At 41.6% G+C, this 71495-nt stretch overlaps 2 protein-coding genes across 10 annotated transcripts; both read left to right on the top strand.

Annotated features, from left to right (window-relative positions):
* Positions 1-6838: 6838 nt before the first annotated feature.
* Positions 6839-12003, top strand: LOC102026290 (chromosome unknown open reading frame, human C1orf53). 2 transcript variants are annotated; one of them, XM_005375123.2, is made up of 3 exons: positions 7153-7446; positions 10533-10634; positions 11860-12003. In XM_005375123.2, the coding sequence occupies exons 1-3, from the start codon at positions 7183-7185 to the stop codon at positions 11929-11931; spliced, it is 438 nt and encodes a 145-aa protein (XP_005375180.1). In that variant the 5' UTR covers positions 7153-7182; the 3' UTR covers positions 11932-12003. The 2 variants fall into 2 exon arrangements, with proteins under 2 accessions (XP_013377352.1, XP_005375180.1); XM_013521898.1 differs by lacking the exon at positions 11860-12003 and having other exon boundaries at positions 6839-7499; positions 10533-10605.
* Positions 12004-14942: 2939 nt separating this feature from the next.
* On the top strand, positions 14943-36322 carry Lhx9 (LIM homeobox 9). 8 transcript variants are annotated; one of them, XM_005375128.2, is made up of 9 exons: positions 15579-15629; positions 16143-16288; positions 16375-16487; positions 16730-16805; positions 21985-22103; positions 23995-24197; positions 25242-25597; positions 31360-31562; positions 32709-33490. In XM_005375128.2, exons 4-9 carry the CDS (start codon positions 16778-16780, stop codon positions 32964-32966), a joined length of 1167 nt encoding a protein of 388 aa, XP_005375185.1. In that variant the 5' UTR covers positions 15579-15629; positions 16143-16288; positions 16375-16487; positions 16730-16777; the 3' UTR covers positions 32967-33490. The 8 variants fall into 8 exon arrangements, with proteins under 8 accessions (XP_005375186.1, XP_005375185.1, XP_013377365.1 ...); XM_005375129.2 differs by lacking the exons at positions 15579-15629; positions 16143-16288 and adding an exon at positions 14943-15024; XM_013521911.1 differs by lacking the exon at positions 15579-15629 and having other exon boundaries at positions 15858-16288.
* Positions 36323-71495: the final 35173 nt, after the last annotated feature.

The following is a 71495-nucleotide window of genomic DNA, read 5'->3' on the forward strand; positions in this document are numbered from 1 at the left end:
GTAATGCAAACAGGCTTAGTGCACAACAGTGTTGTTTGGAATGTGTCATCTAGAAATAAGATCAGATAGAGCAGCTGATGCTGATGATCTCCTTACAGAATTATACAAATAGGACAACCCGCACAGCGACAGTGCAATTTCACTGCATGTAGACGTACATTCAACAGGATTTCAGAGGTGCCTCAGGTTTACACCTGTAGAAAACCAAAAGGGGCTGCGCGTGCAGTGTTGATCACTGAAGCATATCACTCGTGTCCACCGCTGGGAAGATATTAGCATGTATCATACTCAGTAGACCAGTCATACATGTCAATGTCATGGGTATTTGACCTAAAACTCAGTGTGCCTTTCATTCCAGTCATGGAACAGTGGACATGTTTTTCTCCCTCAGGCAGCAACAAGAGTGCAGAGAATAACACTCTGATTTATATCTTGTATTTATGGCCCTAACCAAGATCTCTTACAAATGTGTTAGCATGTGAGGAGTCTCACAGAACAAAAGCTATCCATACAATTTAATAGCACGGCACTAGTCCATACAGTTAAGTAATGTAAAAATTATTGCTTTCTTTTTTAGCTATGTTCTCTCTGGAGACTTGTGTTATACTGAATAGATAAGGGTAGGTTTCATTTCCAATACTTATGTAACAAAAGAGCTTGAAGTAATTAGTCTGGATACTTTACATGAGAGTGATTGTGTGTCTGTAGTTTATAACTGATGATTGTGTGTCTGTAGTTTATAACAAATGATTGTTCAGGGTTAACAAGGCTGCACTGAGCTGTCAACATATACTTACGTCATTAGGAATGTAGCCTGCGGGGCTAGGGATTTAGCTCAGCAGCACAGCGCCTGCCTGGCAAAGGCAAGGTAGTGAGTTTGATTCCCCGTACCAGAAAAAAACCAAAACAACAACAACAACAAAAATGGAATGTAGCCTGTACCCTGCACTTACTACTAATTGAATGACTGTTTTGGGGGAACTGACTAAATAGAGTGCCAAGGAAAATCAGAGTTACCTTGTTATCTCAGTATTTTGCATTTCAGAACAATAGCCTGGGAACAACTAATGTTTTGGTACAATCCAATACTGATGCTTAACCATAAAATATTAAGAGAAAATATGTTTGCATCGTTTCTTTGCTATGCAATTTGCTTGTGAGTTTTTACTGCAATTATTCCCTCATCCACTCATTAAAAAAGCTTTCTTTTGGTTTTTGTTTGTTTGTTTGTTTGTTTATTGTTGCTTTGGGTTTTTTTTGGTTTGTTTTTTGATTGTTTGTTATAGCATTTCCTGTGCACTTACAATACTGGAGATATAAAGATAAGTAAGACAAACTTTATCCTTAAAAGCCTCACATCTGGTAGTAAGAAAAACTCATAAACAACATTGTACAACCAGAAAGTGCAAATGTAGAGTCCTGTTCTGACTATTGAAGGAGCGTGGAGGTAGTGCACCCAGCCCATCTTGCAGAGGAGACCGAAGGAAGGGAGCAGAGTAAGCTGTCAGGGAAAGCATGGTAAAGGAGGTGGCCCAGGCTGAGTCCTTAGGAACAGGTACAAGAACTTCTCCACTCCAAAGCAATGAGCAAGAAGATTGAGGGGGAAATGAGTAGTAGAATACTTCTTGCAGAAATAACAATAAATAACAACATATAAACAATAACTCTCCAGTGCTTAGCCAAGGTCTCTGATGTACAGTAAGCTCTCATTATGCGTTATATACATCAGTAAAGCCAGGCGTGGTGGCGCACGCCTGTAACCCCAGCACTTGGAGGCTGAGGCAGGAGGATAGTTGCAAATTCGAGAACAGCCTGGGCTACAAAGTGAGCTCAAGGCCAGCCTGAACTGCATAGCGAGACCTGTCTCAAAATAAATATATCAGTGAGCCATTGAGTTCTAGTGGTATTGGGGAAAGAAATGATAATGAACTGAACTACAGCAATAATAGGAGCAAAATGAAGGATGAACTTGAGATATTTTTGATAAATTTGAGACAGTTTGAGATTGTATCTATGAGTAAAACTGGCAGGAGTCGCTCATGGTCTGGACCGGGAGATGTGGAGAGTTCGAAACCACTCCAAGATCTCCAAATCAGGTGAATGGCTGGGCAGCTGTGTCCTTAAAATTAAAAAAAAAAAAAAACAGGGAAGATTTCAAAAATGATGACTAAGTTCATTTTGGATATGAGGAGTTCTTGTTGTTGTTTTGTTTTGTTTTAGACAGCGTCTTGCTGTGTAGTGCAGGCTGGCTTTGAACTCACTTAATAGCCCAGAGTGGCCTCGAACTCATGGCAATCCTCCTGCCTCAGCCTCCCAAGTGCTGGGATTACAGGTATGCACCACCACGCCTGGTTTGGGGGTATTTTTAAATGTGTACCTCCCACATGTACGGGAGTACACAGGTGCACTACTCTCAAAAGCTTTGATCGTGGTATATTGATCTGGGAATCATCGGCCCATGGCAATACTTTAACAACATAGGCATGGACAAAGTTAGTTGGAAAGTATTATACAATGAGAGGAGCATTGTGCTGAGGGCTTCTGAAGAACTCTAAGGAAAATCAACCTTCAAGGAAGACAGGCCCTTAAGGAAGTCAAAAAAAGAATACTCATAAAAACATAAATTTTCAGAATTTGGAGTTTGAGAAGTCAAGAGAGCATCTTAAAGGTGCAGATGACTGGCCATTGAGAAGTACCATTTAGTCTGGTAAATACTAGATAAACGCGCTGGATGTAACAGTCAGGTCATCCCTGATGCTGGAAGTTAGCATACGAGTAGAGGGAAAACTATTCATTACACAATGATTGAAAGAGTGAATGAGCACACAAAATGGCTGGATTACACCCCATTATACACCCCATCCACACATTCCAAGATAACAAAAACAAAATGGAAAGATAAGAGCTAAATGCAGCAGTGCTCCAGGCAGGCAACGTTGGTGAAGTAACAGCCACTGTGAAGTCAGCGGAGATTTGCTGGGCTTGAAAATAGAAATGATTATAATTCCCAGAAGAATTTTCTAAGACCAGCTCTGTGAAACAAAGTGTGCTATTGGATGTCCGATTAAGTGAAAAAAGATTCCCCATAGGCAACCTGAGGGGCATGTAGCATTTGCTCTCAATCACAAGAATTGATAGTGAAAATGCAGTCTACCAGGGGCAGGCGCATGGAGCATGTCACAACACACCATTTGGCTCGTTGAAAAACATCAAATACATAAATCAGTGCCCAGGAGGAACTAGGTAAAATAAGCAGTACAGGGACAAGAAACCTGTGGGTAGCTCTGTGGCTCCAGCACTAATTTGTCCACTAACAACTCAATCTATTCATAATTCATTAAAAGTGAACACTTAAAGTCAATTAGAAACAGCATTTCAAGGCCTTAGATCAGATCATTTGATAATGTATGCATGTCTTGTTTTTCAGTAAAGTAACCCACAAAGATTTCAAATTTAGTATTTCCTTTCACTTAGTTTTTCAAAACACTTATCTGAAATGATGAATACATAAATATTTTCAAATGGGCAATAATAAGTAGAGAAAATTAATTTAAAATTTCACATGGCATTTTTGTCCAGTAGTGATGAATACTTGTTTGAGGATGAAGAACTGTTTATCCAGTCAAAACCTCACTATGCATTATCCACTATGTGCACGGCTCTATATGAAGCTTACATGATGGGCTGTGGAGATATGGAGAGAAAAATGACACATTCCCTATGTCTTGTTTATGGTATTTGGGGGAAACAGTGCCAGAAAATTACTACATAAAAGCTAAAGTGAAAGAAAAAGGAAAGCTAAAATGGAACAAATAATTGTAAGAGTAAATAATTGTAAGGACAGACTTCTCTAGGGGAATAGAAGTAGAGCAGAATTTTTTAAAAGATGCACATTGAAATACTGAGTACTAAAAGGACTGGGTGTGCTGGTGTAATTGGTTTTGCTTTTGAAAGTCACAAAGTGCATATTTGTTAACTGTTAACTGAGCTTTATGGCAGGCCATTTTTTAGCCAGGGGTGTGGGTAGAGTGGCCTACAGGCAGATCCATGATAAGCCCTGAGTGACTTATGCAGACTCTGTACTCATAAGATTGCTTCAGGAATGAACCCACCGTGGTAAGAATTCCAGAAGGGGTAAACAATGGCTTCTGCATTCTGGACCTTCATAGCAAAGGTTCTTTTTCTAAATGTGGACAAGCAGGGAACAGTGACACTCCAGGAGCTGCTGGCAGCTATCTTCCACAAGTAAGAAAGGAAATTAGCACTGAAGAGGCAAAGTAGAAAAATGGAATGAACTGAGTGCTAGGCATGTCATAGAGCCCTGAATCAAGTTATGCTTTATAATTATGTGTGCAAAGTCCTTTTATTGTAAACAGATTCAGTTATGTAATCTACATGTATCTTGAAACCAAGAGAATCATAACATACCTATTTACAAAGTAATATAAATGAAATCTAGGGGAATACATTTTTCCTGAAACCCACTCTCTTAACATAACAAGCCCATTCAGTATCGACATAAATACCTTAAATGATGGGAAATGTCCAATATCATGTAACATGCAAAATTGTAACACAAAACAACTCTTTCTAGAGCAGGTGTAGATGTAAATGCTTTATAAATAAGATGAGAATTTAACCTACCATTCTATAGTGGGGTTAAATGCCCCACTTTCATAGTGTTGTCCACTGTGAGTGTAGAGAATCTGAGAAATGAACACAAACCAGAAGAAGCTAAAGATGAAGCCCTGTGGGGACTTTTTAAAATAAGAGGTACAATAAAAGAAAGTGACTTGATGTCACATACCAGCCTCTGAAGATCAAATGAGAATTGAAAAAGGCAGTAGATAATCTATTCAATATGTAACTGATGTTGTAATTAAATCACCAACTATTTAGGAATTATTAGTAGTGAGTTTCCCACCTTTCACTTTTAGTATTCTATTTCCAATTTTGATTACACCGATGTACAGTATCTATGTGTATAGTGACTGCAGGCATAGTGGTACCTGGTTACAACCTCAGCAGTCTGAGAGACTGAGACAGGAGGATCACAAGTTGGAGCTCAGCCTAAGCAACTGAGTTACCTGGCCAGACCCTGTATCAAAATATGAAATGTAAAAAGGAGTGGGGATATAGCTCAGTGTGAAGGCCCTGGGTTCATTGTCCAGTACTGAAAAAAATGTATACAGTGGTAGCAGACAGGCAGTACAAAGGGCACGGGGCCCTACTGCCCAGGGGCCTTGACTAAGCAGAGGATAGAACAGAGTGAAAAAGTCCTGCTGGATTCAATGATCTGCCTCACTCCATCTTTTTAAAATTACTTTTTCTTAAATTTTAAAATAGTGATAGCTGCCTGCCAAGTTGTGAATGTGGTACAGAGAGGGGTCTACCCCTCCCCCAGTTTGCCCCAAGGCTTGCATCTTACATCTCACATACTTACACTACAACATGGAAAACGGTAATTTGACACTGAGACAATGCATGTGTAGTTTTGTGATATCACATGTAAATTTAAATTTCTGTATCTAACATGATCAAGATACACAACTATTACTTTACTACAAAGATCTCCTTTGTTTGGTCCCTTTCTAGTCACTTCCACATTCTCATTCCCAAGTTTGCACTCTTCCTAGATGATATGGCGCTCATTTTCTACTGAAATCTCCTGTCTGTTCCATTTCTGTAAAGCACAGTCCCCATCCTTGGGTGCAACAGCCTTCCAGTGGACTCATCCTCAGTTTCAAAAATAGTGCAGTAAACTGAAACTTGTGAAATTACTTCCTCTGAAGTATGGTGGGGAAGTGGGGTCGACTTGTGAATTCTTTTTTACCTGATTCTTCATTTTTGGTGATTTCAACTTTTGTGTCATCTTTCCATAGCTTTCCCTAAATTCTCTCCTTAGAGTACCAGATTTAAACTGTTACAAGATTAACAGTCTTCAGTTCTTAACTTACTATTAAAAAAAAAAATTTTGCAAAATAGGAATCCAATATATCGAGATTTCCAATGGACCAGTGGGGTTGTTTCACGAGAAAATGAAAGCGTGATACGTGTTACATGGTGAAGGAAGGTCCTATGAAAAGCATTCCGATGACCTATGGTGGCTTAGTCACTCTGCCGTTCAACTGAAGGCTCTGCTTTTGCCCTCACGGATCAATTCCCGCTTTCAGTTCTTCCTGTGGAAGAACACAGGCCTCCTCCTCATAAGACCTAGATTGGGGGCTGAGGGTGGCCGTGCTGTTAATTTAATCCTAACACCCAGAAATTACTTCTTGGGTTTGTGCTACTTTTCTCAAATTCAAGGTTTTGGAGGCATCAGGGTAACTTTCATCTTGCAGACAGGTAATACAACTTTAGTTTGGATCCTGCAAAAACTCAGCAACATGAAAACCTTTGTATTCAGTGTGCATTTTGTTCGGGCTTTCAAGCTGGGATGGGCCAGTCAAGCTATGAAGGCTGTGCTTTCCAACTCTGTTCCTAAAACATACTCTCCACAAACACTCAGCGTTTTCTGCATAGGCCCAAGGTGGTCAGTAAGACATCCCACTTTCTACGATTTTAACAGTGGAGGCGATTATGATCTAGTCTAGTACGACATGCGAAAAGAACGTCCACCTTCATTTCAAGAAAAGAATAGCGTAGGATTAGGTACAGAGACAGGGAATCAGAAAGTTGTTCCTGCGGCCAGCCTCATCCGTGGCCTTAATCCATTTATGCCAAAGACTTTATTATTTTTTTTAAATTTACATGAAATTTAGATAACTAAAAAGATTCAAGAAATAATCTGAGAACACATTTATGTTCCACTGCTACGGGCTTTCCAACAACGGATCACTAGGCATTGCAGAGTTAACAGACCATTTTAAACCGAAAGTGGTGGTTTCGGTGGAAAACAGCTGTTTTCCCTGCACGGTGAGAGGCTGAGGCAGGAGGGTCGCAAACTGGAACCATACCTGGGCTATTTAGCGACTTAATCAGACGCTGTCTCAAAAATAAAAAGTGAAAAGGGGCTGGAGTCGTGGCTCCGTGCTAAGGTCGGAGGTGCCAAGACATAGACACACGCACACACAGAATATTCTATTTCCGCACAGGGCCTGGCAGTGGAGGCTGCGGGATCGAGCCCCGAGCCCCGGGCCCCGAGAGCTCGCGTCCCGCCCCGCCTCCCACACGGCGGCGGCCATGGCGGCCGGGCGGATCCGGGCGCTGGCGGGCGCCGCGCTCCACGGGCGCGCTCCCTCCGCCCAGCTGCCACGTCCTCTCCGCGTCGCCATGGGGTCCCGACAGCAGCAGGGCTTAACCCTCGGCGGGGCCTCCGAGGGAGGGCGCGGCGGCTCCACGCCTGGGCCGCAGGACGCGCCCCAGAGCCTGGGGAGACGCCCGGCGAGCGAGGGGTTAACGGCGGCGGAGCGGCGCATCTTGGAGCTGCACGAGACGGCCTGCGCGGTGAGACTTCCTAGGGCCCCGGCCACCACGGCCGCTCGCTGTGCGCCTGCGCGGTGAGGCTCCCGGACCGCTCCGCCCACCACGGTCGCTCCCTGTGCGCCTGCGCGGTGAGGCTCCCGGCCCTCCCGGCCCACCGCGGCCGCTCGGTGTGCGCCTGCGTCTGCGGCCCCGGGCCAGTCCCGCAGAGGGGGCGGGAAGCGGCCGGGTTCCGCGGGGGCTTGGGCTCCTGCTCCCCAGGACCTTAGTTCTGGAGACTTGGCCACGGTGTCGCGCTGGGCAAACGGCTGACTGTGTGTCTGTCTCGAGTGAGGGTGGGGCTCGTTTTCTGATCACCTGGTCGTAGTGTGGACCCTGCCACCAAGCGCACTCCCGCGTTTGTGTGTGTGTGTGTGAGCGCGCGCGCGCGTGTGAGTGACGGGGCGGGGGTGGAACTGAACAATTGATGGAGGTGGAAGAACTTGGAAGACTTAGTGCTGTACAAATATCTTGTACCTGCATTATCACTTAAACACTTTGGTCTCCAGTGATTTTTAGAATGAAAAAGAAAAAGAGGACAAATTCGTTTTAAATGTTGTTCTGGCGATCTGGTTCTTCCTGCACTCCGAGGGAGCAGAGCACACTGTAGTCAGGAGCCTCGTCTTAGGCTTTGGAGCTATGTTTTCTTGTGTTCTGTGGATCTGGCAGTCCCCAGCAGCATCTAAACTCAGCGTCCCCAACACTTAAACGACTTGAGTTTGAAGGTAGCATATATACATTTTTATAACCTTTATGAAAGAAACAATGATAAAAGGAGAAACAGTTCTATAATAAGATGGATAAATAATATGAAATGAATCTATTTAGTGATCTGCATAGGCACGTGACCAGGGCTTGATAGGACTAGTATTATATGGAGTCACTTCTGAAGAAAGCCTGGGAGGTTGCCCAGAATGGACTGTTTATATTTTTATTGATGATTAGAAGACCAGATAATCCAATCTCTGGCCCATTCAAGTGTGAAACAATAAAATTTCATCGGAACAACTGGCAACTTTCTATTTTTTTTCCTCCCCTGATACTGGGGGCTGAATCCAGGGCCTTCCTACTCACTGAGCTACATCTTTAGCGCCCCCCCCCCTTTTAATTTTGAGACAGGGTCTCCCTCTAAGTGGTTAAGTTGCCTAGACCGGACTCAAACTTGCATTCCTCTTGCTTCAGCTTTCCAGAGTGCTGGGTTTTTACTCCATGGCGCTACACCAGGCTTGATCTTGTTTATACGCTTCCTTGAAAAATAGTACGTGTAATTTGTTGCCACATTTAACCATATAAAAATGGTGACTATAAGCCAAAAGTTTGTTTTTAGAGCAAACACCAGCAGCATGTAAAAACAGGTTCAATCGGCAGGAAGAAAGAAATGAACTTTTTCTTACCCAGGAAATCCACAGTTGTTTCATCAGTGTGAGTGTCAGAGGTTAAATGACTTCCACGAGATCATAAGTGCACGCAGAGAGAAGCTAGTGGTTCCTGTTCAGCAAACCGGAGCTTCCTTCTTCTACACCTCGAGGTAGAGAGCTCCCTTAACTTTTCTTCCTGCTCTGATGGGCATCCCTGAATGGCTTGCCCTCCAGTCCAGCTATCAACACTTACGGATCTCTGTTGCCACCATTGTGTGGGACTCCTTTGCTGAGGACCAAATGCATTTGCATGAGCAGCCAACAAGCTCACAAAAAAAAAAAAAAAAAAAAAAAAAAAAAAAAGGCAATGTTGAAGAGGGACACGCATGCGCACGAGCAGGATGTTAGGTTGGGGAGATAACTGCCTTCCTAATCACCCAGAAACTGTGACAAGTGAAAGAGGGCTGCTATGACGCTCTCAGTGTTTTGTTTCCCTCCCAAGTTTCGAAACACGGACTTTATAAATAAAGGAGTGAAGGTCCTCTAAAGTGGTGTGTAGTGTGCTCAGTCCTGGGTAAGCTGTTTCTGTGGTCCCAGTGGGCTTGGGAGGGTTCGGCAACCAGCCTTGGAGGCTTGCTGGGTTCCTGCTTCCTTGGTCTAGCTTTGCTGAGATGCCTTAGCTGGAACCTGGACCTGAACTTTGATCCTTACCGGTCCTTCCTTTTTTTTTTTTTTTTTTATGCACAAAATACAGTTGATATCCAGCCATTAAATAAGACGTTGATCTACTGAAGAAGTTTTTCATGACTCATTTAAAAGCATGTCAGCATACACGCTAGTTTAATGTGTACTTTATTGAAAGGTACTATATAAGCGCATATGGTAAAAACGTTATTTTTTTTTAAAGGCCAGGGGAAAGTTCCACTACAGAATTTCAAGAATAAGTAATATCACTGAAATTTCTCAGGTCCACAGAAGTTATTTACTTTTACCTTCACCCAAAGTATTTGGAATGCTTGTTTAAAAAAAAACCATGTGTGAATGTAGGTAGAACAATGCTTCCTTGATTACAGTGATACACTAGAAGTTGCTTTTGATGAAGCTTTGAGGAAGCAGTAATTCTTAATACGTTAAAACCACTTTTTTTACTTAAAAGAAAATTTAAAACACTCTAGAAAAAAAGGAAAATAGTGTGAAACATGCAATAGAGTAACATCATGAAGGTAAAGAAAAGTTCAATAATGGCAAAAGTAATACTCTATGAGGACGGTTGGTTTTGATTAGCACCTTTTCTGTAAGTTTAAATCATTATCCACATATTTTCAGAACTGAAATTGCAACTGCAACTTCTGAGTGAAAGTTCATTTTCAGCCTCTTAAGCTCTTAAAATCACTTAAATCACCTGTTATTGAGCTTGCTACCTAGAAACTGAATGAAAAATATCAGGGCAGTCACTAATAGTTACTGGGTATAGAGGGGTTCTTGTTTTTCCATCAACTTTTCATTTTCCCAACTTGTATATTTTCTCCTGTAGTCACATAAAGTTGAATCATAGTATATGTTGGAATGCATTCAATCTTTCATTGAAAATGCCACTAAAATTGATGGGAAGAAGTTTAATTTCTTTACAATGTTTTACAGCACTTCAGGAGTAGAAATTGTGTTGAGATAGGATGAACGCTGAGATGAATGAATTATCCTTTCACCCTTTAGGCCGGCCAGTTCAACTATGTGGACCCAGCTACTGGTTTCATGGTCCTCACCAGGCTGGCCCACTTGAAGAGGGGCGCCTGCTGTGGCTCCGCCTGCAGACACGTGAGTAACAGTTTGCCTTGTAACAGCAGTTTGCGGTGCTTCTATAACTTCATAAAGACCTGTTATTTGAACAACAAGTCAAATAAAAAAGCTAAATAGACCTGGAGTGCACTTTTCACAAGCTACTTCAGCCAAGGACAATGAAGTCCTTAGTACCAACATAGGACCTTTAAAGTTAATGGAATTTGGTAATGTTTCATTGTAAGCATCAGTCCCTAAACATGCTGCCACTAGTAATTCACGGGAGCTCTTTATTACAAGAAAACTTTTCATGAGGTTCCAAATAAGTCATGTTCACTGGGCAAGTACAAAGAAGGCAGGAAAAGAAATCAAGGATGTGGCAAACTAGTTGCCAAGAAGCATTTTCTTCATTATTAACTAAATAAATAGAAATTGGCCCAGCATTAAGAGGTAAGAGGTGGGTTGCCTTCAAATGATACATGTTTCTTCCTTTCTTTCCCTTCCTTCCTATCCCCTCCAGTCCCCTTCCCCTCTCTGTCTCTCTCTCCCTCCCTCCCCTTCCCTCTCTCTAGCATTTTTTCTAGTTCTTTATGTTTAAAACATCTATGAAGCTAAATTTCCCCAAATTTAGTACTATACATTTCCTAATATTTTTATATTGATAGATAATATCTCTATTTTACTGCTTAAGATAAACTAGTTCCTCCTTCCTATGTTGGGAGCAAAGAAATATGAATGAGTTTTTTGCTATTAAAAAACATAGCATGAAGGTAAATTGCTATAGGGTTAAGATTATAAACCAATAACCTGTTTACAGAACATTTTATTTGTTGCAAAAAAGTATTACTTCCTTTAACTGAACGGCTTCTTAATTAAAGGATAGACACTAAGTGTATGTATTTACTGTAGCCTTATTGAAAACTTCAACCTTCACTTTTATGTATGGTCCTGCTTGTGGTATTAATGCTGTTTTTAATCAAATACATAACAGCTTTGTGTAAATTGAGGACTTGGGATGTTCTAAGTGGATATTTGACAGTGAAGTTCTTAAAGTTGGAAGGATGCTTTTAGGAAATGTTTCTTGAACCCTAATTAGGACCATTTGCTGAAAGTTGCCATTCTTCTCTTCTTGGTCTGCAGCACTTGATAAAGCAAATGATGTATATGATGTTCTCAGCAGTCTCTTTTTTCACTTGCAAAGAAGTGCGTTTTTTAAGATGATTGTTCAGTAATTTAATAATTATACGTTTTATTTCTTCTGCAGTGTCCATATGGTCAAGTCAATGTTAAAGATCCAGCTAAAAAGAAGCAATTCAATTCACATTTTTATGTTTGACCATGAGCCTTGATTGAGAAATGATCTCTGATTGAACTTGTACTTAAAAATAAATGTCTAATTCAGAATTGCTCTCTATGTCCTTTGTATTGGAATACAAGGTTCATCTTAAATACACATATTAAAAGGACATCAGTGGAAAACTAACAAATGTATATTCTGAAGTAGCACAGTGATAATCATTTTCCTTCCTTCTTTGCTTCATTGTCAGACACATACGTTAAGGAAAGAAAATAATGATTATTCTATTAAATAAAAATAGCAACTGGGTCACATGAGTAGCTCTTGCTGTCTCTTAGCCTTGTTCTCCTACTGCTTTTTCTTATCAGTGTTAGCAGTCAAGGGTGGATGCTGGCCAACAGAAGGGCATTTGTTCATGTTATTAATATCGAGTACTAGGAGATTGATACGATGCAATTTTGTGCAGCATATGAATGCCCAAGAAATGCTCTCATCTTCCATCTGTACTTTTAATAAAAACCTTAAATCATATTGACTTGGAGGTTGGGCCACTGAAGACACCTAACTGACCATTCTTTCTTCCTTGCTCACCAATTTCTTTTGACACTTGGAGGGTAAATCTACCTTTGACTGTTTCATTAGCTTTGCAATCACAGTGTTCACTATGGTGATGCCTTCATGAGGTGTCAGTCCCCAAACTGAGTCAGGAGCTCACAGGCACTCTTTTTTCCATGCCTTTTCTGTTTCTCCATGATGACAGCAGTCCCCAGGAGACCCTTTCTTAGCCAACGGGTATTGTCCAGTAAAATGAGCCTTCTGCCTCCTAGGAAAGATGGCCTTGCCTGGAGCTGACTTTCTGCCTTTTCCTGGTAGAATCTGAAAGGTTCTTGAAGACCTCAGTCGCCTCCCAAAATTGTTGGTGTTTTTACACCAACAGAAGTGCTCCTTCTGTTCCTCCTGGTACCCTAACCATGGTACCCTAAACAACCCTTCCCATGGCATAAGTGATGTCAGCAGCTTCCTTCCATTCAAAAGAGCCATTACACTCAAAAAGAGTTTTTGACTGGAATTGTCCTACCTACAAATTACTTTGCAGGAGGGAGTAGGAAAAAGTGATCAGCACTGTGATTGGGGAGGCAGTTAATCTTTCCACCGCCTGGCAAGTGTGAGAATCTGAGTTCAATTCCTGATACCCACCCCCTAAATCTTTCCAGAAAGGAACAAGGATGCAGCAGGCCTATTTCTTTTTCCATTCTTAGATCAAGAAGCAGCCAGTTATTTCCACTTTTTTCCCACTAGATTTGAAGATTAACAAGGCCATTTTTCTGGGTGGAGGGTAGATGATGCTTTCCTCATCAGCCCCAAGAAGAAGAGAAGGAAAGAGAGCCTGAAAAAGTCGTCTTTCTAGAGAAAAAGAGAATCAGCCATCATGAGGGACCCATGTATGGAACACTTGCCTTCCTTGGCAGAACACTGAACCTTGGTGGCAAGAGAGCAATGGAGCTGCTGGTCAGGAAGTGGGGCAGGAGGAAGGTCTGAAATTCACAGTGGTTCTGGAGAGATGCATCTGAACCACACATCAGGGGTAGCAGCCAGGCGGTGCTCCCACATTAAACACAATATGGCCACATAAATAGATCTTACTGCAAAAAGCTTTAAGCTATATTGTATTCACACATTGTAAAGTAAAAATGCAGGTTTCTTATGAGGTGTGTGTATACAGACACATGTGGTGGCTGGAAAATAGAGACTTCCCATTTAAATCAACTCATGCTACTCAGCTTTCAGGGTTTCTGGAGACTCCTGCCCCAGAAGCAATGAATTGAGGGAGTCTGATTTCTAGATTGCTTCTACCATAGAATGGTCTAACAGAACCTAGGGTTGCCAAGGCAGTGGGTAGGGATGGATTCCTGCTGCCCTGTGGTTTTTCGCGTAGCTGGGGAAAGGCCCTGCCCTATGTGGTCCTCCAGCGGTGGGATCCTGGTGCATAATCAGCTAGGGAGGAAGAGGAGGGCTTTTATTTTTCTGAGTGGCTCCCAAACAAGGTGGGTTTGGGACAGGACCTGGGAAGTGTCTTTGCTTCAGCATATTTTTCCCTCCAAAGATGCTCTCAAAGTCAATTTCAAAGGTACAGGTTTACTGTCAAAAAGTGACAGGCCTTAGGTTCATCTCTAGACAAGGCTGGGAAGGGGGCTTCCTACATACCATAGATAAATGGAAGTGCCTATGAGCACAGCCCCTGGCCAGCCCACAAGGAAACTTGCACTCCACTCCTTGCCTATCCCTGCTACTCCATCTTCTCTACATCCCAGCAATGACTTGAGTTTGTGGGCTGACACCCATCCAGCCAGGGAGAAGACTTAAAACTCAGTGCTATTTTGTCTTCACTGAAACAATTAAGAGGCCCCGCTGGTGCTAAAACTATCTTCTCCCTTCAAAAACAAAAAAATTGGGTATTTTGCATCAGGGTGTGTGCCCTGCTAATCACCTCTGGAGAACCTGGCTTCTGAGAAAAGACTTGGAAAGAAGGAAGAAGCCTCAGCTGTCTTCAGCCAGAGACTAGGTTGTCCCCAGAGCCCCCAGTCTACTCTGCACCTCTGGGGCCCAAGTGTGCCTAAGTGCTGTATTGATTCTCATCCCCGCAGTTTTGATTTAGGATTCCTGACACCAAATGCGTAGTCTTAGGGTCCTGCTTGCTGGGCTTAGGGTAGAAAAGCCAACGTTAACCCAGAGGTATGGACTGTAGGGAGATTTGAAGGTCACTAACAACCACATCCACCTGAAATTTATACGCTAAAGTGTGAGTTCAGATGTGTGCGTCAGTGTAGCTGTGTGCACCAAAGTATGTGTGCGTGTATGTGCAGAATGCATATCATTATCAAATATCTAGGAGTCTGTGAGTTGAAAGAGGTTTATGTCCGCTGCTTGCGCAAGATTGAGCTGAGAGAACCCAGGCGTTTGGGGCTTGTTACTGCCGTCCACCTATTTGATGGCCTCGCTGAAGGGCTTAGAAACTGATCCCCAGAACCTTATCCTTTCCTGGCGGAGAGCACGGACTCACAACAGAAATACTGAAGGAAAAAGCTGAGGCCAGGATGGGAAGGGGCAAGTCTGGCACCGGAAGCTTAAAAGGTAAACCGGTGGGAGGGATTGGTTGGCGGGACTAGTTCTTGAGACCAAGGTAGAAAAAGAAACTGTCCTGACTGCTGTGTGCGATATCCAGGATTTGGGATGAAAGGAGAAAGCCGGGGGCCTCAGATTTGCAGTTCTTGGGCTACCCTTTGCCTCCACTCAACTGCGCGTCGAGCTTGCAGGGTGGTGGCTTCCATCCTGCGCTGCCCCAGGTGTCACCCCCGATCCCGCGCTGCGGTCCCTGGAGTATGGGAGGTGCACAGGCGCCCCCGCCCATCGCATTCTCTGCCCACGGAGCCCTCGGCCCACGCACAGCCGTGGAGCAGCTACCGTGGCACTGGAGAAGAGGAGAGGCGGGTGGGGAGGGCGGCACCGGCACCTGGACCAGCGTTCTGAAGCTGCCAATCTCACTGCGCACACCTCCTTCCCCACTGGCTTGGGAGCCGAGCAGTAATCGCGCGCCTCCCCATCTCCCACGGTGAGGGGCGCACCTGGTGCGGAATGGGTAAATAATTGGCCAGAGGCCTAGCTTCTCAATTCTCCCTCCACTTCCAGCGGCCTGACTCCGCCCGGGGCGACGCAGCCCCTCCGGAGCCTGAGACCAGGTAACAGGACCCTTGCCCCGTGCCCGGTCCGAGTCCATTCCTGCGAATACTCGTCTGCCGAGGTTTGAGTGCAGGTCTTCTTCCGGAAGATTAATCACCACCCACTCTCTAGTAGGAGCCTGAGCTGGAGAGCTCTGACCCAGGCAGGAACGCTGCCCTCCAACGCAGAATGCTTTGCAGCGCACTGGGTTCCGGGTGTCCTGGTTAAGAGCGCGGAAGAGCTCTGACGGGAGGCGGGGAGGAGGTGGATGAGCAATGAATGGCTTAGCCCCGTTTTCCCGCAGGAGCTACCGCCCATTCACGGTCTATGCAGGCACCAGCTGGCGGCAGCATCTTTTAGGTTCGAGCTCCTGGAAGGCGAAGGCTGGCTAGGGGGCCAGGAGCCCATAGGGCACACCGCGGGACTCCCAGCCCCCAGACTACTCCCGGCTGCGCCCGGCTTCAAGACGCTCTCGGCTTTATGAGGCTCGGTTACCGCGGAGTCCTCCATTAACACCTCCTCTGGTTATTTAGAGGCTGTAAGGGCTGGACCAGCCTCAGAGCGCGTGTCGGGGCACCGGCCCACGTCGTACCCTCTGCCCTGTCCTCCCTCCTCCTCCGTCCGATTTGAAAGCACAAACAGAAAATAAAAGACAGGTGGAGGGAGCCGAAGGTCAGAGGTGAGGCATTCAGGTCAGTTCTGATGGGGGGATGAATTTCCACCCAGCGGTCCTCAGTGTGCTTATTTATCTGTTTGCGTTAACAGAGGGACTTCTGGCTAGACTCGGGGACTGGCCCGCACCTTTGGCCGACACCTCCCACCCTCCAAGCGCCCAGCACCAAATTCCTGGGGGAAATATCTGACATCTGGACATCAAGGTAAGACCCCCGATAGGGGTGGCCGAGTCGGAGCAGTCTCCTGTGCTCGGAGCGCGCCCGGAGTGCCAGGAGCTCTGGCGTCTCAGGAGCCCACCGGAGCACAGCCCAGCTTTGCCCGAAGCCACGTCGGTGCCTGAGGTCCCTGCGGGACCAGCGGTTCCGACCGCCCCACCAGATGGGAGGAGGCGCTTGGGGAACCCGGCCTGCACTGCCCGGCTGACGTGCGGCTTTTTTTCTATCAGTGCAACCACTACCACCAGACAGCGTAATCAACTCCTTTCGCTCTAAGAATGCTGAACGGCACCACGCTAGAGGCAGGTGAGCTGTGGACCAGGTTCCTTCGTCCTTCGTTTCTCTCGCTCCTTTCCTTGGACATGCGTGCAAATCCTGTGTGTGCGCGCGTGTGTGTGTGTGCCCGCGTGAGCGTGCCTTCGTGGAGTCGAAGAGAAGCGTGTCTCTTAAAATGTAAACGCTTAGGGAGGCTCGAACACAGTGTCTGGTTCAGGTTCTCCTGACGGACTGGACTCCTGAAACCTGCGTTTTCTTCAATTTGCTTTTCTCTTGAGTGTCCTCGACTCTCCTCAGGATACGGGTCCGGGCTCCGGGCGCCGGCAGAGGTCACGGAGCCACCGAGCCTGCGGCAGCTGCAGGCGCGGGACGCCCTTTGGGCCCTCGGAGCTGCTCTGGGCGTCTCCTCGCTGGGAACTTGGGGGACAGGTCGGAAAGACTACCTTTCTCACCCTTCCAGGGTTTCACAGAAAACTGCCCTCACACACATTTGTTGTTGTGTTCAATCCTAATCCAGCGCAGCCCTTTCTGCGCGTGGCCTCAGAGGAGCCGCTTAGGATTCGCCCCTTATTTTGGGGAGGGGAAGGCCAGTGGCGCACCAACGCTCAGGCAGGTTTCAGAAGCACAACATTCTAGACCTGGGAGCTGAGCTGAGTTGGAGAAAAAACTCAGGGGTCGGGGAGGGCAAGGACTTGAAGACAGCGAGCAGCCAGCGCTGGCTTTGCGCGCACGGAGGGGTGTGTGGACGCAGAGCTGGTAGATGGACCGCGGGGCCCCGACCCTGAGTCCAGCGGAGCCAGCAGCTCTTAAAGGTGCGCCGCGGGGGTGCGGGCCGAGAGTCTCGGTCTCCGGGCAATCTCACTCCCCCTGCCCTGGCTCGCGGAAGCCTTCCCGAGTACATCCGAGGTGCGCCCCTGCGGCTGCACAAGCCTGAATTTGACAATTTCGGTTTGGGAAAGGTTTGTATATAGAGAAACCTCTGTCTCCACTGTTAACAGAAAAGCCCCGGCTCCTCTTGGCAGTCCTCTGCTCCCCAGCCCAGCGCAGGCCGGACCTTCAAAGCCGGTGGCACTGCGTGGAGCGCGTGGTTCCTAGCTCACGACGCTAACTGCCCCAGGCTTCGGCGGTGCTCCTGTAAATGTCAAAAGTTGGACAAGATTTCAAGCGCTGCACCTTTCAGACCAAAATGGTTTTTACTACGAGCACAGGATTATGGCTTCGAAATTCAGGTCTGGTCGAAAGCAAACTTGAGTCACTTATGTTATCAAGAGATGCACATTTACAGTTACTCCAGTGTCATCTGGTCCCTGGGCAGAGCCATGCAACCCTTTACTACCCCTCTGCGGAGCTTGACCGGGCCTGGGCACTTTTCTCAGGTGGAACTGCCTGGGATGAGGACGCTCGGGTCTCACTGACCCTAGTGGAAATTCTAAATTCTGGAACTCTTAATCTAAAATCCTCTACTCCACCGGAGTTCAGCCTCTTTCTCGCTTTCCTGAAAGCGGCAGTAGTAGCCACATGGGGGCTGGTGCAGTAGAAAGGAAATAGAGCCCAGTGGATTGCATGTGCCCATTGCTCATGACCATGCTTTACATCCAGAGGGGAGCCCCTCCCCCAGCCTGCCTCCTGCACCTGTCCCACTAGCGGAGATGGGACTTAGGAAGTGGGGCTAGCACTCTAACTTTTATAGAATACTTGCAGGTCTTTCAGCCCCAGTCTGGGACGCTGGGAATGCTTCCTTTCCCCAGCCTCAGCCTCTCCAACGATGAGGTGAAAGGAAGCAAAGAAACAAAGATGCTCTCCTGATTTATAGTGCTTAGGGTCCTTTGAGAGTGAGGAGGAAAAGGAGGAGGGCCCTAAGCAATCCCTCAGGGCTCCATGGCAAAAAGGTTAGTACAACTCAGGTCACACACCCAGTTCGGTTCAAAAGTCACCCCCCTCCCCCTGGGCTTCTGGAGGCTCTGAAGGACCAGGGCTAAGTAGCTGGGAGCTATTTCCACAGCACTAGCAAGGACCTCACGAACTCCAGCAGACCCGGCCCCACACCCAGCTTTCCACAGACTTCCTGCTTTCACTGAGCAGGAAGGGTCCTAGCAGTTCCCTTCTTTACGGGAAGTAGCAAATCCCAATGGGCACATGGAACTTATAACTGAAGTTTTAGAAGAAAGCCGTTATCGCTAGGATTCAGCTGGGAAGCTGATTGCAGGAGGTCCGGTGCCTGATAGATGATTTAAAACTATGTGTGGAATAGATGAACGGATGAATGATTAGAAGGCTTACAGCACTTCTGTACTTTGCTTCCCTGGAGGCTCTTCAGAAAGTTCTGCCTTTTCCAAGAGTTATTTAAGCTTTCCTTTCAGGAAGTGTTCAAAGTTTCATATCTTACAAGGAAAAAGTGGTGTTCCTAGGGTTTTTTTTCTTTTCTTTTCTTTTCTGTTTATGCTGAGCAGGACCACAATACAACCACCAAACTTAATTGTGAATATCTCATTTGAGACTGGGAAAGGGTTTAGCACAGAAACTGGGCAAAGTGGGCTAAGGTCCTGTATTTACCCATCCTTCTCCTCTCCCTCCTCCTGCTTAGCACTGAGAGAGTGAACTGCTGACTCCCGCGCAGGCAATCTGCCCCTTTGTGAGAAGACCTGCTGTCTCTGAAAGGGCTCGGGCCCTCAGCCCCTCCTCGGGGCCCTTCCTGTGTGCACGTGGGTTTGAAAAGCTCATTGATTTCCATCCAAAGGGGCTAATTACATTACTTACAGTAAATAGCCGCCCTGCTGTCAGGTACGGCTGCCAAAGTGAGGGGGGTGTCTCCAGCTTAGTTCACTTGATTGGCTTCATTTTTGTGTGAAATTGTGTTTTATGAGCTGTATTCTGGCACCCGGAGGACCTTACAAGCGGCCAGTCTGCAAATAACATTATTTCTGACCCCGAGGAAGGAAAAAAAAAAAAGGAGGGGAAGCAGTAGAGTCTTGGGTTTCATAGAAGAGGCAACTCAAACAGCCTTAGATGGAGATGCTTTGGGACAGGAAGTCAAGCTGTTCTACCACGGGTGGCTTTTCCTCCCTTCCTCGCTCTCTTCTTTCTATCCCGCCTTCCTTCTCTCCTTCCTTCCCTTTTTCCTTCTTTCCCCTTTTCATTCTTATGCTTCCTTTTTCCTTTCTTTCTCGTTTCCTTTCTTTACCTTGCTTCTTCGCTCCTTTCATCTCTTTAGATTAGGCTACAGCTCTGCCTGGGGCTCCCCCGGGCGGAGGCAAGCGGGTCTGCCACTGGGAGGCTCCTCGAAAGTTTCCAGGATGTGTCAGGAAATAAGACTGGTGCACCTGGGCAAGTTCGCTGGGAGTGGAGGGGAGAAAGGAGCAGACAGCGTTCGGGCTTCCTTTTCTCTCTGGTTGAAGCTGGGTTCATTCTTGTCCCTGTGTCTGGATTCAGGCGCGTACAGGGCCTCTGGCTGCTTGAATGAATCCACAATCTCAGAGTATTGTGCACACTTTTTAACGGGGCTGGGAGGAGGGGCTGCCGCTAAAAAGAACAGAGGGTGACAGAACAATCTCAACTCTTGTGAGGACCAGCTCTGCCGTTGTGCTTGTCTATTCTCACCTTTCCCTGCTCCACAATGAGACGCCCCTCTCACGCCCTCCTGAGTGTGTGGGGCGCCTAGTTTTACAAGTCCCCCGTCTTTCCAGCGTAGTGGGAGGAGCATGCCATGGGGCCAGTGCCTAGACCTACAGGGACAGGTGCCAAGTTCATCGGCACCCTCCAGTCCCTTTCCACGTTGATGCGATTCAAATGGGACGCTGGAATCTCCCGCAGTTTTCTTCAAACTTCAATAGGTAAGAGAATAAACTTGAGTGGGTCAGGTTCTGTTGCATAATCATGTCTCAATGCCCATGTCCTGTCCTTTACTATCTAATTTTTCTGATAAGAAAACCAAAAGTACGCCGCAGAAAAGTAGGTGCTCCAAGCCCGTTTTTACTTTGGAGGATGCTCGGGAGTCTTGGAGGGTCGCGGGCTCTCAATGAGGTGAGGCAAAGAGATGAACTGAACCTTCAGCTGCTTTTAAAAAGTGAGTTGAGGAACAGGCGATGGAGAGGAAGGGAACAAGCACTAAGTTCTCCACTTCAGTGAAGTGCTTGAATTTCTGCCCAATCATTATACACTCTGAGTGACAGTCCCGCAGGCTGGGGATGAAAAAATCGACAAGGAGAAAACTAAGTTTGGAGTTGATATTCCGTGTGCTCTGAGCCAGGGTCTGATCTTGAACTGGGATCAAATAGAACGGCTCTCTGCCTCCTGCGTCAGGGCTCACACAATAAGGGCTCCTTTCCCCTTTTAAAACAAAGACTCCTTTTCCCCTTTAAAGCATGACTGCCGAGAACTCTTGGAAGGATATGTGGTGTGTGTGTGTGTGTGTGTGTGTGTGTGTGTGTGTGTGTGTGTATGCGCGCGCACGCGCCTTGCAAGCACACACACGAGTGTATTGTGGGGAGGCAAATGCCCCCTCCTCCTGCCTCTCCCCTCCGTCCCCCCACCCCTTTGTAATGTTTGTCCCTGCTAGCCCATCACCAGGGGGTTGAGAGGAGTATGACAGGTCTTTGTTGTCTGAATAAAAATCCGTGGCAGCTCCGGGGAGAGAACTCCTCCTACTAAATTATCAAAAATGGGCTGGCTTTAGTCTCTTAACAAATTGGACACAGCTCCGGCAGGAGCAGTCCCCAACCCAACCCATAGGCACTGCGAACTTGCGAGCAGCCAGGGACCGCTGAAAATAGCACTTCGTTTTCTTTCTTTGTGTTCTAAACTATTTTCTTTCTTCACCAGATTTTTGTCCCCCCACCCCACCCCCGCCCTTGCAGTTGTTTCCCATTAGTAACTCGATCTCTCACAGCAGAGAAGATTCGCCTTCTTCGCCCCCTTTCCCCTCCGCCCGTGTTTGTTTGTTTTCTGCACATCTCCTTCTGGGAGCTGCTGGAGCTTTATCCTCCCTCACCTCCTTTTTTGCCTTTTCTTCCCCAAATAGACCTATTTCTACCCTGTCTGCCTCTCTCTTCTTGGCTTTCTTCCTCTTGCGCTGTGTCCTTGCGCTCCTCCGCCGCGCAGCCCTCTGCAGTCCGGTTGCTCCTTTCTTCGGATGAGCTGAGAGCCCCGGGCGTGTTTATGGAAATAGTGGGGTGCCGAGCAGAAGACAACTCGTGTCCTTTCCGCCCCCCAGCCATGCTGTTCCACGGGATCTCCGGAGGCCACATCCAAGGCATCATGGAAGAGATGGAGCGCAGATCCAAGACCGAGGCCCGTTTGGGTAAAGGCGCTCAGCTCAACGGCCGCGACGCGGTAAGGACCGGCCCCTCCGCGGCAGCAGCCCGCCGCCCCTGCGCGCTCAGTTAAAGGAGCTTGGATTCCCGGGCCGCGGAGGCTGGGGTTGGCGGGCTGTGGGGAATACTGCTTGAGGACGTCCGCTGGGTTCTCTCCCTTTCACCTAGGTCTGCCCTAAGGCTCCCCTTCTGACTTCCAGCGCCTATGTTCCCCCAACCCCAAGGTCGCTACCCTCGTAGCAACTGTTCCCTAGCAAGCAGGGTGAGCCAGGAGTGGGAAGGGAGGGGGCTCCTCTTATGCAAACCTCAGTCTCCAGTTTCCAATCTCCCTGGACTCCCGGTGCCTCCTTGGGCGAGATTCCGCAGCCTCGAGTGCAAGCTGGGCGCATGCGATAGGAGGACCCCTTGCAGCCGAGGCGCCTGGGCCAAGCAGGAGCCTCGTAGCCTTAGTCTCGGCCTGAGGACCGGATCTTTGGAGGGGACCTAAACGTCACCGGCCCATTTCCAGTTCTCTGAATGCTTGAGGCTTGGCGTCCCAAACCCAGAGATTTTCAGTCCTTTGCACCCCAGTTTTGCCTTTAGTTCACGGGGAGGAGGAAATCGTAGAAAAATTGCGGAGGAGCGGGGCACCTACACCAAATCCAAGAACTTTCTAACCTTTAAATGAAGTACTCAACTACCACTATTATTTATAACAATAAAAGTCACATCCTCTTAGAGAAATCGCAATCTAAGTGCTTCTCTTTTCCACTTATGAGCCAGACGAAGAGAACTAGCGAAGTCTCCGGAAATGACTCCAGCCAAACAGTGCTGTGTAGAGTAAATGCTCCGCTATCACAAGGAGAATTGGAGCTCAAACTTACCCTAGGGGGAAAAAAAACCTTCCCCGGGAGACCACTTTAGCCGGGTCTGGCGGTGCCAACTAGCCGAGTGGGTAGATGTACTTTGGCTTCAGACATTAATTCAGCACAGGTATCTAATCTGTGTAAAGAGCAAAACTTTTCCTCCCTAGGCCCGCCAAAATTTCGTGAAGAATTTCAACGCATTTGGAGGAGTTTTGAGGAAAAAGTTTAGGAATTAACTTGTTTCCCCTTTTGTGATTATCCTATTTAAAAATAAAAGGCAGCAACCAAACCCGGGGCTGGCTCTCCAAGGTGAGATTTATCATCCTCCATCGCCTCAGTGGGACCCCATGGGAAGCTTCATGTCGGTACCAAACAAGATTTGTCAGGACCAGGATTTTCCCGTTTATGCTGATGTCTGAGAAAGAGGCACTGGGCAGAGGGGACTGGACAGTGGTCCAGCTTTAGAACTAGCCACTTTACACCCTTACGAGGAAGGAACCAACAGCCCTGAAAATTAGCGAACAGAAGAATCTGCCATTTATATCCCAATCAAAACAATGCCGACCAAGTTGTGAGTACGATATAATACTTCCTTTGATTTTCATGTTATCGCTGCCTAAACAAAACTAAAGAAGGAATTCTAGGTTTTTGTGCAAAAATTTTTGAGCTAGTTCAGATTTCCTTTCCACTTCCCCAATAATAATACATTATTTTATTTTATGTATTTTCGAAGCCACAGTGTTCAGCTTAGAAGTATTCTAGTTTTGGGAACACCCACCAAAACTATTGTCAATAGGCGCTCCGTCTTTCTTGAGCAAGGGTCAAGCCGGTTAAGATGTCTTCAGGTCCCTAGTACCTGAACGATGCAAAGGCGCATTCAGAGAGACACCCAAGAAAAGGACGGCGCGGCAAAGGCAGCGACTGCAAAGGTTTACCGAGGTTTCCCACTGTGCCAGGGCTGCGGCCCCCGGCGCGGTCCCCTTGCGCGCTGGGCTCGCGCTGCCCAGGGGTCCCCGCGTTGTGCAGCGACGCGCTCTCCTCAGCCCGCGTGTGCTTGCTTTGCAGGGGATGCCCCCGCTGAGCCCGGAGAAGCCCGCTCTGTGCGCGGGGTGCGGGGGCAAGATCTCGGACAGGTACTACTTGCTGGCCGTGGACAAGCAGTGGCACCTGAGGTGCCTGAAGTGCTGTGAATGTAAGCTGGCGCTGGAGTCGGAGCTCACCTGCTTCGCCAAGGACGGCAGCATTTACTGCAAGGAGGATTACTACAGGTACGTATCCACCCCTGCGCAGCGCTCCGCACGCCCAGGATGCAGGGCACGGGCGCCACCCCTTGCCCCAGTTCTCCCCTCTCAGCGCCCCACCTTTGGGTACTGTTGTCTTTCCCGAGACCCGGGAAAGTCACTGCGTTTGTCTGCAAGCCGCGGTGGTTCCCCTCCCACCCCGGGCGGGCAGTGAGCGGGGCGTCCGAAATCCAGAGCGCTCCCAGCTCAGTCGCCAAATTCTGGAAAAAATCTGAGAATCTGAGGAAGAGTAAACTAACCGCAGACGGAGGCTTGAGTCCCGTTACCTTCTCCCCTCCCCCGCTTATTGCGAACTGAGCAGCTTACGCGCTTGGGAACCGAACTGGTGGCCCAGGCAGTAGCCCGTGGATAGCTTGGCAGGCAGTTGACCTTATAAATGGCTATGACAAGGAGTAAGCGCTGCTTCCCAAACCCAAGTCTCTCAGTTCAGGGTTCCCTTTGCTGTTGGTTTGCACCAGACTATAGAAAAAACAGTTGCAGTAGCGTTTATTGATTCTTCTGGATTGGGAAAAACAGCGCTATGTACAGGTGATCGAACTGCACTCTCAGCGGATGCAAGAGAAGTGGTTAAAGAGGAATAACCTTTCCTCCGCAACGCTGCTATAACCCAGGTTTGGCTGTCTTGAGGCGCAATCGTTTTGGAATATCTTCCTTCACAGAATATTTTTTAGTTAAGGAAGCTGTTTACTTTGGCACTGTAGTTTAATATTTTCAACAGCGCTGTGAATTCGATACCGTGGGGGGTTTTAAAAACCTTTTTGTAGAGGAAGAAATTGAAGCTCAGCATCCAATTCTTGCTTTACGGTAAGGATATTTGCCCTGGTCCTGTAGAATCAGAAGAGGTCAAGTGAGCAAATAAAACGAATGTCCAAAGAGGGCCCAAGTATCTTGATCTTTTGGAGCCCTCCTGTCTCAGTCTTTGGCCATGGCAGATCACGCCCAGGTATTGTGCGGGTGGGAGATGACCGTCCTTGCGTGCACCAGAGCCCTGACTCTTCCGTTTCCTTCCAGAAGGTTCTCTGTGCAGAGATGTGCCCGCTGCCACCTTGGCATTTCTGCCTCCGAGATGGTCATGCGCGCCCGAGACTCTGTCTACCACCTGAGCTGCTTCACCTGCTCCACCTGCAACAAGACCCTGACCACGGGGGACCATTTCGGCATGAAGGACAGCCTGGTGTACTGCCGCGCCCACTTCGAGACCCTCTTGCAAGGAGAGTATCCACCGCAGCTGAGCTACACGGAGCTGGCGGCCAAGAGCGGCAGCTTGGCCCTTCCTTACTTCAACGGCACCGGCACCGTGCAGAAAGGGCGGCCCCGGAAACGGAAGAGCCCGGCGCTGGGAGTGGACATCGTCAATTACAACTCAGGTGGGTCCCTGTCCTTACCCGGTGCAGCCAGGGGCCGGTCCGGGCTGTCTAAGGAGGATTGAGCCCCTTGCCTGTCCAAGAACTGGCTGCAAGAGGATGCTATGCCCCACGTGCCTCTGTTCTCACTCCCCTTCTCAGTGTGAAGAAAGAAAGAAGAGGGAGAGAGAAACAGGGAAAGCGACCACACTTTATTGAGGTTATGGCAAGAACACATCCAAAACCATCGGACTGCAGTGACTTCCCCCCACAGGCAGAGCCAAAGCCTGGTTGCCCATTAGTTAATGAGCCCATTAGTTTCTGGCTCCCAGTTGGACCAAAACAGCCCCAGGCCAGTTCCTTTGTGGAAGCCAAATTATAGATCTAGGAGGAGGTTTTCCTAAATACTGCAGGAGGGAGGGACTTCAGGGCCCAGCCCCAGTCTGTCTAGAGGGGGCAGAGGCTGTAGTCACCAGCCCAAAGTTAATCAGCAACACAGTTGGCAAGAGTGTTGAAAAACTGAATCCCTGATCTTGGCAAAAAGCAGTGGTAGGGGCAGGAATCTCTCCATTGCTGAGGGGGCCTGTGCCTCTGGTAGGTCAGGGGATTCATCCAGCCCACGCATTCCCCATGTGACAGTGCGTCCAGACATCCAGGCCCCCGCCAAGCGACTCCAAGCCTGGCCCACCGAGCAAGCCTAGTGGGGTCTCACGCTGCTCTTTTGTCTTCCAACAGCCTTCTCTTAATTAAAAACAAAATGCAGGCAACAGCCTGAGAACACACTTCCTTCCTTGCTCTAGGGGACACACCTATCGTTCACCAATCTGTTTCACACCCCTCATCAATTTCCCATTGTTTGGTGGCCAGTTCCTATTTCCCATCTCCTAGGTAAGGATGTTGACAGGCCCTGGGGACCATAATCTTATGCTAAGGCAGAAGCTTTTCTAGTGAGTCCCAGTCCTTGGGAAAAGGGTAAATCGCTCTGACTAACTTTGGGGAGCCTAGGGGCCTTGACTGCTTCGACTTCACATGCTTGGCCAAGACCTGTCAGAGAATCTCAACAAGCAGGAGAGGCAGGCCAGGGGCAGCTACTCTATGGGAAGGGACGTTGGGGACCACTTATTGTAGCCACTCTACTCTCCTCTCCACGAGCTCCCAGATATCCTGGCAAGATTTGGGTAACCTAGAGCACACACTGTGCCTATTTTTTTCTTTCAGTTCCCAGCGCCTGGCATGGGGCGTGATGTTGTTGCTGAGTGGTAAGGGAGCAATGCCCAGCCCGTTAAAGATCCACGTAAGGTCACACAGCCAATGTGAATGGAGGGGAGAGTTTTCAGAGCAAGCCTGTAGGATGAGCAAGCACACCCATCCCTCTGCCTAGGTTCTCTCCCTTCTGAATCAAGTGGATTGATTCAGTCAAAGCAGGTAGCATTTTAGAGTGGGGATGCAGAACCCAGCAAAGCTGCATTTGTCCTGAGCAGGGTCAGCCTAAGAAGACTGGGCGGACTGGCTTTGCACAGCGTCCACTAGAACCAGTTTGTGTGAGGGCAGTGGGCGCAGTCTTGGGTTTTTCCAACCCTGGGCAGAGGCAGCCACAGCAGGCAGCATCGCCTTTTCCCTTCTCGCTGGCCCCTGCTGTGCCAGCCAGTGGCTTGGTTAGGGGCCACTTTGCACAGCACACTTACTTCATCTCCTTTGATGCGTGGTCCCCAGGGCAGGACAGGCAGGGCACTAATTGTTCTTTATTAATAGAAGATGACATTGGAATGTCAAGCCACTCAGCAGGCCTTAATGCCAGAGAGAGAGAGAGAGAGAGAGAGAGACAGAGAGAGAGAGAGCAAGAGAGAGAGAGAGAGAGAGGGAGGGAGGGAGGGAGGAGGGGCGAATATAAATGCGAACTGCACCTAGAATCCTTAGGAGAGAGAGGAAGGATCTCTCAGTCCGATAAAAGTCCAGAAGGGTGGAGGCTTCTAGTCCAACTGCAGGCAAGCCTGGCTTTTTGGCTGTTTATTTAATCTAATTAGATAAATTTGATTTTTGCCTGATTTTATGTTAGAAAGCTCCAAGGGACTTTAAGAACAATAAAATTCAGTCTCTCTTAACTTTTCTGAAGAGGACTAGAGTGCAAATTTATTTCTTAAAAGAATGATGATCTCCTCCTGAGCCACTTTAAACCTTTACTGTCGAATCAATGCTGCCACAAGTTTGTTGAGTAAGTTGATGTCTTGCTCAAGATAGAGGGGAAAGTTGCGTAGGGCTGCCTAACCTGAAGAGTTTGTACCCGACTCATTCCCCTACAACCCCTTAATTAATGTTCACTCCAGCCTTTCTGGACTTTTCACAGAGATAAAAGTAAATAGCATGTATTCCTTTAAGGTTAGGCAAAATAATTTAGAACAATTGCTTGACCAGATACCAACCCCATTTCAAGAGTGTTATAAATCCACTGTCAGTTTGTTATAAAACTAGGGAAACCCTTCATCAAGTTAAAGACATTAAAATACAGAAAAATGTTCCCATTTTCATTGTTTTAACTAATTATTTTAGGCTTCTTTAGATTTTATATTGCCATTTCTGCTTAAATGTGAACTCACAAAGGGTACCATTGATATAAAACAAAATATACACTATGTAGTGACATGTTTTAAAAAACCTGTATATAAAACAAATTTATAATTTAAAGAGTTCAGAGATGTGAAAATTAACAGAGTTCAATTGTTGAAATAAGGCAAATGCTCTTACTTCGAATGTTCCTAATTTAGATTATGCCTCTGTGCAAATTAATCAAGCAGGTAGTTTAGAAAAAGACATGGAATGTTTATCTGGAATACTGGATTGAAATAAAGCTGTTCAGGGTGAGAAAGCTTAGTCTCAGATAGACAGATTATATTGGCATTAATTAAGACACTCATTTTTTGCAGCTTCTCAAAAGTCTTTCCTTACGTTCTTTCTACCCCAACTTGCAAGCGCCTGGTTGTTGTTAAATTAGCCTGGTACTGACCCCTAGCGGTCTCCCTGGAATCATTTAATTCTCAGAAGGTTACAAACCTTTAGAAGGAAACTTGTTTAGATAGGTGACTATCTCATAAGTGACTGAAAATAAACTTTTTAGATCTCATTTATTTTAATAATGTCAGATATATACTTACAGGTGAAATTTTGAGACAATTGAAAAAGTTATTTAATCTCTTAATTCAGGGGGAAAATACCTCTAAAGCTTTAGAAATTCTGGATTATGGGGAAACACAATCATTTGCAAGTTTACTTATTGCATTTGTAGCTAAACCCAAATAATTTAGAATGGTGAACTGAACTACTTGGTGGAAGAAATATATTTATTTCCCTATGTAGTTGTATAATATGTGATAACATAGTCACATGAAAATTGTATATAGTAATATCTGTTTAATAAAGATCTGATGATCTATCTTCTTATACAATGAATTGTGAGCTTCATGTGGAAACGGACCCTCTAATTCTACTTAAGGCACTAAAATACTTTACTAAGTTTTAAATCACCAATAATCAATAGAGTACATATTCAGGAAAGCAATTTATCAAATCTTAGTGCAATTACTTTTCATAAAATTCATTTTAAAGACCAATGATTAAATAGCTAGGTTGGGGATTATATTAATTTCTCAGAAATATTACCGTGGGGCAGAGGGAATGGATAAGGGCATTATTTAAGCACTGCATTAAGGGTTTTGCCCTGAGTGTAATATACTGAACTTGATGTGTAGTTCAGGAGAAGTTGCTCACATATGATAGGAATGAAATCTTATTTGAACAAACCTTGATGACTCACGTGTGCCTCTTTGACCATTTTGTTGGGGGTACATTTACAGTCTGGCTGTGAAATATGGCTCAGTTTACCAGAGATAAGTATAGTTTTATAGTAGGCCATGAGATGTTGTTTCATCCATTTGAGAATATGAAAGTGCAATCCTAGAGACTATTTGAACTTGACATATCCTTACTGGGCTAAAATACAATAAAATGTAAAATATATTCTCTCTGTTATCTCTGGGTATATGTTACTATTTCTGCTGAGTGAAAAAAGGTTTTGTTTGAATGTTCATATCTAGCTTGGATTCCATTTCAGTTTGGCTTGATATTTTTATTCACCTGTAATTTTACTGATGAACAAAGATTTCAAAATCTTGATTAAATGCTTGTTGCATTTCTGGCTTTGTGCTTGACTCAAGGGACCCAAGTGTAATGCACAGTCCTTTCTCTCAAAAAACTCATCTGCTCTTTGCCAAATGTATGTCTTCCCACTTAGTCATCTTACAAAAATTTAAACCAAGGAAAGAGTTCGTGCTTCATCATCTTATTACATTAGGGAGAATTTCTTCTTAAATGAGTTTTATATGCAGCCAATTTCTTGGTTGATGACTATGAACCTGTAGTGTTTCTGTATATATACTGATTTGCTGGATAGTTTTAAAAGGTAATTCTAATCAGACCATAGGGGGCAGATAATACTTTATTGAGCAAAAAGGGAGCGCCACTATTGAGATGCCTCATCTGGTTTCAGTATTCAAGTTTTTGCCTCTGCCAAATGGCATGATAAGTTTGATTTTAAATAATACACTGAAAGGGAAGGTGACCAGTTATGAATATACATCAGATAAATATAAAAAATACAGGTTCAAACAAAACAGGCTATTGAGTTTGTGAAGTTGGTGAAATCAGTAAGTAATGATTTCATTTTGTAGTCATATTTCCTACCGGAGCCAGTAGGTTTGGGGAAATGACCATTTAAATGTATAGCTTTATTCTGGGGATAATGACTTTTTAACTGGTTTCAAAGGGTGACTTGTTTTGCCCTTGTTGCCAAGGAGGGCATTGGAAGAGGAGGGAAGATGCAGTCCTTTCTGCTGATTAGCCAGTAGCTCAGCTTGCATCCCATTCAATATGCATTCAGAGAAAAAGGGGCCAAGATCTGAGCCTAGGAATAAGCACCATCAGTGTCTCAGCTGTGAGCTGTGGGGAGTGCTTCAGGCATGATCCAAGAGAGAAGAAGGCTGGGCTCATTCTCTTTAGAAATATTCATTAGAATAACTCCAAGGGAAAAAATATTTTCTTCCTGTATAACCCTGTGCTAACCTGTTATAATTAAAAGCCCTGAAACATATTTTTATGCTTTCATAAGAAATTCAAAAATATTTCTCACATCTCCCTCTTTTCCAACCCTTTTCTAACTTCTTCCTGACCATGGAAGCTGTAAGAATATGAGAAAATGCTAGAAATTGGAAATGATGTACATTCTCTTACACTTGGTGGGCTCTTACAGATTTCAAAGTTGAGAACTGAAATGCCCGTTTGACACATCCTATGCCATAAACAGCAATGCCTTCAGACAGGCCCGTTCCAGAAACACAGACAAAACATAGAGTCTTAAAATATGGTATGAATATGGGGGGATGGGGTGCTGACATACGTAAATATATTAGAAAAGGATTTCTTTCTTTTCTCTTGGAGGTCCCTCTCATTCCCACTTCCCAGTTAGGGTTTATTCACTTTCCCAACATTTTCTACCAACCTTTAAGAAAAACAAAGTATTTATCTAATATTTTTCCATTGTGTAGTTGTGTCTACATTGACTGACAAGTTTGCTTGACTCTGGCAACTAACTCCTTTTTGTCTACACACTGTTCACAATTGGGATGACACTCTTTTTCCTCTATGGCTTTACTATCATAGCAGAATCATGCAGCCTCCATCATTTCAGTTAATGCAGGAATCTACTGAGCCACTGTTTGTTCCCGTTCCTGCAACAGGTTGTAATGAGAATGAGGCAGACCACTTGGACCGGGACCAGCAGCCTTATCCACCCTCACAGAAGACCAAGCGCATGCGAACCTCCTTTAAGCACCATCAGCTCCGGACCATGAAATCCTACTTTGCCATCAACCATAACCCGGATGCCAAGGACCTCAAGCAACTTGCTCAGAAAACAGGACTGACCAAAAGAGTTTTGCAGGTAAGACACCTCCTCATTGGCTGTGCATACATCTCCCTTCCCCTGCCAGTGAATAGTTCTCTTCCCTATCAGCTCGACATGAATATGTTTTGTTCTGCTTCTTATTAGTTTATCTTAGTTATCTCCATAGAGGGTATGCTGAGATTTTGCAGGGGCTTGCTGCAGGCTACTCAGAGAGAGACCCAGGGTCTTTTAAGATGCAGCCACATTCTCCCTTCAGATGAGGAAAGGGTCTCCAAAGCCGGCACAACTTGCTGGCACAGCTTGCATTGCTGTGCTAATGCAAGTGATGTTATTTGCTCAAGTCCTAGCTCTAGAGATTCCCGGGCACAGTAGGCTCAGGGCAGCAGTATGTGAGGTATCTGCTGGCACTATCCTACTGCAGCATGCTCTCAGCTGCCTCACCCAGATGTGATGATCTTCCAAATCCCGGTGGACTCTCTCCTCCCCCAACTCCTGAAAAGCCAAAAATATAGTTAGCATGTCAGTAACCAATTGGAGCAAATACTGTTCCATTTTAATAGATTGTAATGAAAGACTGGGAGTTAGTTCTGTTGTCCAAATGCCTCCCCAAATTCATCGTGGTAAGACTATACACTGTGAAATTATAATGGCTTGCTGTGACCAAATTACAGATGTTTTACTTTTGATAAATTGTTTCCGGCTGTTTTGAGTCTGTAGCCTGGGAAGACTTACTCTTGTAGCTTAAACTGTTTCAAAGATGTTCATGTCATATCAGTGGTTTTTACTTTGCAATACTTTTAGTGCCCCTGCATCTCTCATTCTCAAAAGACAATTGTGGAATCAGGGTATTTCCCCCTTTTATCTCTGTGCCTTTATTTCCTTGGTATCTCCATTTAAGCATCAGTTGTCCCAATAGCACTTGTTAATGCTGGTGTGATCACCTTCCAAATTGGCTGGGGGGGGGAGTACGTGCAGTTAGAGAATACACCTGTAGTTTTACTAGAATTAGTCTGTTTTAAAAGAGAAGAAAAAAGCCCTTTCCCTCCCAAAGACAAGAAGAAATATTTCAAAAAAAAGAGGAAATAGGAAAAAAGAAAGAAAAAAAAAAAGTAACGAAGCAAGAGAGAAAACAATATATAAAAATAAACATCGGTAAAGAAATCAATTGGGATTGGTTTGCAGGTTTGGTTCCAAAACGCAAGAGCCAAATTCAGAAGGAACCTTTTGCGGCAGGAGAATGGGGGTGTTGATAAAGCCGATGGCGCGTCGCTTCCGGCCCCGCCCTCAGCAGACAGCGGAGCTCTCACTCCACCCGGCACTGCGACCACTTTAACAGACCTGACCAATCCCACTATCACTGTAGTGACATCTGTGACCTCTAACATGGACAGCCACGAATCCGGAAGCCCCTCACAAACTACCTTAACGAACCTTTTCTAACATTGGTTTATTTTTTTTAAACTCTTCCTCTTCTTTTCATTATTCTAATTATTATTATTTTATTATTTACAAGACTTTTTTTTTTCCTTCTAACCCATAAACTATTTGGGGAATAAACATAACAGCTTGGTGTGTAGCATCTGCAGCCACTTGGCAAATGAGTTTACAGTTTTGTCTCCTTTAAGAAACGTAGTTTTTCTGCAAAGTGTATTTGGATTTTTTTTTCTCTAATTAGGTCTCTTAGTCGGTGACAGGAGTTTTGAATCATTCTAATAAGTGCCTCTTAAAATTGTATGTTACTTATTTCCAGAATCTAGGAGAAAAAAAAAAATGAGTGGTATAATGACGGGCAAGTAATCATATTTCCGCTTCAGTGATTAGAACAATGAATCAGATAATTAATTAGTTATTTTAAAAATCTTGTAACTATGTATCATTATGGAACTTTGAAAATTGCACATTTTAAAAGCTTTAAAACTGAAAAAATGTACTGAGTATTCCTATTTCTTACCCGAACTGTTAATTCCAACGAAGAGTGTGATTTAAAAAAGACATTAATGATAGTCATTTTAAATCGTCACTATTAATTAGATGGGAAATGAACTCCAGAAATTTTCCTTCTCTTAGAAATTACAGTCCCCATTTTTTTTTACTTACTTATTTCCTTTTCAACATTTAAAAAATTAAACTCCCTGTGTATCCATGAAAATTCCCACTAGAATTTTTAGCTCTATACTTTGATCTCCAAAAGCTAAAAAAGAGACAAAAACGCCACCGAATAAACAACAACAAAATCTAAAAATCTCTGAAACTCTTCTTTCCACTTTACTTTTTTTCCTAGGGAAAATGGAAATAAGCAAAATATAATTTTTTAAGAAGTCAAAAAATTTGGTATGTTTTAATTAATAACTCTATTAATTGGCTTCAGCTGTACCATGATATTGTATCTGACATTCTATATAAATACTTAAAAAAAAAAAAGATTTAGTAAAGTAACACCAACAAGGATAAGTCTTTGGCTTTGTTTTGCTTTATTTTATTTTTGATCTATATTGATTCATATATATATATAAAAACTTTTCTGACATTACAGATTTGAAATTAGTCTTAAAGTAGATAAACTCAGAAGCCTTGTGGATGCTGATCTGAATATATTTCCTAGTTTACAGTAGCATTTTTTCCTTTTAATTTAAGGTAAAATCTTAATGGTCTGGGCAGTGGTGAATGTTCATCTATATGCTTCTGTTGTAGTTAAATACCAATTAGATTGTGGATTTCCTAAAAAAAATAAAAATAAAAAAGAAGTCAAGATATATGTCTTGCTTTAGTGGATTGTTAAGAATAATTTTGCACATATTCTCCACTTTTTTGGACTCCTTAAATCTCCTCTGGTGGTCTCGGTGGCTATTTAATAGATTTTAAAGATATCCTCTGGCTGTATAAATGTGTGGTTACATATTGACAGTTCACTGCCCACATTAAAGTGCATTATTGTAACTTTTGCTCAGGGTCTTTAGAAAATTAGCACAGAAAGTAGCTTATTTTTAAAAAAAAGATGATGGAAGATAAGTTAACACTGTAACAGAAGAAAGGTGTGATTGCCATTATATATTTAGCAAGTGTGGTTATCATCTTATATGGAGCTTAAATCTTGACTTTTCATATTTCTATTACATTTTGGGCATTTACCACTAACCAGACCAAACAACCTTGGTAAGGCTGAGATCTTATTAATACACTTTTACAGGTAAAATATTGATACTTATAAATTTTGTTCTTTGACAGAACAATATATGGTACTATAGATCTACTTTATTAAGTAGACTAATTATAACTCAGTTCTCCTATGTGCCTTATGATATAACTTGGAAGTAAGTTTGTGAAAAATCAGGATTATATGTGTTGTTTGTTAAATTAACTGTTTTAAGCCCTTTTGACACCTCACTAGTTTTGTACTGTTTTACCTCTTATTTCTGAAACTCTTTTTATGGTGTATCCTGTTAGAGGGGACAAACATGTCATAGAAAGCAGTTGTGCACTCTTTCAAATATAGTTGATAAATTCAATAATCTTATATATTGAACTTCGTGTTTATAGTACAGTAAGTGGTCTAGCAAAATTGTCCATGTTTCTTTGTTTATTGATAAATGCATTGTATAGAAACTATTTCCCCTAAATATTTATGGACCAAACAATTGTGATATATCCTATTAAATTTGTGTGAATAAACCATTTTGAATCTAAGGAGTTTTATTTCCCATCAGTTTTATTTAAATTTTACTGGTTTTAGTGTCTTTTTGCTCTCTGTGTGTAAAAGCTATTAAAATGATACTATAATCTTTAAATGTTCAAACATAAAATAGTTTTAGATTGCCAGGCTTCTGATTCATATGAATTGCACACACCATTGCATATGCAATGTCATCCCATCTTGAATTACCTTTAAATATATTTGCTTATAATAAAAGTAATGCCCCACCAATTTGACTCCAATTTTCCGAATAAAAAATAAATTTAGCCTATAAAGTAATTGCATGAAAAGAAATCTTAAATATGATTAAGAGTTAATGTTAGGTCTATTGAGCAAAAATGAATATTTGTAAGTCTAAATAGAAATTGCAGACCCCTAAAAGCCAAGTTGCTCTGTAGTTAATAAATTGTCACTATGATTTTTTTCAGGGAGAACAAATCTTGGGGCATTACAGCCAAACATCCCGACGTTTGAAAATTCCCTAAAGTATTAAAAGAAGGGGAAAAGTTTGATCGGAAATCCACTGCAGTGAAGACAAAGACACTATTAGGTTATGATAATCATACATTTAAAAATTTATTGAGCCAAAAACAAGATAGAGAGAGAGTGAGACTTAAATGTCATTTATTGAATGTTAACAAAACTTCTGTTCTTTATGATGTCTAACACAAAGGCTTAAAATTACGTGATTTTTAAAAAATTGATAAACTATGTATAAACCAGAGCAACCTGGCAGTAATATGCCCACTCCATATTTGGAGAAAACTATTACTGAAAAAAAATCCCACACATTTGTCAAGCACAATAGTTGTAAAATAAAGTCCAGAAACATTCATTTCACCTGCTTGCTAATATGTATTAGTCCTATCTGTTAACGGCATTTTCCAGTTGTAAATTCAGAGAAAAGCTATCACTCATTTAAGAGTATAGGGATCAAAATGCAGTCATTTTAGTATTATTGTTTATTACTTCCTTTTTAAACAGAAGTCTCATGCATGCACTTTTACATCTGTCACCTCTAGTGTACATCTCTGTAATGATGACTTATCTTTGCTGTTTCTTGTATGATAGCTTTCATTAATAAACATTTTATTTGATGCAAAAATAGTTAACTTTATGTTAAACACACACTGTTGAAATTAATTTTGAACACTATCTTAAAGAGGCAGCACTGTACATTTACAATTTGTTATACTTAGAAAAGAATTCAAACCATACAATGAGGTGAAATTGTGGTAGTGTAGGATGAAATTACTTGGTTTTTAATTTTCATGACTTAGTTTTTATATTGAGTTGATACATAAAAAATAAAAGTGCAAACCCAAACTATGACAAAAACAAACCTCAGAATAAATTATTGTGTAAAATTTCAACAACTTTTTTAGATTATTAGGATAAAATATGTAGGTCCTGTATGAGTTTACGTGTTCACTATGCAATGAACAAATTTATTGAAGTATACAAATATATTCTGAACTATAAAAAGATCCAATCTTTGTATAGTTCACATTACATTGATATTACAAACAAAGGAGCAGGTGGAAAGAAAAATCATTTAGGAATGAGGTTTTTTTTTTAATTGCTAAGGAAATATTTGAAGAAAGAATTTTTTAACTATTCCTGTTCAGCTGTATATCCAAAGCATATGTTAAAGAAACTAACATAAAATACTTTCCAGAAAATTTTTCATTATGATAAAATTTTTATTATATACAAATGAACCCTATGTAAATGATGTAACTTTTATGAATAACAGACATTAAATATTTCACTTACATATATTCTCAGAATTTTGAATGTTTTCTTAAATGATTTCTCCTCTGAATACTAAAGAAAGAAAAAAATTAGAGAAAGGGAGAGAGGCAACTTACTACTACTTGTGCTCCTACTGAAGAGCAATGCACCATGACAAGTAGGCTCTTTTGAATGATCATGGAACATGTTGGTTTTGTCAGTAACTTGAATGTTTAGGCCTCACTGAAACCTCATCCATGACTATAGCAACATACATAGATTTTTCCAATGGATTCTCAGCCAGTTTATTCACATCTTTGTCCTATAAGCTCTGCCTCCTTCGCCTGCTCTGTCACCTATGGCAGTTTCATTTAGAAATAGTTTGGAACCTTGCCTGGCATTACAGAGCTTTAAATATTTGTCTGGTATGTGAAATGTGGGAAGAGACCAAAGAGGAAAGAACACAACCGAAATTAGATATTTAAAAAAAATAGTACAAATTCAAAACAGACACATTTTTAAAAGGAAAGGAAAGGAGTGCTGATTGTGTAAGTAGAAGAGGGGGGAAAAACTTATGATGTGGAGTTGGACGGCTCATCGTGCTTTCCTATAACGTGCAGCAGTCCTTGAGGCGGGGCAACTGTGAGCTGATTGTCTGGCATAGAATAGAAAATGTGGAGTTCTTAGATGGATGCAGGGCATCAAGTTTTTATAGCTTCTACCTCCCAAATGCCTGTGTTAGTCTAACTTCTGGCTAAAATGATTTTGGGCAAAAAAAAAAAGCTTTACTGAGAGTTAGTATCTGTGAGCTTTGGTTGAATAGCCACTTAAAGGTAGATTTGCTTGGGGGTAGGTTTTCAATACCTCAAATAATGACAAAGCTTCATAATAAAGAAACCAAAGCAAACACCCTTAAAATCTCAGTCATCTATCATTACCTAAAAAGTCGATGGCTTTATTTAACAAATCCTAGTGGAATCTCCTGTACATTTTTTTTTTCATTAAGCAGGTACAGTAGTGTGCCTGCAAAGGGTGTTTTGGTGGACAGCATTAGAAGTGAAAAGTTCTGAAATGGATGTTTGAACACAATGTCACTCTAGGCTCTTAAGGGGAATATTAAGGATAATGCAATTGTGAAAAATAAATATAAAACACCTAATTTTGTATGGAATTTTGCTATTTAATTTTTAACTATATTACAAATGAAGTTAGCTTAACTTAGAGTGTGCACTGGCCAGGTCATTCGGTACACTTTGCATTTGATGGTCAGACATCAGGGGACAAGAAGGATGCTAAGATTCAGTTTAAATTGGAAAAAATGCCATTGTATTTCGTTTGAAACTGAACATAGATACATTCTATATTGGCCTTGTGGATCTCTTTTCTATTTTTAGTGATAGAGAATCAATTTTGAATACTGAAATTAAAATCAAATCCTGATGCAGGATCATTTACTTTACAGTATCAAAATAAGAAGTTATTTTCTTTATGATTAATTATTGCCCTCAAGCATTTTAGAACTCATACTTTGCTCCTATTAAATTTTTTAGGGTATTAAGATTTTTCCATATTTGCAAATTAAGTTAAAATTCTAAGGTAAATATTATTTTGAACATCCTCTTGGAAGATTTCCATTTCATTTTACCTAGTTCCATAGCAAACAAATAAATAACAAATAGGAAAGTCCAGGACTGCATGATACTCAAGGAAATGTCTCTGAATATGATGTGAGTAGCCATATTATGGCCTCAACTCATTTTCTCCTTAACTGTGTTGAAAAATAGATATTTTTATCTAATATACTCCCCTTGCAATATTTCTTTGTGAATATTAACATGGTTAAGCCTCCCTTACCATGTATCACATCAGCAACTTTCTCTTCCCTTGGATTATTAACTTTTGCTTCTTTACAATACATTTTACCTTGTGCTGAAATGACAAAACCAGGTAAGCATAAAGATCCAGATATTAGCCATATTGAGAAAGTTCCTGGTGTGCATTTCTGTGTACTTTTTTTTTACATATTAGAATTGTCAGGAATGTTTCTTTCCTTTGGAACTTTCTGTTTATACCTTGCATGATCTTATAAATTGATCTGAAGAGTAACTGGATACCTTTTATGGTTATTTGAAAATAAAATTTGCTACAAGTAAGATGTCCCTGTCTCTGTTGCCTCATATTATACAGGAATATATTCATTTTTTCTATACTGTCACATCAAATCAGAAAATATTAACCTCAAAGGATACTTAAATTGTTATTTATAACAAACACACGAGATGAAGATATGTGAATGAGTTTGCCTTTACTTAGTCATTTGCATTCTCCTTCTCTTTTCAAAGTGGAATAAATGATGAAGGGTTACTGGCTTTAACTCTGACATTCAAGGGTTTTGACAGCTTTTATCGCTTAAATTTTTTATTCAGTAAACTTTTTAAAATAAATGCCCTTTTTGAGATGTGATTTTTGAAAAGCACAAAGGTATTTCAAGATTTCAAGTTGCTAAAGTTGTTTGAACTTTGAAAGCAAGTTTTTCAGAAGAAAAATACAGGGGGAAATTATTTTAAATACTAAATTTGTAGCATTTTTCCTGAGTGACCTAGATACTGTACAGGAATTTTAGAGATCTATTAAAAGCTCCCAAGTGCTATGAGGTAAATAATTAATCAATGATATTTTCCTACAATGTAATTGAGACTTTATAAACACAGTTACATAATTGTGTTTATAGATCTGAAGTTTCTTCTGAAATATTTTGATGGTAAGAAGATGTCTATATATATCCAAGGATTCTGATTTCATTTTATGTTCACTTAATTTCAGCATCATGAGCCCGTGTGTGTGTGTGTGTGTGTGTGTGTGTGTGTGTTGTATATTTTCTTCCTAACATCCATGAAATATATATACTATTAAGAAAGAAGACATCTTTATACCAGTTTTAATTAAAAGAAGCACAAAAAATCAAAATAATGGCATTTTTTTTCAATTGATACACTGTAGTAGGCCTGGGTTTCATCAGCCTAAGGAGAAGCTCCCACAAATGTCCTTGCTATTGTAATATTAATCTTTCTGTATTCTATGTAGGTTCACTCATTTTCTTGAGCTTAGCCAGAGTTTTCTCTTTACTGTAATTATATTGCTGTGTTGAACTTTTCTGTCCAACCAAGTTTGGCTAACACTTATATTATAACACTGTTGAATAGTTTGATTTGCTTTATCTATTAAAAAGGCACAGTGCCAAAAATGTTCTTTTGCAATTCCAAGAGAATATTTTGGTTTAAACTGTTATTAGATATTACAGAACCTGCCTCAATGAGTTTATGAGATGTAATTTATTGATGCATTTATGTACACACAAGAATTCACTATGGCATAGTAAATGAACCTACTATGTATCAGAGCTAGATGCTCAGGCTTACCAGGAGATACTTCACCATATAGGCAACTTTAGTCATCTAAATCCCTAACATGATAAGGTTGGCTATGAAGCATTTGGTATTCACACTGATATTTTCTATATTTCTAGAGTACCTTATATTGCATTATATTACTAGTAAAAGTTCTTATCATGGACTTTGCTTTCATTTTTGTTTTGACTCAGATACAGGTAAACTTCGAATCTTTTTTTTCTGGGACAAACTTTATTGGATTGGCTGGTTCAACAGCTCTCGCCCACATTTCAACAGAGACAGACAATCCCAAGAAAGACGTGGACTATTTCTAGTTTAGAGACGGTTGTGGGCCCTCCTCACATGTCAAGAGTTTCTGTTTAGTCTCCACAGATTTATTTTTTTTCAAATTCATTACTGAAACAATGTCATTGCAGCAATACGCCTACTAATGACTATTAATAATATTTCTTACCCACTGGTTCCCAGTTGTTGCCGCAAACTGCATTTGATTTAGAAAGGTTACAATTACTACAACACACAGATGGTTATTCCTTCATACTATTATCCGCAAACGTCCACAGCTTCTACTCGGTGCATCGATCGCTCCCACTCTTCCTCTTAAATTCTTTCATCTCATTTATATTCCCATGACACTTCTAAAATCACTTTCCTTAAAGTTTGCAATAATGTTTCCCTTACTGAAATGATGGGATTTTCTCTTGCGTTATTCACACTGTCTTTTGGGCCAAATTTTACACCCTTCGCGACTTGCTTTTCTTGAAAACACTTTCCCCACAGGCCGCGCATCTGCTGCCTCTCCTTGTGGGTCTGCTGACCCCGAGCCAGAACACCAGCCCGCTCCTCTGCGCAGGCTCACTTGTTTCCCTGCGAATGATGTTCTCTCTGAAGGATCCAACTTTCCAGGGATGACGTCAGATATATTTCTTTTTTTGTTTGTTTGTTTGCTTTTTTCCGGTACCCGGAATCAAACTCACGACCCTGTGCTTGCCAGGCAGGCGCTGTGCCGCCGAGCTCAATCCCCAGCCCCCAGATATATTTCTTGATTGAAGTTCAGCATAAGTGAAATTCAGCTCACTTTTTCTTTTTAACAACCTTTTCGTTTGGATTTTGTGCTTCTGCTAATGACTTTAGTGTAGTTTTCCCCAGCCACTCAGCCTGGGAGTCATCAATTGCTTGATCACCTTCCACTTTTCTTTTGAAATTACCTTTTGTTCTGTTACTAAATCCTACCGATTTTTTCCCCTTTATTCTGTGTCCTTGACTTCGATTTCCATGTACCACTTTTTAGATTTTCTTTTTCACCTTTCTCCTTATAACAAAGTTTTCACTTTGGGGAGATATTCTCTGTGGGAAGCCACTTGCGTTGTTTCAGATACTGAGCCTCTGCCCTCACTGCCACTCCCTGCTCCCCTGTTGGAGTGGAACCAATGGTTGGAAATGTCTGAAGGACCGTATTTAAATGACACGCAACAACTCTGGCAACGTAGTCACGGTCTAGGAGAGCATTCGCTATGAGGGATGAAAGAGAGCCTGCCTCAAACAAAGACAATAATAAGTAATAAAAAAAAAATTGGAAACGATACAGAGCTTCACCATACAAGATGGTAGGAGTTCAACAATCGTTCTTATATTGCATACTGTTGTCTTCAAATCAGTTGTTCTGATTACCAGACACAAGCACGCAACATTGGTCAAGAAAAAAGAAAATTTTAAGCATTAACTGTTCCTTTCAATAAACCACAGACATCGGCAATACACCTATCCCAGCTATCCTTGTATATACATATAAATTTTGTTTTTCATTTTAACATTTTAATTAAAAGGCATAAGGATGATTCAAATATTTAAATAAATAAATAAATAAATAAATAAATAAATAAAAGAGCCTGGCTGTCACTTATTTGACAGAGCATTGCTGAAAAAGAGCTTTCACAACTCAGGTAAAATGGGCGCAGAATATACTTATGAATTTTACTTGATAAAATTTTAAACATTTAATTTCATGCTATAATAAGTAGGAATACATAACATAAAAAATAAAGATGTTGCTTGAATTGTAAGGGTAAGATGTATTGCTTCACAGAAAGTTTCATTTTTCGAGTAGATGGCCTAGAATTGTGTCCCTGGTTCTTAGGAATACTTTTGTGATGGGGTTTGTATTGCTTCTTACCTTTCTAAATCTTACAAATCCTTTTCTTCATAATTTATTGCATGCATAATATTAATGAGGAAAAATTTTAAGAAGAAATAAAATCACCCACAATTCCTAAATATCATCTGCATTAAAATTTCCTAAGTTCATGTCAAGTAAAATTAAAATGATTTTGTTAAAACTAATAGTTTGGTGTCTGGGGCATGATAAATACTCAGTAAATGGAAATTGATTTAAAGTCTCAAAACTATGCATGATGCACATTTTTCTAACTGTACCTCTATGAAAATTCTTTCATTAACACTTGTCATAATTGAAGCCTTCTTTCTCAACCACCCCATAACTTTCACTGTATATCTCATACATCTGACATGAGTAATATTAGGTCTGTGTTATACACATATCAAAGTTTAATTAAATCAAAGTGTAATTATTTCCTGTGTGCTACCAAAATTACAGCAAAAATTCTCCCTTTTCTTGACAAAAGGGATGACGTCATATACTTCTGTTTTTTTTCTTTTATGAGGTGAAGAAATAGTAATTCCTCAGGAAGTATTTTTAAAAATTGAGCGATAAGGCAGGCTTTCATAGATAAGTGGGTGGGGCAAGCTGAAGAAGATATTTATTCATTTATTTTTTTTTAAAGAGTAAAAGAAGGATAACAATAATCGGGGGGCATACCAAATTACAGACAAAGTGGTAGGAAATTATCAATGGTTATTGTTTCACATATTGTCATCTACAAGATAGTTTCTCAGGAAAACAAATAGACAAATAATAGTGAGTTACAGACAAAAGAGGTAGGAGATTATCAATAGTTGTGGTACTCTACTTAGGTGTCTTCAAAAGAAAATAAATAGAACTATACATGAGTGACCTATTGAATAATCATTAACTATTCTCAATGGTTGTTGTAGGAAACACATAATAATAAACATGCATCCATTTATGAAATAGGATAGGAACAATACAAACATTACAGAGTTATGGATAAATCAGTAGGAAAATATCAATCACTGCTGTAATATATGTTGGTATCTTAGAAGTGGTTTCTTAGGAAGACAGAGATACGCAAGAAGGATCTAACAGGTAGTTACAGCCTAAGGGTTGTCAAAAATCAAGTGAGCCGTCTGGGGCCAAAGCCATTTTTTGTAGCGTTTTCTCTCCAGCCTCCCATCACATTGGGACCCCACAACCAGTTAGTGTCCTCTCCCCAACTGTCAGCACAGGTAGCAGGAATCCTGTTGCAGACTTCTCTGGGGCTGCACCACAGCCTGTACTGTCAGGGGAAGAATGGCTTCCAGGGAGTCTCCGCATGTATTGTGCAAGGTCCTCCTGGTTTACAGCTTCCGAGCAGCTCTCATGACCCCAGTCCACAGGACCTCTGACCCCTCGGGCTTAGTCTGCATTCTCATGTTCTCCGAGTCCTTGTTCAGCAGCTGCTCCTCTGCTGACTCTGGACCTTTCTGGTTCTCAATGGCAGGAGCAAGAGTGGCCTGTTGTATAGCACGTATTCCCAGGGGTTTTTCCATGTATGAATGATTCACACATGTCCATAGGTGGGCATCTGCAGCCGGTGCATGGTGGGCCAATTGTGTCATTGTTTCTCTGTGTCATGACAGTTCTCAATTGAGCAGCGGCAGCTGGCCTGAAGGCCGGCGCACAACAGCACTCGCAGCCGTGTGGCTCCCCGTGCGTTGGAGGCCCTCCCTCCGGGGGACCTACGAGGCAGGGAGCGAGCTGCCGGTCGGAAGACTGGCACTCCCTGCCTGTGGCTCCCCTTGCACAGGAGGCCCTCCCTCCAGGGGCGCTGAAGAAGATATTTGGTCAGAACTCTGGGAGAAGGAGAAGCTGGCATCATGAAGACCTACTCTTGGCTTTTGTCCTTCACAGCGCAGGGCAGGGTAAAGGTTACTGATGTGACTCCAGGAGGACTGCTCAGCTCTTCGTATTCTGTATCCCCAGTGAGTTCTTCATGGATTTAACCTCCCCAGATTGGAAGCACAAGTGCTTAACCATTTTTATTCTACATCAGATCAGACAGCACCCATCATTATTATGAATTTCTGATGTGAAGAACATTCTATCGTGCAATCCCAGTGCCTTGATGGAAAAGGCAAGATCCCCTTGCCCTAAATCTTTGGATTATATTACCATAGTCATTGTATTGTTAAAAAAATTTGTAAGAAAACTTAACACGATAGAGGTTCAGGAGGCATGTTGGAAAGAAAAGACTTAAAGGAACAGTAAACACAATTGCTACCACTGAATTACATCTCCCAGTAACAACAAAGGCTTTCGGTTCTTGACTATTCATTTCTCTAACCTTTGGTTCTGAGTTTTCTCCCTTTTGTCTTTTTTTTTTTTTTCACAGAGTCACTATGTAACTATGTAACTCGCTGTGAAACCTAGGGTGACCTTGAACTCAAAGTGATTCTCCTGCTTCAGCCTCCTGAGTACTGGGATTATAGGCATGTGCCATCATGACTGGTTTCAGTTCTGAGTATTTGTGTAAGATTGTACACTTTCCTAAGCCGACTTTCTTTTGCATTTTAAGACTATATAGTGTTTCACACTTTAGTATGCATAAATATTTCTTCAGTGCCAAACTAGGGTTAAACTGCATTTTCTCCTCCTGCTAGCAGCAAGTATATCTGGCTCTACACATCCTCTAACCAACAGCATTATTTTATCAGTATATAAACTTAGAGCAAAAATTTTTACACATTGATCAAAATTTGACATTCAACTTTTGAGGTGTTTACAGCTTTGCTGTGAAGTATTTGTGGTTCTTCCACAGTCTACGTGACTCTGGGTAAGAATCAGTGTGTTAGAGCAGGTGCATATCCTGTTCTCACTGAGAGCAAATGGCTCCTGGTTGTTAGATTTCCTGCTGCTTCCCAAGAATGGCTGAGTTTCATATTCTTCACACTGGAAAGTAGGTATTAGTTTTCTTTACCAAACTGATGCTAATACTCTTTACTAAGTGTCACCTCTCTGAAATACATGGTGACCACGAATTGGTCACCTGTACATTGATAAAATAAATGTAACCTTTAAATAAACATATGTAAATGTTACTAGCAGTGGGGATTAATGAATATTGAATGAATTTTAAAATAAGAGGCTCTGAAGATTTTTTTTTTTTAGACTGATGAACTTTTAAAATATGATCAGTTTTGTGGATGGGAATATTTTAGTTGAGTTGCTTTCAAAGTAATTTTTTTAAGCAACAAATCTTGTTGCTGAACTTTTTCATAGAAGTGAATATAGAGAATAGGCAAGATTAAGGCTTTTTTGGTGGATAGAAGAGAGCTACAACTCCACCATTCTGTCTGTAGCCCCTGTGCACTCAACAGTCCCTGAGCCTTGCAATTGGCTCTGAGGGGTCTCAGAACACACTTAGGGAATCACAATTTTGGATCCTGTTAAAATGCCTCCCTTTTTTTCTCCTCAGTGTACTTACTGCACATTAATTGTACCAATTGCTGGGTTTCACTGTGTCATTTTCTTACATGTATGTAACATGCCTTGATCATTTCCATAAAAGTTTTGATACAAGTTTATAGAGGAACAAAAGTGGTACTCCTGTGGTAGTCAATTCAAAGGGGAAAATGTAAATATGATAAAATGAAGTTGTGGCCTTGAATAAATTGCTTGAACCATGTTAATCTTGGTTCCTTCATCTGTAAAAACAGAGGCTGCCCTAAGTCAGTGTTTCCAAAATTTTCTTGATCTGCAGGTTTATCTGGCAGGTTTGGTAAAGGAAGTGTTCTGGTCCTCCTGCTCTTCATTGTAAAAGGCCTGTCATCTACTTTATATAATTATGTCTCAAGGGATTAGGGAAATTTGGGACCATACTGGGTTAGACCCTCTTCACTTTCAGAATTTGCCCTTTCTTTCTTTTTTTTCCAGTACTGAGAATTGAACTTAGGACCTCCCATTTGCCAGGCAGGCACTGTGCCGCTGAGCTAAATCCCCAGCCCTAGAATTTACCTTTTTATGATTCCGTTCAGTTCCTCTATTTCTTCCCTAACCTTTTGTGACTGTTGATCCTGATATCTCAGTTCCATTGGATCAAGAAAAACCTAGTAGATTAGTAAAAGACACTCCTGGATGTCTCTGGGTGGATCATGGAGGTGTGACTTTGGGTACTATACAACATATGGTCCCAACCTACTGCTCTGCCTCTTGGCTCCCAGGAAAAGCTTTGTTCCTCTACCTCCTTCTGCCTTGATGTTTCTGCCTCAGAGCCAACCAGTCATGTACTGAAATGATGAGCCAAAGTATTTTCCTTTGAATCATAGTTCTGGGTATTTTGTCACAGCAATGGGAAAATGACCAATATACCTCTGCTATTGTAAAGATAAAGCAACCCTGAAAAGCAAAAATGTAAACATGAATTTCATGATGGAGTACTGCATTGATAGTAAGGAATTTCACTCCAAGAGAACTTGAACAAACAGCTGTTAGGAATCTCTCACAATGGAGCAGAAAGTAGCAAGTATTGGGACAACATGCTTGAGGTTCAGAAAGCTACTAAAGTGTTCCACAAGTGGGTGAAATTTGTCCTGAATAATGACAGATGTAGTTCTGCACCTCTCCAGATATCAGTGTGAGGGTCCAAATGCCTTCCTATAATTTTAAACATCTGTCTCAACATCTTACCCTTTTTGTGTTCCTGAGACAGCTCATTCTTTTATACACCCACTTTCAAGGTTTGCAAGTCCCTATGGTGGCATTTCTGACATACTCATGTGTCAGTTTTTTGGGGATATAATAATAAGTGATCTCATTTTCTACTGCTGTGATTCTCCCCAAATTCTCTCCACATGTAAACCTGTACAAGGCTGTCTACCATGAGAATGTGGTATGTGACAAATGCACTATTCCCCAGTGACCTCAGAATTCCTAATCCAAAATCACAGGATTGTGTGAGGGGAGAGGTACCATTATGACATCATCTTCTTTACATTGGGCATCTGTCTTAGTTACTTTTCTTGTTGCTGAGATAAAACATCCCAAACCCAGAGTTAAAGGGGGAAAGGTTTATTTAGCTCAATTTGTAGAGGTCTCAGTCCATAACCAGCTGGCTCCAAGGAAGTGTAGTAAATAGCAGAGAGGCAACAGTTCATGGTGGCAGAAGACAGCAAATGCAACAAGGAAGAGGAGAGAGGAGAAGTCTCTTTCTGTCCTTATATTGTGTGGAGGCTACTTGGATTAGGGCAGTGCCAATCCAATCAGTGAACTGATCAAGCAATCACCCACACTTAGTCCCAGGACTCTTAATCCCAGCATTGCCCTATGAATAGTCACACACTCTAGATTCAGTCACCTCCAAAAAACTCTATGACTGTATGAGGCTTTGGGGGTATGTGTAGACACAAATCATAACATTCCACCCCTGGTCTCCCAAAGACTCATGCACAACTCTTATGCAAAATGTATTTAGTCCATCTCCAAGAGTGGTCAAAGTCTTAACAGTTTCAGCACTGCTGAAAAGTCCAAGTCAAAAGTCTCCTCCAACTTTTAAGGCAAACTCTTAGCTGTGAGTCTCTCTACAAATGAAAAGTTGGAAGTTAAATACTTTGAATATTCAGTAGTACAAGATAAACATTTTCATTCCAAAAGTTACAAACAGAGGGATACAAAGGAATGGGACCAAAGCAAGTCCAAAATCCAGCAGGGAAAACATTAAATCCTGTAGTTCCATGTTCAGCATCTGAGGCAATTTGGGAGAAGACACACACTCCTAAGGACTTGAGTGGCTCTGTCCCTACAGTACTTCCAGTGGTTATAGCTCCCACAGCTTCTCTCTTAGGCCTGCTCTGCTCCCTCCCTGCAGTTTTCCTCAGATGATCCACATTCCTTTGGGGTCTCCACTGCACCTTTAGCTTCACACTCACAGCTTCACACGTTGCCCTCTCAAGGCACACTGCCTGGACTCCCAGCACTTGTGAAATCTGGGTGGAAGCCTTCCTGACCCCATAACTTCTCCATTCTGCATATGCCTAAAACCAGCACTGTGTAAATGATGCCAAGGTCTGCTGCCAGCTGGAGCAGTAGTCAGGCTTCCTTCTCTCTTGGCTGTAGGGTCAACTGCCTGGATCACTGAGCACTCTGAATCCAATTCTAAGGAACAAATTCTCTATGCTGCCATAATTCTGGAACATGGTATGCTGGGGCTTTCTTCTCAAACAAAGTCTGTCACTTTTGCAATTTTGAGGCTGCAAAGTGGGGAGTCTTGCTACTCCTTCTGATGCCCTCAGATAATCTTTTCTATTCCCCTATTCCTTCTCAGCAATCAAAATCTCCTCTACTTTATCTTTGAAGTCCACAGCTTTACTGGAGCTTCTTTTCTGACCAAACTCTCAGTGTTTTTAAATCATTCTGGTGGAATTTTGCTCTTGATTCTCAACATAAATCTGGCTAACAGCCCCCAACAGAAGCTATGCCACCACCTCAACATTTGACTGCCTTGAAATTTCTTCTGCCGGATTAATTAGTCTGCCCTTAATCTTAGTCTCAGGCAAAGTCTCTGGACACAAACAAAATTCAGACAAACTTTCTGCCCAGCCATAACACATATCGTCTGGAGTCCAACAGCCAGTGCAGTCCTTCTTCCCATCAGCAACCTCTTGAGCCTGGTCTTTACCTGCTTTCTGGCCTTCTGAGCTCTGACCAGAATCTCAAATACAGAACAGCCTAAGGTGTTCCATTTCTACTTTTTCAGTTGGCATCTCCAAATCATTCCAAACTCTTCCCGCAAGCCTTTTCCAAAGGCTCCTGAACTGCATTGTTAGGTATGGCCACAGCAATGACCCCACTTCTCTGGTATGAAAGTCTGTCTTAGTTACTTTTGTCTCATTGCTGAGACAAAATACCCAATGTCCAAAGTTAAGGAAGTAAAGGTTTATTTAGCTCACAGTTTGTAGAGGTTTCAGTCCATAATTGGCTGGCTCCAAGGCAGGGTGGCACAAGGTAGAGGGGCAATAGTTCATGACAGAGGAAGACAGCACACACAACATGAGAAAAAGAGGAAATCAAGCCTCTTTCTGCCCCTTTTATCTTATCTAGACTTCTGGGATTAAGGCAGTGCAAATCCAATCAGTAGACTCATCCAGCAATAACCCACCCTTAATCCCACCATCCTTAATCATAGCATGAACCATGAATCAATCACAAATCAATGAATAGATGAATCAATCTAGATTCATCTACTTCTGAAAAACCCTATCTAAAAGTACAGAGACTTTGGGGGAACATCTAGACACAAACCATAGCAGCATCTGTATGCAATCTTCATTCCTCCTTCAGTCCCAAACAGAAGTCCTCAGACAACTAACTTCAAATCTCAGGGCTGTTCGTTTTGCCAACATATTTGAATCTCAATTTGGGCTCAAGGTGAGAAAGTCACAATATATAGTTATGTGGATTGGGCTGATTTGAAAACTTAGTCCCACAGCGGACCAAATAATGAATTAATATACCCTGTGGGAGGTGTCTAGGGGCTTGCTTAAGGACTTTATTCTTTTCAACATTTTTATTACTGAATTAGATTCAAGACAGAGCTGTCAAGCTAATCACACTTGCAGATGGCACAAAGCTGGGAGGGATAAAAAATACAGTGGATGGCAAAATCAGAATAAAAAAGACACTGAGAGATTAGATAAATCTAATCTGAAAGATAAATTTTAGTAGGAAGAAAATGTAAAACTTCACATAGGCCCTAAACTTCACCTACACAGATATGAGCTATAGTGCTGATATTTACATCTATTTTTACCAAAGAATACTTTTATCAAATGCAATTTTACCAGAGTTCTCATATGTGAGAGAAAAGCTGTTCTAGCTGATGTAGGAGTGGAGGAACTTAGAGCCCCCTCTCTTCTACTCTTTTTTTCTCTCCATGGCTCCTGAAGATGCTCTCTGGAACACAGTTTGAAAATTCTTGTGGTCAGAATTAGTGAAGCAAGGTATTGTACAGAGAAGGGAGGATTGAACATGATTAAGGAGTAGCACAGGTGAAAAAACCTGATCAATTTTAATTCAAGGAAGACTCAATATGAATGGTGTGATATGTTCATTTCCCCCAAATAGTGACTGTATTTAAACTGAGGTAGTGGGTATAGTATAGTGAAACTACACAATGTACCTCTGCACAGTAAACAAATAGGAACCCTCTGTCCTTGTAAAATTGTGGTCATCTGGAGGATATAATTTTGCATCTTGTTTTTAATTATGACTATATCATTCTGTCATATGTACTTCCCCTATTGTTAGATTTTATTTGTAATGGCTGCCATAATGTAAATACCCTATCACTTATGTAACCATTCTCTCACTGTTGGAAGATAGGCTACGGCTGCTGCACATGGTCACAGAGGCTCTGACCCATGCCAGTGCAGCGATGTTATTCTTGGAGATTAGAATGACTCCAAAAAGCTGTTCCTCTTAATTTTTTTTATGGTCCTGCAGATCAAACTTCACACACATATTCTGCAACGGATCTACAACTGAGTTACATCCCCAGTCCTCTATTTTTTTTTTTTTTTCATCCTTTTCCTTTAGGGTCGCCTGCCAATCAGACTTCTAAGATCCCTTCTTTTCAAAGATGTCTACCAACAGGTCTGGCTGGTAAACAATATGAAATAAAAAATACTATTTCCTCTAGGCTTTTTCTTGTCACTTCAGGGTGCTGTGTTTTCTCCTTGGGTTGTGTGATAAGAAGAATAGTTTAGCTAGGCATGGTACCACACACCTGTAATTCCAAGAGGATTACATACTTGAGTAGGAAGCTTAGCAAGACCCCTTCTGAAAACAAAAAATAAAAAAAGAAAGAGTTGGGTATGTAGTTCAGTGTGAAGGCCCTGGGCTTAATTCCTGGTACCACAAACCAAACAAATGAACAAAACCAAGAACAAAGAATGAAACAATAAAAATACTCCATGCACTTACATTTCCCAATGTGATTTCCACGACCCACAAACTGATAACTCTGAGTCTCACTCCCAGACTAGCAGGTAGCTGCCGTTTTATCATCCAGCTCTGACCTTCTTCAGTATTGTTTCCTGCTCGAAAAATTAGATGAACCATCCCAATGTTCCTTTTAATCTTAATGCTTCACTTTTCTGTTGTAGTTTCCAGTCAGCAGAAGACATAATTTTTTAGCAGTGTAGGTGATAATACCTAGCACATCATCTTATAATCAAATCCATTCATTCTGTGTCATGCAAGCTCCTCATGGTTTTCAAAACATGGTTCCCCTAATACTTTAAGGCCTTCCACACAATCAAAGTAGTTTGTATAACATTAAGGTGCTATTTGGTGGTTCCATTTTTATTTTCTTGTGTGTGTGCTGAGTATGAGAAGCTTATTGCTATGTTTGCAGACACTGCCCAAAAATTATCTGTTATGAAGCTACCACTTTCAAGATTTGGTATAGATCCTGAGACAATGATTCACAATTCTCTGAAAGTACTGAAATGTTCTCTTTGCCAAATGTATGTCTTCAAGAGATTAAAGTTTCTCTATATGTTGCAACCAAAACAGCAGATTGGAAGCAAATCTAGGTACGAGACTTAGTTTTAATTTCTAACATAATACTGATTTTAATACAATGACTTGCACAGTAAATACTGTTTTTCTCATACAACTTTGACATAAATAACTTAAAAACAAAGAGCTTTAGGGTCCTAGATCAAAAAGCTTGAGAATGGGTGTTTAAAAGTTTATCAAAATAGGCAAACTTCCTTTGGGATGGCCACTCCTCTCTGAGCTGCCCCACTTTCCTGCCCTTGTTTTTTTTGTTTGTTTGTTTGTTTGTTTTTGTTTTTTTCCCATACCAGGAATTGAACTCATGACTTTGCACTTGCCAGGCAGGCTCTGTGCCACTGAGCTAAATCCCCAGCCCGTTTTTTTTTTTTTGTTGTTTGTTTGTTTCCTGCCCTTGTTTATACACAAGATGTCCCATCCAGAAGGGCCATTATTTGAAAGTAATGCCCTGTGAATTCTTATATTTGATTCTTTTGGAGTTATGACATGATTCTCTTTCATGCAAATTTTTATCTACATTTTGTTTGCATTTAGGGCATTCTTTAAGCAATTTACACAAGAATCAAATGCTTGAGTAATTGTTAGGTCACAAAAGGATAAATATAACATGAAGGGGACAGAGAAGAGGATTAGAGGCTTACGACAAGAGAGATAAGTATTCTTGGAGTTTTAAGGTTCAAGAAAAGATGGTTCTCGCCACTCTTTTTCGTGGGGAGGGTACTGAGAATAGAACTCAGGACCTCATGCTTTCCAGGCAGGCACTCACCATCCTTTTATATTCTCCAAATGAGGATGCAGGAAGGACAGGTGTCACATATTCAGGGTGTTGCAGGACTTCCACAGGAAAGTGAAATTGGGTTTTCTTTGGATGACTCTATGTTGCATTATCGTCATAACCTCCTCCCCCCTTGAGGCACTGGTGATTGAACCCAGAACCTTGGCACTGGGTTACATCTCCAGCCAAATTTATTTTGTATTTTCAGTCACTAAGTTCCCCGGACTGGGCTTGAACTTGCAATCGTCCTGCATGAGCCCTCAGGGTGCTGGGATTACAGGCATATACCACCATGCCTGGCTTTGTATCACTTCTTACTTCTGAAAATGAGCCAGAATCGTCTCACAAAAGTCTAATGATGCATTCCAATGAAGTCCCTATGGATGATGGCTGCAGCAGCACCCATAGCTGTCAGGTAAAAGCTATATGCCCCAAGTCCCTTCATTTACTTGGAAAGAACTACTCATTTGTTAGACTACTACACTCTCCTCTCTCAAAAGTAATCATTTAATTGAATGTGCACAATGTAGGAATCAGCAGAGAAGGCTGCAGATGGAAGGAGAGAGTACACTAAGAATTATAAGGTTTGTACTGTCACATAACTTTCTAATGAATTTGCACATGATTCCTGGCCTGCTGAGCTCCGGATCCTGCCCAACTCTCGTTAAAAACCGTTCTGTCTGTTTTATCAGTTTTTGTGTGAAAGTACGTATCACCTAGGTAAGGAAGACTGAGACTGATTTTTGACCCCTGCTAGAGAGCAGGCAGCATTAGAAGGGACACAGTGGCTTTTTATCAATGCCACAGGCGTAACCCAGGCCCCTTCATTCCCAATCAGGTCACCAGTAATGAGATCCGGGAACCTTTCCCCAGGGTTAGTCCCTAATATTAGAGTCAGGCTCACTGCAATTTGGGCTCATCAGATGGAACATATGAAAAGAGAAGGTGACAGCCAAAATTTTAAGCACACTCTGGAACAGTTACATGAGGGCTACCTTGAAGCAAGGTTAGAAGTAGTATAAGGTTATTATGACATGCAGCCATATGTAAAGTGGTCCAGTTATTATTATTCTCATACATGAATTTTTACGGAACTATGTAAAATATAGAACAGAATTCATTTATCATACATTCATTTATGCATGCAGTAACTCATCTATATACTTTCATTATACTCCAAGTCCTCACTCCATCGTTTCATCCTGTTTGAGTGACAAAAACCCAAACTTGGTAGAGCCTTGTAATGGATCTGCTACATGACCACGTGATTCTGATAGATAAAGCTGCACCATAAGTTAGATGAGTGTTGTGATATGTTCATAAAATTAATCTCAGTGTTTCCTGAAACATCCTGTTTTTCTGATCAAATGAACATATCATCCTCTGTACTAGTTCTTATATCTTTGCATTGATCTCAAATCTCTCACACCATTTCCTCTAAGATATTACCTCCGCTTTCTAAGAAGATCATCTGGTTTACTTCCCAGGAAATCCTTCAGGTGGGAATATCTCAACCTCCTGCACCGAGCCACATCAAGATTCAGCCTTTCTTTCTTCCTGTCAGGTAAAGGAGGTCTGCTTATCTCTAAAATCCTCCCACCTGTGGGCCTCATTATCCAGTATTTTCATAAAATGTACCCAAGCACTCATCTTCTATTTTGATCTACTGATTGTCCCCAAGCCCACTTCCTATCCTGTGTTTCAGGGAATGGCACATTTATCCATTATGCAACCCAGAAGCTCTAGAGTCATCTCTGACACCCAGTTTTATTTCTGAGACCCAATCATCCATCACAGTTTGTCAGTTTTGACCTATTTTTCTGATCCACCTGCCCCTGTCACCATTTCTATGGTCCAGGCTGGTACCTTTCCATTTGTGGACTTCAACAGAAATTTTTAACTTGTTTTATCAGCTCCTCTAATTCATTTTCCATATTGACATCTGTGCAGAACATAACAATACTCACATTATTACCCAACCCTGCCCTACTCGTTCTACTTTAAACATTCCTTCAGTTGCTTTCCACAATTTCGGAGAGCTGAGAGTTCTTAGCTTGGAATGGAAAGCCTGTCTTTCATCGTGCTTCTCCTGATTTCTGAAGCTCTGGTCACCTTGGCTATGTCCTCCTTCAGCACAGGTTTTTGCACGTGCTGTTCCTTCAGTCTGGAAAGCACTTTGGTTCTGCTTCGCCTGTTAAACACACCCTTCATTTCTGGCTTAAGTGACACTTTTTCAGAAGCATGCCTCAGACAATATCAATTCTCCATTAGAAGGTTTCAAGTGTCTTTTCTTTATATAACATATGACAGCTGCCATTTTATATTTAGTCATGAGATTACTTAATATTGTCTCTGTCCTCACCAGCCTAGAAACTCACTGGGACAGGGACCACTTTTACTTTTGCATTGTATATCTAACATAGTGCCAATCAAGTAGGCACTCCATAAATATTTATTGAATGGATGTGGGTTGAATAAATGTTTAGGGGACTGTTTTAGATGCTCTAGGGCCCTGGTTCTCAGTCCTTAACATCTAAATCACCTGGAGGCTTGTTAAAGCACAGATTCAGGCCTCAACACCAGAATTTCTGATTCAGTAGATCCTGGTGTCGTGTAAAAATTTACATTTCTAACAAGTTGTAAGCTAATGTGCAGGTGGTTAATCTAGGAATCACAATTGGAAAACCGCTGCTTTAGGGAATTTAACATATGATTATGATATGATTGTTAGCACCAACAAATTTACAACTTTATTTTGGGCATAAATAGTATACAAGAGAAATTTGAGTAAAAAAGATACTAATTAAAAATTATGGGAGCCATATGTAGAAAATATATGACCTGATCTTATCTACACTTGATGTACACAACTGATTACTGTATCAATTATAGGACTAGTAATTTCTATTAGTGTTTATGATAAAGAAAGATCATTTCAAACTGAAATGATTATAAAAATAGCTTAGAGGGCTGGGGAGTTACTTCAGTGGTAAAGTGTTTTCCTGGTATATGCGAACTCCTGAGTTTAAATTCTAGCATCCTCCCACCCTCCCCAAATAATTCATGTGATACAAAGTAGATTTTAAAGGACATTTAAGGCCTAATTGGTTGAATTCTGGAGTAGAGTAGGATTCAGAAATATGTGAAAGAGGGAAAGTTAAAGCAACAGCAGTGGGGAGAGGAAACAGAGTACCCAGAGGTAAAGAAAATGGATAAGAGAAAGAGATGATTTCGCTGGAACTTAGGATTTTTGTAAAAGAAAAATGTAAAACTAGGCAGGAAATAAAGAGAGGGAAGCTTTTGAGAGGTGAAAACAATAAATATAAGATGGGCTAGTAGTATGTTTGTGGATGTGTGACCAAATTGTATCAATTGTGCATTCATCTTCCACCTACTATCTGCCTCATTTATAGAGGAACAAGAGTCCTGGGAAAACCAAAGGCTCCTGTAGGGCAGCAGGTGTTCCAGGTAACATTCGTCTCATATTTATTGTATGGTCTCTAGTATGAGGTCCATAGAGTGTACCTAGTAGCGTTAAAATATCAAAATTTTTGTAATGAGTATTTGTGTAGCTACTATAGCCCACTAGGACTTTACTTTTTTTTAAACATAAGATGGGACAAATATAGTTGCCTAAATAGATTCCACAGTTATCATACCAAGTTGTATTCAGAAATAAATTGCAAAACATTCAGAGCTGCTGTCAAATGTGCACAGCTGAAGACATCAGGACCCCAGTCACAGGGAAGCCCTGTGCTTCTGAGCTGACAGACTTTCACGTGCACGCATTCCAGGTCATAGAGAGTCAAACCTGACACTGCCCAGTTGTCTTCAGTTCAGTACCAGAAAGCACTGTGGTAGCCTTTAGACTTTTATGCAGGAGACACTCTTGGCCTTAGAATGTATTACTTTACCAACACGATTGTCATTCAGTACCGTAAAATATAGTTTCGGATCACTTCCTTTGTGTAAGGAAAAATCAGTAGAACTGAATCCTACAGAATGAAACTAATAAGTTCACAGCTTTTCTTTTTGTTATGGTTATAAAATTTTATAGGTATTTTGCTTCATATTATTACACTGGTTATATAGTATACCTGATACTACAATATTTGCCAAATGTTTTACACTTACTGCAATAAGATAAGTATAAAGTTTTTTCTCTGAGACTTAAAAATATTATCATCCACTGACAAACATGAGAGCATTATTTAAAAATTCTGACCTATACATGTCCTTCTGAAGATAACAGAAGGCAATTTATATATTGTGTAATGTATAAATTCCTCTGGGGACTTCCAATTTTGTCCCAATTTTTAAAAAGCAGTAAGCATACACGCATGGAATACTATTTATCAATAAAAAAGAATGAAATCTTGCCCTTTGCAGCAACATGGATGGGCCTGAATAACGTGATATTAAGGGACATAAGCCGGACACAGAAAGACAAGTACCTCATGATTCCACTTACACATGGAATTTAAAAAATCTAATCTTGTGGCTAGAGTAGAACAGCAGTCATCAAAGTCTGGGGAGTGGAGGAAGGGAAAGATTAGGAGATTCTGATTAACACGTACAAAGACACAGCTAGATGGGAGATATTCTTGTGCAATATTCTTGGGCAATATTACACACAAGGGTGATCACAGTTAATAATATTGTATCCTATAAATCAAAGTGGCTAGAAGGAAAAAGTTTGAACATTCTCATCAGAAAAACATGATAACTATTGGAGAAGATAGAAAACCTGAATATCGTGAGTTAATCATGAAGCAAGGAATCCATGTAATAAAATACACTGTACTCCATAAATATGTACAATTTCATATTTCAGTGAATTTTTAAAAAAATGACATTTAAAAAGTGAGCAATGAACAGCAACAATTCTGACCACTGTCTAGACCTTTTCTCTTCTCCCTTAGATGGGATCAGGGTCAGAAGAGAAGTGACATTTCCCAATTTGTTTCGTGGGAAGGAGTGTATCAGGATGTTTCTCCTCTGCTAATCACAGTGGCTTTCTATTTATTTCCTTTTAAAATTCACATGTCATATTTGATCAAGTTTTGCTAAGATTAAAAAGGCCAGCACTATTCGGTTTTTTTGTTTGTTTGTTTGTTTTTCTTCCGGTACCAGGAATCAAACTCATGACCTTGCGCTTGCCAGGCAGTTGCTTTAGGCCAGCACTATTTTGCCACAAAAAGACTTCATTTAGTTCAAATTACACACAAAAAGCTTCTGATGTTCTGAAGGTCATGTTGTCTGTAACATCTTACTTGTCACCTGACTCCATTGTGTTTCATGCTATTTTAGTACGGTAGTCTGTGCCAATTTTTTTCCCCTTAAACTTACTAGCTCCATACATCAAGGATAAGTACTATGGGATTATTTTGTGGGCTTCTAACCTGTGGCTGAGCATAACAAGTGGATTCATAATGAGGTGGATTCATGGATCAAAAAAAAAGCATTTGAAATCTTAGGCTATTTGTTTCCTATTGGAGAATCAGGTAATAAGTAAGAATTTAAAACTCTGTAACTAAAATAGTGCTTTTATTATTTTTTTCTGCAAATGAGACATTAAGATGGCTTTGAACATTTAAAACAGATGCATAATCCTATTAGGAAGGAAAACGTTAATCATACACTACCAAAATAATATCATGAGAACAACAAAAAGATAGCCTAGGAATTAAATATCCTATATAGTATAACATGAAGAAAAATAGAAAGTAATTTACCTTAGAGCTGAGGCAAGACAATTCAATGGGGCCATAATATGAACTTACTACCTGTGTCTTACACACCCCAAAATCATGTTGAAATTTAACTTCCCCACCTGTATTTGGAGATGAGGGTCTTTGGAGAAGGTGTTAGGATTAAATGAGGTCATAAGGGTGGTGCTCTAGGCTGTTGTCTCCATCAGTTCATTTTTGGGTACCAGTAATAATTGTAAAGACCAGGTAAATTATAAAGGAAAGACTGTCTGGGATTGTGGTTCTGAGGTCAAGGTCAAAGGGTTGCATCTGGTGATGCCTCCTTGCTAGTAAGCTCGGAGGTGCACAGTGCATCTTTTGTTCTCCACTGCATGACTATCTAATCCTTTCTCCCCTTGAGGGCGGCTCCTCTAAACATCATAGTGGAATCAAGTTTCTACCATCATAATATTTTATAATTTCATCAAATTTTGTAATATTTTAAATCTCAGGAAATGAAGCCTAGGGGAACACACTCAAACCATATCCAAACCAAGACAGAGAAAAGACACCTTTCTCTCTCTGAACCTCAATCTTCTAGACTCCAAACTATAAGAAGATAAAGTTTTGTTGTTTATGTCATCCAGTTTGTGGTATGTTGTTATGGCAGTCCTAGCAGGCTCACTCACTCACACACACACACACACACACACACACACACACACATCCAATTACATCAGCTTTTTTCCCTTTGTTCCTAATTTCTATCAATTAGTAGTCCTACCTGCCCAAAAGTGAGCTAGTGAGAGTGACAATTATGTTGGCTTTAAAGGCAATGAAAGGAAACCACCCGAGCACAGCGAACTCCAGTCCTAAGTGACCTGGCAGGTATCACTTACACAATTCATCATTTATCCCACAAACGCGTTTTGAGGAGCTCCCTTATGTCCAACACTGCTCCAGGTGTGGAGAATACAGCAGTGAGCTGACACTATCCCTGGCTTCATGAAATTTGTGTTCTACTTTCTTGCCTAATGTAATCAGAGAAAGCATACACAGGAGCACGAGTACCTGTTTAAAAGTAGTATTGCTGGCGATGGTGCAATGGGGAATGATACAGCAGGGAAGGAGAACAGGGCCCATCTCAGAGCAGTCAGAATTTTAAAAACAGCTTGCGATGGCCTTGCAGAGATAGTGATTGAGGAAGGGCCCAAAAAGGGGAGAAAAGGGGCCCTGTGGCTTCTGCAGACAGTTCATGGCCTGAGGTGGCTGACTGCACTGGAGAGGAATAGGAAGGAAGTCAGCACAGCAGGAGCGATGAACTCAGAGCCTTAATGCACCCAGAGAAAGCTGGTCTTGTAGGGTCTTGCAGGGTCTTGCAGGGTTTTCATAAGACTCTAGTTTTAACTCCATGTGGGATGGGTTTGCAGCAGATGTGATACAAGGTGCCTAAAGTCTAGTGTTTGGCATACTTTTTTGTTGCTGTCATTTTGTTTTGCTTTGCTGAGCCTGGTACGTGTCGGGCAAGCACTATACCATAGAGCTATGCCCCAGCCCTCATGTTTTAACACAATCCCCTGTGCCATTGTGTGGAGGTGCCAGAAGGAGATGAGAGAGTTTTAGGAGACCATATGGATAAATGATGGTGGATTTCACCAGGCTGGAGCAATGGAAGAGGCAAGGAGTCATCATGTTTTAGATATTATTTGCAAGTAAGGTTAAAAGTATTTGTTGACAGATTAAATATGGGATATGCATGAAGTCAATGAAGAATTATCCCAATAAATTTAATCTTAGCAACTAAAGGTGGGGTAGCTGTGGGAGGAGATAGCTGGGATTTGGGGATGGGACTTTGGGATCTTGGTTTTAACCAAGTTAGTTTGAAATAGTTAATAGATGCTTAAATGGTGATACTGAGTAGGCAGTTAATAAGCAGTAGTTAAGATGAAATAAATGATGTACATGTTTGCCGGTGGCAATGGTCTGCAGATATGGGTGTTTGCTGGGGTAGGTTCTTAAGGAGGTGAGAAGGGTTGGAGCTGAAGGCTGCAGCAGAACACAGCCACAGTTTATCTGCAAAGACCGGAAAGAGGCAGAGCACACAGCACAGGTGCAGGGGGTGGGTAAATGTTTCGGAGCTCATGGAGATTCTCTACTTACTACTTCAATTTTTCAGTGTAAAAGGAAGGAAATGAGAGCACAGGCATTGGAGCAGTATTGGAAGTTTGATGAAAAAGAAGCTATGAAGCAATGATCTAGACTAGCGAGAGTGCATAGCCTTGGAAATGATCCCAGAGTTCCCCACCAGCCGGAAGGAATGGTAACTCCCTAAGGTTATGCTCATGAATTTAAGCAGAGCCCAGCCTATCTCCAGCCACAATCAGTCAGCAGGTGCAGGGTGGGTTAGGCAGGGACCTGGAGCTTTGCCAAGCAAGGAAGCCAGAGCGAGAGAGGGTCCAGTGAGTAAAGGGTCTGAGCAAGGGAGCAATTATCATGACGGGCTATGAAAGCTGAGCTTTTACAGAGAGAGTGATGATGGGAGGGGGTTGCAGGACCTTGAACAGGAGGTAGGATGAACAGACAGGGTCCCCTGGGCCAGCAAAATATTACTGGGGCCACGGGACCAGAGGAAGTGAGCTGATGTAAGAAGGAGTCCAGACCAAGAGAGTAAGAGTCTTAAATTGGAGATTGTGTCCTTTGTGTCCTGCGTCCTCAAATCCAATGTATTTTTTACTTTTTTCTGTACTAGGAATTGAACTCAAGACCTCGCCCTTGCCAGGCAGGCATTGTGCTGTTAAGCTATATCCCTGGCCTCAAATCCAATTTAATAGAGGCCTTTGACTAACACTTTTGTCTAACAAGTAAAATCTATAAATATATGTTATAAAATGTCCAAAAGTGTCCCCATAGCTACATGTTCTGTTTGTTACTATTTCCTCAAACACAGGTTAATACAAATGCTAATATATTCCTAGGAGTTAATTAATAATAAAGCCTGGAAGTCACTTCAAGGAATCCTGGTCCAGATTCCCTTGTCTCCAACCAACTCTAAACCACCAGAGAAAGAAGTGTTTTCTATAAGGTGAATTGCCCCCAGAGGTCTTTATCAGGTAATGTTGATTTTGTAAAACATTTGCACGAAGTTTAAAGCCTATGTGATGTTTTTTCTGAGAGAGACAGAGAAAGAGAGAGACAGGGAGGTAGAGAGAGACAGAAAGACAGAGACATAGAGACAGAGAGGTAGAGAGAGACACAGAGAGATGGAGAGACAGAGGGCGAGACGGGGAGAGAGAAAGTGCAACATTACCTGTTTGATAGCTCTTAAATTCTGTGGAGATGCAATTTTCAGTTAGGGCTTATTATATGCAACGTGTCACCTGGTAGAAAGATAGAGAAAGATCTCTGACGGTGAGAAGATTCATGACAGATAGTGAGAGGGAAATGCCTTATAATACGCATTTACAGTGATAACATAAAATCTCACTCAGAAAATCTGTGAGCCCCATATCTAAAAATAAGGTACGAGTAACATTTCAAAAACTGTAGGATCAACGTATTTTCAAAATAGAATCCATATTGAGTCTAAGGCTGGGACTGTTCTTTGGCTACTTTTTTGCATGGGCTTGAATTGTACTTGAATTCTTTGGTTGCAAAAGTCTCTCTTCTGGTTTTACAGAGGTTTGGAGTTGGAGAGCTTGTTAGGGGACTTGTTACAGAGCGATCCAGCTGACTCAGGTGCTCCTGAGAGGAAGTTTGTTCTGAGGAAACTCTATTATTATAAGGTCTTATTAGGGTTTTTGAGCCTTGGGCTTTTTTGGCAGGGCTATGTGCTAAATCATTAAAAAATATGGAAACTCAGATACAAAATGTTTTCATTTTTTTAAAGGCTGGAAACAAGCACACCAGGCAGACTAGAGAGAAATCAAAGTGTGGGGAGAAACAACTACTTCTTAAGCAGCTGTTGCTGCTGTTGCAGACTGTTGATTGTGTGTTCTGGTTCTGATTAAAAGCAGCTGAATTTTAAAAGAAAACGTCTTTTAATAAGAGGGCCTAAGAGTCCCACATTCAAGAGAGAAGGAGAACAAAGATTGATTATTTGAAACTTGCCTCATTTGCTGCAGCAAGAGACACGGAAAGAAACCTTGCTAAGGAATTCTAACTGAAGCTGGAGAGAAGACAAAAGTGGAAAGAAGAACTTGCCTTTTTCAGGTGGTCTGAGCCCCACCCTGGAAAAGGGAGGAAATGATGAGACAGCTAAAAGAGGAAGGCAAGGTGAGCTGTAAGGGACGGAGCTGTAGAACTCGCTCAAGCCAGCGTCAGCAAACGTGGAGCTGCAGGGCACACTCCGCGGAGCCTGAGGGAGAGGGGCGGGGACTGAACCTACGTTGGAACCGTGTGTTCTCTCTCTTTCTGCCCCCTCCTTTCTTTCGCCTCCACTTTGCTTGTCACCATTCCTCCTGCACTGCCTGCTCCCCCTCTTCACTCTCTTTCTCTGCCGCTGGGATTTCTCTCATCCGCGTGGGATCTCTGGATTGCACCGTAGCCCCAGAGCGCCGCTTTCACAGTTCTGAAATCCTGATAGAGCCTATTGCGGCCGGGACCACCCCGCAATGCAGGCTCATGGGGTACAAACCAGAAAGCCAAATTTCTCCCTGTGGGTGAGCGGGCAGAAGCAGCTCTCTGAGAAGGCTCAGCTGGGCTTACTCAAGAGTACAAAATATGGGCATAAAAAATTCTCCAATCCATATTAGTACAAACTTTCCTTTTCTATGAACTAAGAGACACTAATAATATAATTAAATTGCATTTTTTCCCTTTTTCTCTTCCTTTCCCTTTTCCCCAACCTAGTTCCTTTTTCTTTTTAAATAATTTCTTCCTATTTCACAATAGCTACTGTACATTTAGATCTTGTTTACTCTTTCAATTTCTCACACCAGGAAGACAATATGATGCTTACACCTGAGAGTCTGATTTATTTCACTTATGAAAATAGTCTTAAGTTACATCCATTTACCTCTGCAAGTCTCAAGTTTATCCTTCTTTATGGCTGAGTAGTACTCCATTGTATAAAAATACCACATCTTTTTTTCATCCATTCCTTGGTTGATGGGCATTTGGGCTTATTTCCAGGATTTAGCTATTACAAATTGTGCTGTTATAAACATGGGGGCACATATATCACTATGATATGATGTTTTTAATTCTTCTGGGAAGATGTTCAGAGGGGAATAGCTGGACATGGGACCCTAGTTTTTAAAGGAATCTCCATACTGATTTCCACAGTGGTTGCACCAGTCTACACTCCCACCAACAGTGGAAAAGGGTTCCTTTTTCCCCACAGCCTCACCAGCATTTGTTATTGGTTGATTTCTTGATGATAGCCATTCCTTCTAGGGTGAGATGGAATCTCAGTGTTGTTTTAATTTGCATCTCTCAAATGACCAATGATGTTGAACATTTATTCGTGTATTTTATTTGCCATTTGTATTTTTTCATCTGAGATGTGTGTATTCATCTCAGACACCCATTCTTGGATTGGGTCTTTGAATTTGGTGTGTCTGAGTTTTTAGGACACTTTATATTGCTAAGGTGCTTTAAACAGGACTTTGGCAGATGTGTAGTTGTATTTTTGTACAATTCTGTTCCTGCTAACAAGTTGAACAGTGTGTCTCCTGATACCTGAGAGGACTTGGGGAGGATCAGGTATCATAGATCATTGCCAGATCACCTTGTCTCTTCTTACCTGTGCCTCGCCATTCTGTCATATTCAGAAGTCTTGGGGCAGTAGGGTGTGAATGCACAGACCTCACTGCTGATAAACAAGGGCCAAGCTGCCTTTAGGATCTCTTTCCTGCTTGGTACATTGAATTGGTATTATAGCAGATATGAAGGTGGAGTTAATTTTTCCTTCATCTTTGAATGTATTAACACTAACAAATATATTACTTAAGTATTTCAATTTCATGATATTTTTAAATACTTGAAGATGTAGCAGGGAAGATTTTCAATAAATGTGATCATAGATTCATTGAGTAACATGTTTCTGTGCTGAGAACATGATAAACTAAAAGAAAATTTATACTTGTAGGGATGATTTCTAAATTTCATAAACAAGTTAGAAACTCTTTGCTGAATGAGTGGCTGCATTTTCCTGCATCTGTTTGGACTGGTGCAGCTACAAACGTGTGAAAGCACTTCATCGGCTGTGAGTTAAGCGCGGCTCCCCGGGGGCAGCAGTGTTCACACATCCTCCTTCTGAGGAGTAGGAGCGGAGGAGCGTGTCTCCCTTTCTCTTAATAGAATATATGTTTGCATTCAGTAGATTTGGAAATGAAATTGAGAGCTCGTTTTTCTTTCCCCCCATTTCTCATGCTTTTTGGCTCCATATATTCATCTCGCGAGGAAGCGTTTAAAAGCCAGTCCTTATTTTCAGATATCATCCTCAGGCAAGAAGTAAACTGTGAAATTCTCCGTCGTTCTTTGACTTCAAACACTTGGAAGGCATTTAGTGTGTTTTTGCTGGTGTTTATGTGGCTATATCTTAAAAATAAAGTGCTAAATTCTATTTTCACGTGGATAACTTTAAAACATCTCTTGTGAGTTAGTTGCTAGCAGCATCTCAGTGAAGCCCTGAGCAGAGGAACCTTCCCCTCATTGGGGAGCAGTCAGTTTACTCACTAAGTTTTACTAAGCATTCCACCAGTATTAATAATTCCACAGAGGTATTTTAATCTAATCTTTTCTAGTATTGACCTATTAGCAATAGTGGATGGTATTTTATAGGGGAAAATGACTGTAAATATGAACATGAATTTGACAGAGTTAGAATCTACAGAGTGGTACCAAGAAGTTTCATCCCTTCTCTGTTAACATCTTGATGGGTGAACTTCAACAAGATACCCAATATTATCTTGAGGTCATTCTCATTTTATGTGTGAGAAGGAGAATGACGCTTGACAGCTGATCTTTATATCGTCAGGCTAGATATCATGGAGGGAAGGGGACTGACCAGCTAGACAGATTTTCATAGGGAAGCAATAGTTTGATCAAGGTTCTATACCCTAGACCAGTGATGGTGAATCTTTTAGAGACGTGTACCCAACCCACAACTCCAAACCCGCTTATTTCCCAAAGTGCTAACGCTGTAATTAAACCCAAATACCAAGGGTTTAGTTTAGGAAAAAGACACAATTCATATATTAATATTTTCTTTATTTTAAAGAGAATAAAAAATACTAAAAAACATTAGACACAATGCAAAATTTAAAAAAAAGATGATAGGAATTCAACAATGGTTGTTACATTGCGTATTGTCTTCAAAGTAGCTGTTCAGATTACGTGAAATAAGCATGTAAAATTGGTCAAAAAAATTAAGCATTAACTGTTCCTTCAATAAACTGATAGAAATTAGTAGTATAATTATCTTAGCTATAGTGTGTGTATTTCCCCTTTCTTCTTTCTTTTCTCCTTTCCCTCATCCCGGCTGTTCTTTCCTTTTGAGCAGTTTCTTTCCCTGTCACATCTATTGTACCTTTTGGATCGTATTTACTCTTTCAGTTTTTCACACTGGGGAGACAATAAGATGTTTACACATGCAGGTCTGATTTATTTCACTTATGAGTATGGTCTATAGTTGCATCCATTTACCTATAAAAGCCTCGAGTTTATCTTTCCTTATAGCCGAGTACTACTCCATTGTATGAAAATACCACATCTTTTTAATCCATTCCTCAGCAATGGGCATTTGTGTTTATCTTAAAAGAAAAACAGTATTTCATTTTTGAATGCTGCCTACTCATCCAGAGTAGCTATCTATCATCACTCTCTCTTTCCTCTTTTTTCTGCACTTTAAATAAATGATCTTCTTTCAGTTTAAAACAAACAAACAAAACCCCAATAACATGAATGCCATAGGTTTACCACCAACTTGGTCCTCTTATTTGAGTGCAAAACATTTTGATTTTTTGGCATATCTTCCAGGTCTTATGAGGTTCTTTGAGTCTGGTTAATATTGACAAAATGAAAAACAACATACATCTGATTTTATTGAAAATTTATTAATTTTCAGAGAATGTGTCCTTCCAGGATCCAGGTATTTGTTTCTCCCCCTCAGAGATTCCAGTTTCTAGATATAAACTACCAGGTAGGATGTATTTATGCATAGAATGTTGTTTGGTGACAGTGGAATGATGGTAAAGGAAGTTGGATTAACTTGAATGACATTTCAGTGACACCACAGTAAACCCTGGTGAATTTTGCTTACTCTTGGACAGCATGTACTTCTTTCTGTGGCTCATCTTTTAGATTTCAGATTTCTTTTCCTCTCTTATGATTCAGAGTTGGATGAACCCCATCAAATCTTAAATTTTGTGTTTACATACATTCTACATTCCACACAGACTAGGACTCTTCTGTTAACTTTTCCTAAGCTATGGCTATCTTATCCCCGACGAATTTGCCTGTGATTAAGTGCTTGGCAATATTGCCAAGATTTGAGGGTTCTAAATCTTTTAATCAGTCACCGTTAGACCATATTTCAAGATGAGCTTCTTCCAAAGATGGCAGAACTCCTGTAAATAGTACTGATGTTGCTTGACTATAATATACCAATGGGCTCGCACTATTTCTTTGAGTTTTCATGGATAACACCTATTTTAGGGGGAGGAAGATTGAGACTCAGCGAAGTTATGTGACTTACCAGTCACGCACTGGATAATGATTGAGTTGGGATTCAAAACCAGTTCTGCCTAAAATCTTGTGCCTTCTAACATTTATTCCTCTTACTTGACTTTCAGAGATAACTAATTTTTGTAAGTTTTGTGAGAACTTACTTTCCTCTTAAGTCTGGATTACAGTAGAAGTCATATTTTGGAATAAAATCATGTAATACATATCAGCATGGCACAGGTTCTATATATTTAATGATTATTTAGCATTTAATATGTTTCAGATATAATTGAACATGCTTGACATGCACAATTTTGTTCATTTCTTGGTACAGTTCACATCTGAAGTTGACAGTGCTATTATGAGTAGTATACATTTGAGGAGATTGGGTAACAGAGCAGTCAAAAAGCTCCTTAAAGTGACATAATCTATGCCTCAAATCTATACTGTCTGACCAGGTTTGAATTCTTACCTATTAAGCATACTGCCCTTTTATTTAACAGAAACTTTACAACTCAAAATCCAAAGATCACATTGCCTGAATTTTTTAGCATGGAAGTTTCCATTGAATAAATTCTGTACCTACTTCAAGCCGGTGTGGTGCTAGGCAGATTGCAATAATAAATAAGTCCTTTTGTACAAAACAATGTATAGACATGTAAGTGACATAACCATAACACAAAGTGATTAGTAAGAAGATACATAGTACCATGGGGTTACAGAGGAAGAGCAAATTAAATCTGCCTGAGGGAGGGCGATGAGAGGGCACTGCCCTGAGGAAGTGAGAGGGAATCAGTGAGGTGGGGCCTGAGGTAGAAGGAACAGGCAGGCAGGGGAGAGGAGCCAGGAAAGAGAAATCTCCTGTTAGGCAGTGGCAAGAGGCCTGGGGGCAAGGAAGCAGAAGGATTGTTACAGAAAGAATTGAGAATTGATAGGGGTTGCTGGAGAAAGCCAGAGGAAGGAGCTAGGGGATGCTGGGAACTCAGACTAAAAAGTCAAACTGGGACCAGAATCTGGAGAGCCTCTTTTGCCTGGAATTTGGATGCTAAGGGCAGCGGAGAGCCATGGAGGTTTGTCAGCTTTGTAGTAACACAATTAGCTGAGCTATGTGTAGAGAATGAGTGTTTAAGGGGAGGAAAAGACTGACTTAGAGCGGACTCAATAATACAGGCTAGAATAGAGGGTGAGTGTTTAGAAAGGGAGCAAGGGATATGAAGATTGCTGAGGTAAAATCCAGAGGCAATGGTGGCTGATAGAGAGAACCAAAAAGCCAAGGCTAATCTTGGCATTTCCATCTTGGGCAATGCAGTAAATCGTGATTTTTCTTAACCAATGTTGATAATTTAAGATGATGAAAATGTGCATTCTGGTAATAGAGGTTTTGTTTGTCGTTACTGATACAACGATGTAAAGTTTCAAGTGTCTTTTGAAAAATTGCTAAGTTGCAAGTATAACTTTTCACTTACATGATCTTATTGGGATTTTTTGAATAAAATATTTTTCATCGAAATATTTCTGGAAACTGATAGTTCAAATAATCAGACTTTTATGTGTATCTACCAGGTACCAAGCACGTTTGACCTACAACAACCTTTCAATCTTTAGGTAAAACAAAGGCAGATGTGAAGGTTGAGGGTCCTCACTGCTTCATTGATCACCTTGTGGTCTTTACGGATACTAGAGTGCACACCCATGAACACTTACCAAAGTTCCAAGTCCCTCCTGGACTTTGGACTGCACAACTGGTGTGTCTCATAATAGCCTGTCGCTACTTTAAGATGATTAGTGATATTTCTCTAGACTACATAATTTTATAACCAGAGATCTTTCTTTTCAACTTTGCATAAGAATTTGCTACCAGTAATGTATTTCTCACGTGGACACTAGGCTAATCCTGATTCCTTAAAGAAGGATTTTTTGTAACAAAAGCTGGACTTCAGAGAACCAGAGAAAAATTCTGGCAACAAGAAAATAAGCATTTCTTTTCGCGCTTTACTGTTTGAGCTATGAACTGTTCATAGATACACTGGCTCAAGTTAATTTTTTTCAAATTTGTTATATACTATATTCAGAGTCAACAGGGTAGCATTTAACGAGCAAGATAGTTCACAATATGCCACAGGGTTGTGAAGTTATCCCAGGCACAGGATTCTAGGATGGTATGTTTGAATGATAGAGTTTAATACTAGACTGTATCATTGGTTAAACATTTTCTATGAATGGGAGAGAGCTAGAACATAAGCACTTTTACATTAGAATTTGCCACCAGTAATTTATTTTTCACATGGACATTAGGTTAATCCTGATTCCTTAAACCAGGATTTTTTGAAACAAAAGTTGGATTTTAGAGAACCAGAGAAGACTGGCTTGCACTGCGTGTCTGCTAGCATATGTAATGAGAGGTGGCCAGGCAAGATCATATGGAAACAAGGAAAGGCAGTGTTTTGGTTACTTTTCTCTCGTTGCTGAGACAAAATACCTGATGCCCAAAATAAAGGGAGGAAAAGTTTATTTAGCTTACAGTTTGTGTATGTTTCAGTGTATAGTTGGCTGGTTCCCAGGCAGAGTGGCACATGGCAGAGAGCAACAGTTCATGGGGATGGAATAGCAAAGCAACAACAGCAAAAGGGAGGAGTGGCAGAGAAAAGCAAGCCTCTTTCCCTCCCTTATATTGTAAGCAGGCTACCCTCACCCACAGGGCGTGTAGCACTCACATAATCTCCATGCCTTCCTCTTGCACAGGCTCAGGATGAATACAAAGTAAGCACCCTGGCCCCTGCTCAGTCAGTCATTTAACCTTCTAAACTTCTCACACTGACACAATGAACAACATCCTAGAGCAGGAAGGGCATGTCCTTTTCACCCCAGGATGTAGAACTGCTGAGTCACTTAGTTAAGCTTCTTGACTCCTCAAGTTGACACAATGTATCAACCATAACAGGCAGTGAGGGCAGCCTGCTCTCCCTCCCCAGGAAGTGGTGAAGCCTGGCTTTTCTGACCTCCCCTATAATTAAGACCATTGATAGACATTGTGAATTGATAAGAAAACACTCAAAGGTAAAGGGCAACTGGGATGTGGGAAAAGAAAAGGGAAAGAAGGAGAAAGTTTATGTATGTATATGCAGGATAGTCAACATGGCTGTTCTACTGTCTTGTATTTCTTTGCTGAAAGAAACTGTCAATGAGTCCTTGGTTGATAAGCACTGCATGTCTATATCTGTTTTCATGAGAAACCACTTTGAAGATATCAATATGTAATACAACAAGCATTGTTAATTCCCTACCACTCTGTTTGTAACTCTGTACTATCTGTACTGTTCCTTTGATATTTTGTAAAATGTTGTCTGTCTGTTAATATTTTCCTCCTTTTATTTTTAAAATAAAAAAAAATTAAGACCATGCTCCATATCTCTTCCAAATATGGGAGTACTGTTTTAGCCTCATATTATATTTGTGTGTTTGAAGGTGGCAGGGGCATCAGAGTTAATAGCCCAATTCTTCCTGTTCTGAGATACAGGAAAAAGAGGGTTCAGGGGTATTTCTTGCATTCTTGGGCTGAAAAAAAAGTTGAGATCTTAGACTGTTTTTGAAAATAGTTTTATTGAGACAGAGTTAACATTGCTCATTCATCCACTTATAATGTATAACATGATGGTGTTTAGTATATTCACAGATATGGGCAACAGTCACCTTCAGCTTTTGAACATTCAAAAAAAATATCTGAGCTGGACATGGTGGCTCACATACATGATCCCAGTACTTGGGGGTGCTGGGGCAGGAAGACAGCAAGTACAAGCCCAGCCTGGGCAACTACTTTATCTGATGATACCCACCAAGGAACATTGGATTTAGGGAGACCCTGTCTTAAAATTAAGAAATAACAGGGCTAGTGCTGTAGCTCAGTATAAGGGCCCTGAGTTCAATTCCCAGTACTGCAAGAAAGAAAAATTCATCTTTTAGCTATAGTACCTTATTCCTTCTACTCTTGTTTCCTAAACCCTAAGCAATCACTAACTTTTAGATTATCTACTTTATGCCTTTCATAAAAATAGTATACATGGAGAAAAGAAGGAAGGGAAAAGCAAATATATATACATTATATATACATATATAAGATAGTTAAGATAGTTATACTACTAATTTCTCTTAGTTCATTGAAAAGAAAGGTTTGTGCTAATAGTGTTTGGACAATTAAATGCCAATATCTTGTACTCTGAGTAACTAATATAAAAATAACAATACACAATGCATTAACCATTGTTACCCTCCAATTATCTTGTTTTGAAATTTTG

The sequence above is a fragment of the Chinchilla lanigera genome, unplaced genomic scaffold (genome assembly GCF_000276665.1).
Source record: "Chinchilla lanigera isolate Chin_1 unplaced genomic scaffold, ChiLan1.0 scaffold00005, whole genome shotgun sequence".
Taxonomy (NCBI): domain Eukaryota; kingdom Metazoa; phylum Chordata; class Mammalia; order Rodentia; family Chinchillidae; genus Chinchilla; species Chinchilla lanigera.

What these genes read in the sequence shown, in the direction of transcription:
- Lhx9 (XM_005375125.2), top strand. Translation starts at nt 20,479, where the DNA reads ATGGGGCCAGTGCCTAGACCTACAGGGACAGGTGCCAAGTTCATCGGC. An exon ending in CATCGTCAATTACAACTCAG is followed by an intron (nt 25,598 to 31,359) that starts GTGGGTCCCTGT and finishes TTCCTGCAACAG; the next exon opens with GTTGTAATGAGAATGAGGCA. An exon ending in TGACCAAAAGAGTTTTGCAG is followed by an intron (nt 31,563 to 32,708) that starts GTAAGACACCTC and finishes ATTGGTTTGCAG; the next exon opens with GTTTGGTTCCAAAACGCAAG.
- LOC102026290 (XM_005375123.2), top strand. Translation starts at nt 7,183, where the DNA reads ATGGCGGCCGGGCGGATCCGGGCGCTGGCGGGCGCCGCGCTCCACGGG. An exon ending in TGCACGAGACGGCCTGCGCG is followed by an intron (nt 7,447 to 10,532) that starts GTGAGACTTCCT and finishes TTCACCCTTTAG; the next exon opens with GCCGGCCAGTTCAACTATGT. An exon ending in GTGGCTCCGCCTGCAGACAC is followed by an intron (nt 10,635 to 11,859) that starts GTGAGTAACAGT and finishes TTTCTTCTGCAG; the next exon opens with TGTCCATATGGTCAAGTCAA.